The sequence below is a fragment of the Lactuca saligna genome, chromosome 1 (genome assembly GCF_052625555.1).
Source record: "Lactuca saligna cultivar CGN05327 chromosome 1, ASM5262555v1, whole genome shotgun sequence".
Classification (NCBI taxonomy): domain Eukaryota; kingdom Viridiplantae; phylum Streptophyta; class Magnoliopsida; order Asterales; family Asteraceae; genus Lactuca; species Lactuca saligna.
In genome coordinates this window covers 70,146,784-70,218,872 of record NC_136417.1, presented here as the reverse complement: position 1 = coordinate 70,218,872, position 72,089 = coordinate 70,146,784, and the positions used below count along the sequence as shown (strand labels likewise).

At 33.3% G+C, this 72,089-nt stretch overlaps 5 protein-coding genes across 6 annotated transcripts; 4 read left to right on the top strand and 1 right to left on the bottom strand.

The window, feature by feature from the left end:
- Positions 1-1,948: 1,948 nt before the first annotated feature.
- Positions 1,949-3,914, top strand: LOC145039526 (2-alkenal reductase (NADP(+)-dependent)-like). Its single transcript, XM_078987569.1, has 5 exons — positions 1,949-2,373; positions 2,522-2,699; positions 2,796-2,962; positions 3,045-3,127; positions 3,279-3,914. Exons 1-5 carry the CDS (start codon positions 2,149-2,151, stop codon positions 3,655-3,657), a joined length of 1,032 nt encoding a protein of 343 aa, XP_078843695.1. The 5' UTR covers positions 1,949-2,148; the 3' UTR covers positions 3,658-3,914.
- An 18,748-nt stretch (positions 3,915-22,662) lies between these two features.
- Positions 22,663-24,508, bottom strand: LOC145039518 (2-alkenal reductase (NADP(+)-dependent)-like). The gene is made up of 5 exons (XM_078987563.1): positions 24,177-24,508; positions 23,681-23,858; positions 23,418-23,584; positions 23,251-23,333; positions 22,663-23,146 (listed from the first exon to the last, which is right to left on the bottom strand). Exons 1-5 carry the CDS (start codon positions 24,396-24,398, stop codon positions 22,768-22,770), a joined length of 1,029 nt encoding a protein of 342 aa, XP_078843689.1. The 5' UTR covers positions 24,399-24,508; the 3' UTR covers positions 22,663-22,767.
- An 8,449-nt stretch (positions 24,509-32,957) lies between these two features.
- On the top strand, positions 32,958-33,347 carry LOC145008144 (uncharacterized). The gene has a single exon (XM_078966762.1). It carries the CDS (start codon positions 32,958-32,960, stop codon positions 33,345-33,347), a length of 390 nt encoding a protein of 129 aa, XP_078822888.1.
- Positions 33,348-55,735: 22,388 nt separating this feature from the next.
- LOC145008123 (uncharacterized) lies at positions 55,736-56,615 on the top strand. The gene is made up of 3 exons (XM_078966743.1): positions 55,736-55,947; positions 56,024-56,475; positions 56,554-56,615. Exons 1-3 carry the CDS (start codon positions 55,736-55,738, stop codon positions 56,613-56,615), a joined length of 726 nt encoding a protein of 241 aa, XP_078822869.1.
- Positions 56,616-68,230: 11,615 nt separating this feature from the next.
- On the top strand, positions 68,231-70,673 carry LOC145039508 (2-alkenal reductase (NADP(+)-dependent)-like). 2 transcript variants are annotated; one of them, XR_013679819.1, is made up of 7 exons: positions 68,291-68,518; positions 68,745-68,922; positions 69,020-69,186; positions 69,264-69,346; positions 69,451-69,838; positions 70,118-70,178; positions 70,301-70,673. XR_013679819.1 is itself a non-coding variant. In XM_078987555.1 (5 exons), the coding sequence occupies exons 1-5, from the start codon at positions 68,294-68,296 to the stop codon at positions 69,827-69,829; spliced, it is 1,032 nt and encodes a 343-aa protein (XP_078843681.1). In that variant the 5' UTR covers positions 68,231-68,293; the 3' UTR covers positions 69,830-70,101. The 2 variants fall into 2 exon arrangements, 1 of the variants encoding a protein (XP_078843681.1); XM_078987555.1 differs by lacking the exons at positions 70,118-70,178; positions 70,301-70,673 and having other exon boundaries at positions 68,231-68,518; positions 69,451-70,101.
- Positions 70,674-72,089: the final 1,416 nt, after the last annotated feature.

Genomic DNA, 72,089 nt, shown 5'->3' with positions numbered 1-72,089 from the left:
TCAGGTTTCTATGAAATTTTTATAGATTTAATTTTGATTAGTTTTTGGATTGAAAATTTGAGTTGTTTAGATTTTTTTTTTGGATTTGACTTCATCAAGCTATTGGTCTTGCTTGTTTTGATTATATGTGAGGAAAAGTGTGAGGTTGGGTTATGATCTCGATCTTGATCTTAAGATCTTACGATTTGAAGATCCTAGAAGCTAAAAATGATCTCGAGCTCACTAGTATCTATCTGAAGCAAGATCTATAGTGTGATCTTATGATCCACATTAGGATTTTAAATTCTTAACACGATTCGATCCCACCTCTTTAGTTTTATTATATAGTCAAACCTAAAAAAAAATTATATTCAACTTGAAATCAATTGCAAGTTGCAAAGTCCTCATGGATCACCATTACTTCATCACTTTAACTTGAATTAGGCATGCTATACTCATGATATCTCGTTTGTGATCTTAATCCTTTAGTTGTAGATCATAATGATCTTGTTTCTTTTTTTAATTAAGATGTTTTATTCTTAATCTTTATGGTTTGTAGTGACAAAAATTATGATTCATGTTTAAAAACTTATAGTTGATTCCATATTGACGTCTTAATCGACATTAAATTATAATGTATATTGCACACCTAATACCTTATGAGAAATTTGAATACAAGTTTATTTTGGTAGGATCTTCTGATCCCAATCCGATATTATGATTACGATCTTGTAAAACATAAAATGATATTGGGTATGATCCCGATCTTGACAACTTAAGTTTGCGTGTAAGATATAGGGCCTATTAAAATAAATAAACAAATAAAATAATAATAATAAAATCCAATAAGTGTAATATAGTTAGGTCTGAAAAAAAAAAAACAATACACAAACTACTACAACTAAAAAAAATAGAGATGAAAGATGCGATTTACACCAAACCAAACCATACGTTAAATAATATTAAGAAAACAATATTTGATGGCAACGTAACCTGATTCATCAAGAGTTACAGACAGTTGGACATGAACAAAAAAACTGGTCTTAAACCGTTTTAAAAAAACAGAGACTGAACCAATCTAAAACGAGAACAAAATAAAAAATGACTTGTAAAAAAACCGAACTAAAAAAGATCCGTTGAAGACCGGTAAAAAACCCAAACTGTTCCCAAAGAAGACTAAATCATTCTAAGAGCATCAATGAGAGAGTTGAATGAAGTGACAAGTTCATGTATCATTCAATAGATGAAACTCTACCATTGTGAGAATGTCACTTTGACATTTAATGGATTTTGAATTCAATAACCATTGAACTCTTCAATGAAAAAAAAAACAAAGTTTTTAATTCTTAAATATTTATTATAAATTACAGTTTGTAATATTCTATTGAATTTTGTAAAGTTCAACGCATTATAGGGAAAAAAATGATAGAATTATACGGATTGTAAAAAAATAATGTAGCAATCCATTGAATTTTATGGAGTTCAATTCATTATGGATGTCCTAAGACCAACTTAATATCAATATAAAAAAAAAAAAAACAGAAGCCATGGTTTATATACATTACATTTTGTGTTAGTTACATATTTGTTAATCACACGTTACAAGTTCAATTCATTATGAAGTTCAATTCATTATGGATGTCCTAAGACCAACTCAATATCAATATAAAAAAAACAGAAGCCATGGTTTATATACATTACATTTTGTGTTAGTTACATATTTGTTAATCACACGTTACAAATTCGTTTCATTTTTTTTTAAAATTAAATTTTAGTGTTTACTTTTAGTAAATATTAATGTATCATTTTTATGTGTTAATGATATATTAGTTAACGGAAAAATTTAAGACAAAAAACAACACTAAAACTGAAACTGAAAACCATGAATATAAACAGAAAAAGATGAACATAAAGACAGCGCTACCGAAAAAATATCGGTTCCAAAAAACCGTATCCAATAAGAAAAAAAAAAAGTTAATAAAAAATAAAATAAACGTGTACGAAAAAAAGACAAGTCCATAAAAAAGACAGAACCTTTGAAAGCCGATTCCAAAAGACTAGATTGTTTCCAGACAAATCGAGAAGCTTGTGGGTCCGCCAATTTGCACCTCACATACTCACATTCGATTTCATTTCTCCCAATCCACTCACATTCACGGTAGCAAGCAAATGGAAGAAGTGAAAAATCAACAGGTGATCTTGAAGGATTACGTTAATGGCTTCCCCAAGGAATCAGACATGCTCCTTAAAACTTCCACCATCATCCCCCTCAAGCTCCCACAGGGTTCCAATGGCGTCCTCCTCAAGAACCTTTATCTCTCCTGCGATCCTTACATGCGTGCTCGGATGAGCAAAACTCAAGGCAGTTACTTTGAACCCTTCACTCCTGGTTTGGTATGAACTACACTCTCATTTCTCACTTTCGTTTTTGCATTTTAGGGGAAAACAGTTTGACAATTGAACAATCAGTCGTTAGGATTGTGTTTTTCTACTCGAAATGAACTGTAGCACCCAATCTTTTGCTTGTGTTTTCATGTTGCAGCCAATAACAGGACTAGGAGTTGCTAAAGTTGTGGATTCTGGGCATTCAAACTTCAAGAAAGGTGACCTTGTTTGGGGAGGAACTGGATGGGAAGAATACACCATTATCACTACTCCCCAGACCCTTTTCAAGATTCAAGATACAGATGTCCCTCTTTCATATTATACAGGAATCCTTGGTATGTTTTCTATATAATTAAGGAGCTTTAAGATTGTATAAATTACGGATCTTGAATTCTGTAAAATGATTTTGTTTCTTTGATGGTTTTTTTAAGGTATGCCTGGTATGACTGCTTATTATGGGTTCTATGAGATTTGTGCTCCGAAGAAAGGAGAGTATGTCTTTGTTTCATCAGCTTCGGGGGCAGTCGGTCAGCTTGTCGGGCAGTTTGCAAAGCTGACCGGATGTTATGTTGTTGGGACTGCTGGAACTAATGAAAAGGTGATTAATTTGAGCATTATTTTCCCTTATATGATGATAGATTTATTGACATACATTTTCTCAAAATCATATGTTATGCAAGGTTGAGCTGCTGAAAAATAAATTTGGATATGATGAGGCTTTTAACTACAAGGAAGAGCAAGATCTTGATGCAGCTCTCAAGAGGTTAGTTAGTACCCCAAACAAATAATATATTTGTCACCTAAAACAAAGATTAATACTTTATATATATATATATATATATATATATATATATATATATATATATATATATATATATATATATATATATTCTATTTTTTCTGATTAATATCAGGTACTTTCCGGAAGGAATTGATATATACTTCGAGAACGTTGGTGGGAAAATGTTGGAGGCGGTGCTTTTAAATATGAGAGTAAATGGACGGATTTCGGCTTGTGGAATGATCTCACAGTACAACTTAAATCAAGAGGAGGGTGTGAGGAATTTGTCAAGCATAATAATGAAAAGACTTCTTGTGAAGGGGTTTATTGTAAGTGATCATTTTAATTTGCTTCCAAAGTACATGGAAATGGTTATACCATTGATAAAAGAAGGGAAGATATGTTACATTGAAGATATTGTAGAGGGGCTTGAGAGTGCACCTGCGGCTTTGGTCGGGCTTTTTTCGGGAAAAAATGTTGGCAAGCAAGTCGTGGTTGTGGCTCGTGAATGAGTCGGCCTGCATGGTTGGGGTTTAGCTTTAAATGATATACATATGAGTGAGGGGTGTTATTATGACGAATAATGAAAAAAGTGTATATGCATGTATGATGAGTGGTAATAGGTGCAATCGCAGGCAGTTATGATTTAGGGGTTTTGAGTAGGGTGTATGCACCCCACTTAACATGCAATCTTACTTAAATTTCATACAGAAAATTTGTAGTTATAATTGGTTTTCAGTTAAGGGACCCCATGATAAGTATTTTTATACTATGCATCCCAGTTACAATCATGTCTTGATCCGCCACTAGTCGCAGGATTAAATATGGGCAATGGGCATCATCTTTGTTTGTTACTATAGGACATTGTTATTTACCTTATGGTGTATGTCTTAGGCTATTAACTATTTGGTTAGAGGTGCAAAAAAACTGGGCCAAAGAGGTGTTTAACATGTCCCGAGATATAAACCAAAATCTGTTATCGGGGCGATAATCAGTACTAGCTTGCTTGGTAAGTTTTTTAAAATCTATGATTGATGTAACTCGGCTTAGCTGGTGATCGGCCCTAGGCTTGCAAATTCTAGCATGCATACATGTAGCATGTACTCCATGGTTTGGATTGTTTGCTTATTTTGCCCATCTAGTTGGGGATGATATGTTATAATTAAACACAACATAATACTTAATACTTTTTGTACACCCTACCAAAAATGAGGTGTGGACCAACTACCTTGATCAGTCACAATGGACAATGGTATTTCGTGCTTTTTCATAAGATTGTTGTATGCAACTTTGCAAACTTTTACATCGGCCAATGAGCAACAACGAAAAATGCACTCCTAGTCGATCGACGATTAACCGAATCATATTGTGTCTTTTTATTGTCTTCGATATTTTTGTAACGGAATTTATTGTTATATTATCTCATTTCCAATCCATAACATGAAAAGGCTCAAACTTCACCATAAGTCTTTTGGTGTTCGGTTTTCACAATGGAACACACAAATCAATTCTTCACAAATGTTGAATGGCAACTTTAATTGTTGCCACCAAGAATATGACTTTAATCCAAGTTTGTGTTCTTCTTCCATAATAAGATTATACACCATTGAAATTGATACAGTAAATCATTCATGAAAGATCTTAAATTCACATTGATGAGTTTAAACCACGACTAACTTTTCTTCCTTTATTTTCTCATAAAGGATGACCCCTAGTTGGTTGTGTCTCAACACGTCGATATGGATGATATAAATTCAATAAGAAGTGGTTATGATCAAGTTCTTTTCATCTATCTTCGTGTGATTAAAGACATCGACCATTATGTTAGCCTTCTTTGATGGTAGAAAATTTTGCAGTCATAATCCTTTAGAATATTCATGCATTTTATTATTATTATTATTATTATTATTATTATTATTATTATTATTTTAGATCTTTTTGACTAAACAAGTATTGCACACACTTGTGAACCATGAAAAGTCTACATTTAGTCGAGTAAAGGTAATGTCACCAAAGTTTCAAGAGATAGACGACAACTGCTAATTTTCTTAAATGAATTGGATAACTTATTTAGTGTACCTTTAGTTTTGGGATGAATAAGTGATGACTTGATCTCATTGAGTAGTAACACAACCAAAACGCATACTCAAAACATTGCTTTACCCGAAAAAGTCTTCCGTTCCTTTGGGAAGGGAAATGATTAGTGCCACCCATAATCTGTCACACCCCCGTCCGACAGCGGAAATGTCGAGCTATGCGACATCACCATGGATCATAGTCATTTGCATACATAGAACAATACAATATCATATCATAATGTGTAAACTTTTATTAATGAAAAAGGAGATTACAACATCCTTAATATCGGAGTGCATGATAATCTAAATAAACGAGTATGCCTTCACAGTTAGGCAACTATGAAAATTAGGCAAGTTAATATATAAACTATAATCCCATGATAGTTCCAAGCGGATGACTTCCAACTTCTTAATTTCAAGAGAATACATGTGTTTTGAAAATATGTCAAGATAATCTTTGTGAGTTCACATATTTGTAAAGTTGAACTCAAATGTACTTCATCAGTATACTTTTGAGAGTGTATTTTTATATCAAAAATATGTTTATTGGAAGTGTAACTTTATACCAAAATTAAGTGTACTTCACCAAAAGTATGTGCACTTTTCTACCATAAGTATATTTACTGAAAGTATACTTTTAAACCAAAAGTATGCATTTATTGTATATAACTAACCTTCCTCAACTTATATATAAATGTACTTTTTTAAACCTTACAAGTATGTGTTTTTATCGCTCTATATAAGATTTTTTTAAATTATATGAGTGCTTTTAGAGTGTACTTGGTGATTACAATGATTACTATTTCACAGGTTTGCTTATGTTTTTTTTCTGCATTATTATAAAATAAAACACCTAAAAAGATTTTATTTTATTTTTTAGTGTTTATTTCCTGCATATAATAATCAAAAAAGCTACATGATATAAGAAAAATGTTTACTTCTGAATGTGCTTTATAAAACTGGAAAACGATAAGGACTGAAAACATTAATCTATATACCGGTAGGTGTAGTAATAGTTCTCTACAACCAAGGATTTGAATGTCATAGTAAATTGTTATTATAATCCCAAAATAAAATGTATATCGAAACAATGCGTAAGCAAATGTAAAACAATCTTGGAACTAATTTATCAAAACTTTTAAGTAAGAACCTAAACTGTTAAGTCTTGACTCCATAAAACTTGGCCTTATTTGTTGAGATACCTTACCCTATTAGGTGAATCGAGACTCTTATAGCGTACTCATTCAGCCGACAAAAATGTGAAAGTGAGAAAAAGTATGACATTCGAGCTTACAGTGATACAATTATGAAATTCGGTACCCAAATCGACTTTCAAGTACTTAATCGAAGAAATCTTTAACAAAATTCAAAAACTAATTGAAGAATTAAAGTATATTGTTTATTTAATTTTATGGTTGGTTTATCGGTATGTGCCATTATACAGTTTTCTGATTTTGGGTTCTGAGATTACAATAGAGGTAATGAGATTGATGTTTAGGTTCGTGATTTCATTGGAGCTTCTTCAATATGAATTATGATTGTGAAAAAATAGAGTAAAAATGTTTTTAGTTATTTTAGTTTTACGCTTTTAAGTTCTAAGTTATCTTATGTTATTTTAGTTTTTATTCTAAGTTCCTTTTTATGTTATATGCAAATTTCCACTTTGTTTATAATGTTTAATCTTTTCCTTACTTGAGGGAAAGTGTGGTTTATCCTTGGGGTGATTTGTTAGATGTTATTTTATGCAACTTTTTTATTAGCTTTTAGTAGTAGTTTGTACCATATTTTATGCATTCATATTTTTTTTAGTGTAAATAATGGTCAACTCATGTTTTTCATCAAAATGCTCATAGTACTCATACTTTTATATCATTTTCAAGTATTTCGAAGTGGATCAGTGTCATTGAAGCAACTTGGATGCACATTTGGAGATTACTGGAGGCTAAACAAAATAACCCAGAAAACCAAGTAAATTGAACAAATCGGTACTTCTCATATGGTCACCCATTTTTAGCCGACTGCATATGCTGATTTGGCATTAAATGGCTTATGTGAACTCGGTAAAACAAATACCCTCCTTTATTGAAAAACCTCGATATTTCATCCTCTCTTCCATCTCCCTCCTATCACTTTCACCCACCTTAGTAAATTAGGGTTTTTTACCAACCCCATCTTAAAGGATGAAAAATGGACGACATGTATGATTTGGATAGCATATATGTGGTGCTCGATCATTATTTTAAGAGGAAACCAACAATCAGACTCAGATTATGTGCAAAGTAGTGATGAATAAAAGACAGATGATGATTTCGAGTATTCCACCCACAACCCAAAAGTGAGATAGAACTTAATGAAATCAGTGTTTGGTGAAAGGTATGAATCCCCATATCAGCTGAAATTGTGTTTAACTAAGTATGCTATCATTAAGGGTTATCAAATTCGTTTTAAAAAGTGAGATAGTGTTAGACAAGTCGCAATATGTGGAAGTGCTCCAGATAAGTGTCCATTCCTAGTTATGGGTTCTTGGATGAGTACTGAAAGGTCATTCCAAGTAAAAATCTTGTAGACAAGCATACTGGCGTTAGGGGTTTTAACAATGCAAAGCTTACGAATCCTACTTGGTTAGTGAAGAACTTTATGAAAGAGCTGATTAGGCAGCCTAACATAAAATGCAAGGAGATGTGGGTTAAAATACAAAGTAAGTTATACTACAACATCACATGGTCAAAATGCTATAGATCAAGGATGAGGGCATTATCATTAATTAATGGGAAATTGAGTGACCATTATGCAAGAGTTTGGGACTACGGGCATGAGTTGATAAGATCTAATCAAGACAGTATAGTTAGGATTTTTGTTACTATAAACCCTGTTAAAATAACAACATTTCATAGAATATACATTTGCTTTAAAGTAGTTATAGAGGGTCGGAAAAGGGGATGTCACAGGGTACTAGGGTTGGATGGTTGTTTTCTGAAGGGACAGTGCAAGGGTGAGTTGTTAACTTCAATAGGTGGGGATGCAAATAATCAAGTGTATCCTATATCATGGGCGGCTATTGAAGTAGAGAACAAGGTAAATTGGAAATGGTTCTTGGAATTGGTTAATGATGACCTTGGATTGCAGGGTGGTAGTGGTATGTGTGTAATCAATGATCAACAAAAGGTAAAGTAACTATCTTTTTCTAAGTGATTAATTCCTTATTAACTACAATATTTTGTGTACTTGCTAATCTTTAACTATTTTCATGTCCCAGGGTATTCTTGAAGCTTCTAAAGATATTATACCACATGTTGAGCACAAGCAGTGGGCCAGGCATATCTATGCTAATTTCAGAAAGGTTTATAGTGGAGTTGAATTTAAAAACATGTTTTGGGCAGCAGTAAAATCTACAACCGTAGGGGATTTCAAGTTGAATATGGAAAGGATCAATGAATTGGCTTCTACTGCAGCTAGGGAACCATCTTCATGGTGCAATGCTTACTACTCTACTGGATTGACTTGTGAGGCTATAGAGAATGGGATTGTTGAGTGCTTCAATGAAATCATCGTAGATGCAAGAAAGCAACCTTTACTCACCATGTTGGAAGAGATTAGGCTTTACATCATGAAGATGTTTTAAAATCTGAAACTAGATGCTAAAAAATGGAGTGGGGAAGTTTGTCCTTCAGCAATTAGGAAGATGGATAAATTTGGTGAATGTATTAAGTATCTTACTTGTTTTCCCTAATTCCATTTATAATTTGGTTGCTTATGTAATATGTTATGTATTTGCAGGAGTTGGGGCATAGTCCCAAGTCGCTTGAATGCATATGAAGTAAGGAGTGGGTTGCAAAGCTATGGTGCTGACTTGAATGATCACTCATGTACTTGCAGACTATAGGATCTTTCAGCATTTCATTGTGTTCATGCAAAAGCAACTATTCTTTATACTAATCAAGATCCAATCAACTTCATAACTAGTTGGTTCAGAAAGACTAATTACAAGGCTATTTACCAAGAGAATATACTCCCAGTTAATGGAAGTAATTTGTGGGAAGAAATAATTTGCACACAGCCTCTTCCACCTATTGAAAAGAGGATGCCAGGAAGCCCTAGTATGAAGAGAAAGAGGCATGTATATGAACATGAGGACAAGTACTCTCAGGTATCAAGCAAGGGTAGAATAGTCCAGTGTTAAAATTGTCTACAAAGGGTACATAATAAAAAAATCCTGCAAGAATCCTACTATGGTGCATGAACCTTAACCTAAAAAGAAAATAAGGAGGCCTAGGTTCGAACCTAATTTACTGAATTGATCAGGAACTATGATAGGTGGTAGAAATGGTGGTGGTAGGGGTGGTAGAGTTGGTAGTGGCAGGGGTGGTAGAGTTGGTAGGGCTGGTAGTTGGTATGGATTCCCTCATGAAAAGGTGGAGAATAAGATACTCTCAAATAAATTCCTAAATATGGAGAATATAGATTCTCATGCTAATATGGAGAATGAAGAACCTAATGCTAATATGAAGAATGTAGATTCTCATGTTAATATGGAGAACGTAGATTCTGAGGAGAATGTAGAATCTGAGGATGACATAACTAATTTAAAGTGAAGAATCTACAATATCAGAGCCGCAAATTACAATACTGAAGAAATCCCGGAATGCATTGGTTTAACTGGAGAGGAGTTGATTGAGTATGAAGGTTCGAGGCAAGAAGCTCTGGATATTGGCATCCCTTACGTTTATTTCTCTATCATATATATTAATATACTTTTTTATCTTGACATTTAATTTATATATTGTTGTTGTTATAAGATGGGGATGTTGGTGTTGATACTCAAGAAGTTACACTTGAGAATGTTTTTGTTGAATATGAAGTACATGATAAAGCACTCACTAAAGATGCAGGCCCTAAAGAAGCACCCCCTGAAGATGCAGGCCATGAAGATGCATGCCCTGAAGAGGAAGTTCATGAAGATGTAGTCCCTGATAAAGCACTACCTGATGATATAGTAGTCCTTGATGAAGTATTCCTTGAAACACATGATGATGAGGGCATACATTGGCCACATTATGAGAAGGCAGTGAGAAAGAGGAAGCCTTCAGAGAGGATAACATAATTGAAGTTAAAGAAGTGTGTGGTTACCAAGTATGGGAAGGGGATAACTGCAAATAAGCCAGTCAATCTAGATTTGGGTGTTACTAACCCTTCTTTTTTTAAAACATGTACAATCTTTAACCCATGGTAAATGTTGTTAGCTACTTTTGTGTATAGCCCCTTTTGTACAAACTGTGGGTTAGGGCATAACTTACATACAATTTGGTTAATATTAGTACATGTTGATGGTTAATTAATCTAATCTTAGTCATGGTAAATTTTTTGAGTGATTTTGCTTATATTGCTTAGATTAGTACATGTTAATGGATGACTCCAGTCATGGTTGATTCCGATCAAGTTTGATTGCAGTCACGGTTGATTCATGTCCTAGTTGATTCCAATGTTACATGATTCTTGTCATTGTTCATTCCATTTTTTATTGATTTCAGTTAATGTTTGATGATTCAAACAAATCTTGATTTTAATCTCCATTCATTTCAATATGTATTGATTTCTAGCATTTTTCACTCTAGTCATTATTGATTCCGCTCAAGGTTCATTCCATTTGTAATTGATTCTAGTCATTGTTTATTTTATTATAAAATGACACAACTCAACTTTAATTACATAAACTTATAACTTAATTTCATAATAAGACGAGGCATTACATTTGATTCATACATCAAAATAAGCAAGCCAAAAACAACTACGAAGGCACTATGCTTAACATCCTTAGTCCTAACCAAAACACATTACTAATACCTTGACAAAGGCATGCTGTCAGTATTTCAATACAACCAAGCCAAAAACAATAACAACCTAAAAGACATAAAAAGTCATGGATTTCCATCTTCCACCTTGATTCCCCTGTTGAATCGACAATTCTTCTACTTGTTATTGTGGAGGTTATTGTTCCACCAAGTTTCCAAAGAGGTTCGCCACTGGTTGTTCCAGAAAGTTTCCAAATATTCCAGGGTTCTCCACATTAACATTGTAGAAGAGGGTTTCATACCACTGGCAAGGTAGAGGATGATTGACCTAATGAAAATACTTGCAGTCTTTGAGTTCATACTAGAAATGGGGCGGCCGATGAACCTTCTTCCTAGGTTTAAGTGAGTCCAAGATGTCCATACTACAGAATCACCACAATATCACCTATTTCTCAACCGGTTTGATCTTTTGCTTGACACAGATGATGCAGACGACATCGTTGATTTTTAGAGCAAGAATGAAGAGGGTTTCGATCTATAACGAGATCCCCTCTTTAAATCAAACCTCATTTAATGAGTCAACAACCACCTCACCAATACTTAGCCAGATCAGCACATGCAACCGGGTAAACCTGGGTGACCGGATGAGAATGAACGATTTGTTCAATTTATCTGGTTTCTTGCGTTATTTTGTTTAACAAAAAAATAGGGACTAAATTGGACTAAATTGAAACTTTTTCCAAAAGTTTGAGACTTTTCTGATCTTAATACTTTTTGTAACCCTTACCAAAAATGATGTGTGGACCAACTACCTTGATCATTCACAATGGACAATGTTACCTCGTGTCTTTTCATAAGATTGTTGTATACAACTTTTGAAACCTTTCCAACGACCAACGAACGGCAACGAAAAATGCACTCCTAGTCAATTGATCGACTATGACCCAAATAATGTTCCTTCTTTTTATCATCCTTGATATTTTAGTAACAACATCTATTGTTATATTATCTCATTTCCATTTCGTAACATCAAAAGGCTCAACTTCACCACAAGTCTTTTGGTGTTCGGTTTACACAATGGAACATAACGATCAATTCTTCACAAATGTTGCATGGAAACCTTAATTGTGGCCACCAAGAAAATGACGTTAATCCATGTAAATTTTTGTACTACATGGGTTGACAAAATACTTTGACTTGTGTGCTTCTTCCATAATAAGATTATGCACACCACTGAAAATGGTACCGAAAATCATCCATGAAAGTTCTTAAATTCACGTTGATGAGTTTCAAGCACCACTAAATTTTCCTCCTTTAGGTTCTCACAAAGGATGAGCCCTAGTTGGTTGTGCCTCAACACTTTGATAGGGATGATATAAATTCAATAAGAATTGTTTATGATCAAGTTCCTTTTCACCCATATTCGTGTGATTTAAGGCATCAACCAGTATGTTAGCCTTATTGGATTGAGAAAATCTTGTAATTATAATCCTTTAGAATATTCATTCATCTTTTTTTTTTTTTCATATTTTAGATCTTTTTGACTAAACAAGTATTGCATACTCTTGTGAACCATGAAAATTCTACTTTTAGTCGAGTAAAGGTAATGTCACCAATGTTTCAAGACATAGACAACAAATGCAAATTATTTGAAATTAATTGGATAACTTATTTAGTGTACCTTTAGTTTTGGGATGAATAAGTGATGACTTGATCTCATTGAGTAAGAACACAACCAAAACGCATACCCAAAACATCCCTTTACTCGAAAAAGTCTTTCATTCCTTCGGGAAGGGAAATGATTAGTGCATCACATAATCTGTCACACCTCCGTCCGACGGTGGAAATGTCGAGACGTGTGAATCATAGATCACAGTCGTTTGCATACATAGAACAATACAACATCATATCAAAATGTATAAACTTTTATTAATGAAAAGGGAGATTAAAACATCCTTAATCTCAAAGTACATGATAATCTAAATAGCTAAGTATGCTTTAACAGTTAGGCAGCCATGAAAATCTGACAAGTTAATAGATAAACTATAATCCCATGATAGTTCCAAGCGGATGACTTCCAACTTCTTAATTTCATGAGAATGCATGCGTTTTGAAAATACGTCAAGATAATGTTGGCGAGTTCACATATTTGTAAAGTTGAACTTAAGTGTACTTCAAAAGTATACTTTTGAAAGTATACTTTTATATCAAAAATATGTTTATTGGAAGTGTACCTTTATTCCAAAATTAAGTGTACTTTACCAAAAGTATGTGCACTTTTATCCCATGAGTATATTTACTGAAATTGTACTTTTATACCAAAAATATGCTTTTATCGTATATAACTAGCGTTCCCCAGCTTATATAAAAATGTATCTTTTTAAACCTTATAAATATGTGTTTTTCTCTCTATATAAGATTATTTAAAATTATATGAGTGCTTTTAGAGTGTACTTAGTGATTACTATGAGTACTATTGCATAGGTTTGCTTGTTTTTTTTTTTTTTTTTTTTTTTTTTTTTTTTTTTTTTTTGCATTTTTATAAAATAAAACACTTAAAAATATTTTATTTTTATTTTTTAGTGTTTATTTCCTGTATACATTAATAGAAAAAGTTACATGATACAAGGAAAATCTTTACTGCTGTATGTGCTTTATAAAAATGGCAAATGATAAGGACTGGAAACATTAATCTATACACCGGCAGGTGTAGTAATAGTTCTCTATAACTAGAGATTTGTATGTCATAGTAAATTGTTATGCTAATTATAATCCGAAAATAAAATGTATATCAAAACAATACGTAATATAAAACAATCTTGGAACTAATTTCTCAAAATTTTAAGTTAGAATTTGGATTTGTAAGACTTGACTCCATAGAACTTGGCCTTGTTTGTTGACATAACTTAACCTATTAGGTAAATCAATACTCTTTTAGCGTATTCATTCAACCAGTAAAAATGTGAAAGTGAGCAAAAGTATGACATTCGAGCTTATAGTGATACCAACTATGAAATTTGGTACCCAAATTGACTTTCAAGTACTTAATCGAAGAAATATTTAACAAAATTCATAAAAGTGATTGAAGAATTAAAGTATAATGTTTATTTAATTTTATGGTTGGTTTATCCTTATGTGCCATTATTCACTTTTTTTATTTTGTGTAACACTCGGTTTCAGATTTACTTCATTATTCGGGACTGCGGCCCAATATTCAGTGGGCATGAGGCTTAGGGCCTTGGGAAAGTAAGGAATTGACCTTTTCGAGTATGGGTGTTATGGTCTAAGTGATCTAGGTGTTTGATTGTGTCTTCGGAGGTCAGAGGTATAATCCTAGATGACATGAAGGGGACTCCAAGCAATGGCTTCATCCTAGATGACATGAAGGGGACTCCAAGCAACAGCGTCACCCTAGACGACATGACATTCACTTTTGTGCCACAAAACCACATCGTCACCCCCACAAGCTGCATGTATAAAACACAACCTAAGAACATCCCGAACCCACATCTAAAACCCAATTTTCATTCTATTTAACCTCCAATGTTCTCTAATCTCACTCCATTTTGGTTTGATTAAATAATAATATTCTAAATATAGAGTAATATTATTCATTAACATCAAAAAATCCATTAGATCTTTATGTTGTCATTTTTAGTCACTATTATTTTACTTTTATCCATGTCAATTTTTATTTACTATTTATAATATAAATATAATAATTAATATCTGCAATATCATGGTTTATATGAAATGATGTTATAATCACAAACATAGATTTTAATATTTATGTATCGAATTCATATAAAAGTTTAAATATATTTTAACAAATTAAAACATAGTTACATATTTTATAAAAACTTATAGAAAAATTATTCTAGCGGATATATATATATATATATATATATATATATATATATATATATATATATATATATGTGTGTGTGTGTGTGTGTTATAAATTCGACGTAATTAAAACTAAGACTAACAAAACTAAACCAAAACGTTATAAAATAAAAGAAGGGGATTTGAGAGGATTCTTGAACACTTAGAAGATTGTATTCAAGATGGTGTGTTTTCCTCTTTAAATTTGATGGGTATTTATACTACATAACATCTTATTCATACGTCATCAAAATAGTACTTCAATATGCAAAGGAAATTATTCAATTGGTAAATATTGTTCATCCACATGCCTTGTCTAACTCAATAATTTGATGTAATTTTTATAACACTCCTCATTGGATGACTATTTTCTAATATGAGTTCGACCTTGAAGTACTGCCTCATTAAATACCTTTGTAAAGAAAACTTAGTGGGAAAAAACTTTAACAAAGGGAAAAAGAGTGTAGTATATAATTGACTTCCCTTCATTTAGACATTTGTTATGTTACGTATTATGCACATGTCGCACTCCGATGCCATGTACATGTTTTCTTAATATTGTTGTAGGAAATGCTTTCGTGAAGAGATCTGCTACATTGTTACTAGATTGAACATATTCTATCTCAACCTTTTGACTTTTTATAAGTTCTTGAATGTACTCAAAAAAAATTTGAAGGTATATGTTTTGTCCTCTCACTCTTGATATATCATTCTTTCATTTGAGTGGCACATGTTGAGTTATCTTCATAAATTAAAGTTGGAACTTTATATTTATCTAGTCCACATGAAAACAAAATGAGTTTTCTCATCGATCTTAACCATGTGCATTATATACTAGCTTCATTTAGTGCAATTACTTCAATATGATTTGAGGACGTGGTGACTAGTGTTTGCTTTTGAGAACGCCAGGAAATTACATGCCTCCATTCATTAATATGTATCTAGTTTGAGATCTAACTTTATGTGGATCAGATAAATAAACCTTATTTGAATCATTAGGATAAAATAAACCTAAATCAGTAGTTCCTCAAAGATATCCAAAAATATGCTTGATCCCATTCCAATTTTTTTGGGGGGATGAACTGAACCTTGGTAGCAAGTTTACAACAAAAGAAATGTCGGGTCTGGTACAATTGGTAAGATACATAAGAGCCCCAATTGCATTTAGATATGGTACTTCTGGACCAAAAACTTCTTCATTTTCTTCGTGGGGATGAAATGGGTCTTTGTCAATATTAAATGATCTAACAACCATTGGGGTGCTTAAAGGATTGGCATTTTCCATATTGAAACGTTTCAAGACTCTTTCTGTGTAATTTGATTAATGCACATGTATTTCGTTAGGCATATGCTCAATCTGCAAACCAAGACAATATTTGGTTTTTCCAAAATCTTTCATTTCAAATTCCTTCTTTAAAAATTCAATCACTTCAATTATTTCTTTATTCATTCCAATGAGGTTAAGATCATCAACATAGACTGCTATATTCACACACCCAGATGTTGTCTTCTTAATAAATACACATGGACAAATAGTGTTATTTTTATAACCTTTAGTTGTCAAATAATCGCTTAAACGATTGTACCACATGTGTCCAGATTGTTTTAACCCATACAAAGATCTTTTCAATTTTATAGAATACATTTCTTTGGGTTTTGCACTTAATGCTTCATGCATTCTAAATCCTTCAAGAATTTTCATATAGATATCACTATCAAGTGATCCATACAAGTGAGCTGTAACAACATCCATAAGACGCCTCTCAAAAATTTCATAGACTTCCAAGCTGATCAAATGTCTAAAAGTGGTTACATCCATTACTGGTAAATAAGTTTCCTCATAATCAATTCCACGTCTTTGAGAGAAACCTTGAGCCACAAGCCTAGCCTTGTATCTTACAATTTCGTCTTTCTTATTTCTTTTTCGTACAAAGATCCATCTATACCCTAATGGATTCACAACTCTAGGTGTGAGGATAATAGTCCCAAAAACTTTTCTCTTGTTAAGAGAACTTAATTCAACTTGCATAGCCTCCTTCCATTTAGCCTAATCACTTCCTATTTGACATTGAATGACAAATTGTGGTTCGAGATCATCATTCATAATATCACTTGCAACTGAATAAGAAAATATATCACTTTTATTATCAGTTTTATTTTGGTCACATATTCTATTTGTTTGGCTATAATTTAGTGGGGGGATTTTCATATTTTGTGTTTCTCTAGGAATACTTTCCTCGTGATCTTGTGCATTTTCTATTCCTCTTCTTTTTTGTGGGTTCTTATCCTTAGAACCAAATGGTATTCCATGCATGAGGTGTGTTTTAGACTCTTGAGTGACTTTATCATTGGATTATCCATATGGAATATCCATTCGAGCTGGAACATTGATACATGATATAAATGATTTAGTCACCCTTTTCGTGTTAGTAAATGCATCCAACAATTGATTTTCCATTTCTTGGAAATTCATTATCTTTTGAACTTCCATTTCACATTGCTTTGTGTGATGGTCAATATATGATAAGGAAGGCCCATGCCATGAAACATCCTTTTTATAATCTTCTTCCCCCCCCCCTAATGATGGGAAATTTTCCTCATCAAATTGGCAATTAGCTAGGTATGTTGTGAAAAATCACCTTTTAAAGGTTCAAGATATCTTATAATACAGATTGACTCATAACCAACATATATTCCCAACCTTCTTTGAGGATCCATTTTTGTCCGTTATGGTGGTGCAATGGGGGCATATACTGCACACCCAAAAATTCTCAAATGGGATATATTTGGCACTTGACCAAAAACAAGTTGTAGGGGAGAATATACATGATATGAGCTTAGTCTTATGCGTATCAATGATCCAGCATGTAAGATTGCATGGCCCCAAACAATAGCAGGAAGTTTGGTACTCATTATCAATGGTCTAGCTATTAGCTGGAGATGTTAAATCAGTGATTCAGCTAAACCATTTTATGTGTGTACATGAGCAACTAGATGCTCAACAACAATTCCTACAGACATACAATAGTCACTAAATGCATGTGAAGTAAATTCACCAGCATTATCAAGTCTCACTCTTTTGATAGTATAATCAAGGAAATGTGTCCTTAATTTAAAATTTTGAGCAAGAAACTTTGCAAATGCCATATTACGAGTTGATAATAGGAAAACATTAGACCATTTGTTGGATGTATCTATTAATACCATTAAGTATCTAAATGGTTCAGATGGTTGTCACACCCGAAAACCGGAACAACGGAAACGTTCTGGGGTGGAGGACGTCCTGTACAATATCACAACAATGCATAATAGTAAACAAGTAACAACACCATCCATTGCATTAATAATATAATTTAATACAAGTGTGTTCTATGTATAGTTTATAAGACACCAAAAATTAATAATCAAAATAAAGACGAGTCTTGAAAGCTCCGTATTCTCAAAACCTGGTCATTGGTACCTGTCTACTGGTGACTTGAGAATACAAGTTATTTTAAAAGCATAGATCAGCATTAAAGCTGGTGAGTTCATAAGTATTTTAGTGTCATTGTTTGTATGAAAGTGTTTGTAAATGTTTATTGTAAATGTTTGTAGTAAATGTTTGTATCACCCAGAAAATCCTATATTTTCTACTAAAAAGTAGCCTTCTACCAAGGCCCGAATGTTTTGTTTGTTGTTTGTGTGTAGAAGTGTGTAGCTTTCCCAAGTATGACTATCATTACCAAAATATAGTTTACATTACCGTTTATGTGAGAAGATCACAATGTGAATGCAATGGGAAAATAACGATGTACCGTAGTAATGTATAAGTAACTACTAATGTACTAACTACCTTAAACCAGTTTGTTAATTAAGGTAAAATGTGATGAGGTTGTAACCATACTTGATTGACTAGTAAAACACGACGATCAAAGACGTCAAAATGGTATGGCATTCGTCACCTGTAGACTTGCAGGTCCCACTGTAGCGAGCAGCAAGGTCTAGGACGGTTAGTCTCGTATAGATCTATAAACAAAATCACACTCTCCCTCCATGAGACTCTGGTTACAAAACGTAACACAACAGTAGGATTGCCATGCCATGAAGTAGTGGCGCACATTAATGTTATAGTATTCTAGTGTTTGTATAGTATGTTCTAGTGTATTGTATGTTCACTCTGTTCTAGTGTATAGTATGTTGTCTTTGTATAGTGTAGTGTATGTTCTCGTAGTTTCTCATCATAGTATGTTCTCTTTGTATAGTGTAGTGTATGTTCTCTTAGTTTCTCATCATAGTATGTTCTTTCTGTTTCTCATAATAGTAAGTTTGTATTGACTTAGAATGAACTGACTCTTGTATGTTTCATTGTACTAGAAGTAGTGAGTAGTAAACCTCTAAACTATACCTATTATAGTTTGTTTACTAGTAATGTTATTTGAATGACTGAGCATGTTTGTACACCTTTGCTACCCAAAGGTGCTGAACTGATGTAAGAACTTTTATATCTATACACATATACATAAGATATAACTAAGATTAAAACGACGCTCGGACAAACAACCGGATACCCTAAGTCCACAACCAAATAAGGAACACGAAATAAAGTGAGTTATTAGTCCTAAGTCCTTTCAACCTTACTTATATAACTATATCTATATAGACATGATTTTGACAATATATATAAGTTTAAAAGAGTTTAATAAAGAGTTTAACATATAAAAGAGTTTTAACCATTTGAATGGTAATAGATGACTTGATGTCAGTTTATAAAATGCTTTGAAGAGTTTTTTTTTTATAAAACAGTTGAAGTATAAGAAAATCCACTTGTTTGATAGTTAATAATCACATGTGATTGATATAATAACTACTCCCTCCGTCCCAATATTATTGTCCACGGACAAAAAACACAAAGATTAAGAAAAACATTAATTACCACTAACTTTATTTAATAAAATGACAGTTTTGTCCTTACTTTGCATTTAATGTTCCATTAAATGCTTAGTTTGTTAACTAATAATGAGGGGTATTTTGGTAAAAATGTTATTTATTTTTAGAAGTTGACTATTATTTTGGGACAAACCAAAAAGGAAAGATGGACTATAATTTTGGGATGGAGGGAGTATAATAGTTGTACTTGTATTCCCCCCATAAAAGCATTTAAAATCATTTAAAGGATAAGTTAAGGGGTATGAACTCACCTGTAGTGAGTGATTCAAATGTAAGATCGATTGTAGGATGCTAAGTGTCAAGTGAAGTCTCGAACACAAACGGATCTTATTGAGCATAAAACGACACATATATGTATATAATTAGTGTTTAAGCAACTAATCATGATAGAGAATCACCTTAGGGACTAGGAAACACTTATATTGAAGTGTTACAATCACAAAGGATTGCATCTAAGGGGTTTACGTCCATACAACGGAGTTTACGGCCATTGTGTTTATGGCCTAAGTGTTACGGCCAAGGAGTATACGGTTATGGAGTTTACGGTCGTACACTCTTGGAAGAACTTGGAAACGAGGTGTTTTATGGCCCTAACAAGTATTCCCTAAGTGTTCACGGTCCTAGGTTTGGACTTAAAATGAGTTTGAGGCCAAAATATGCACCAACACAAGGGTTTACGACCATACAAGGGGTTACGACCGTAAACTCTTGGTGTTCATGCATTAAATGATGTTTCAAGGCTAGGAATCGTGTATTTATCAAGCCTAACTAGAAGATAGAAGAGATACTTACACTTTTGAGGCTTGAAGGGGGTCCACAGCCCAAGAACAAGAGGTTTTCTTGGTGAAAGTGATGAATACTTGAAGATCTACCCAAAAAGATGAATTCCATGGATGAAATCAAAGGGTGATACAAGATCAAGAAGGATATCAACTCGCAAAACGGAAGAAATACTTACATTTTTGGAAGATCAAGGTGAAAAGCTTGATGACATTTGAGAGAGAATCCGATTTCTTGAGTTGGAAGTGGGAAAAAGTGGTGAAAAATGAAGAAGTATCATATTTAAGGGGTGAGTTCACGGTCAGCCAAGGGTTTACGGCCGTAAACTCCAATCCTTGGAGTTTTCCGGCTTGTATGCTACACACTGAACTCTATAATATACTTCCTAACATTCCTTCTTGAAGGTACTAGGCTTAGAACACTCAAACCGACCCTTAACAAGGCTAAAAGATAGCAAAAACGAGTCTGGCTTTGATTGAACTGAAAGGTTGTACAAGATAGAAATTATGGGCTGTCACAATGGTGGATGAATTGGTCCACATATATCACTTGAATTCTTTCTAGAAATATAGGTGATTCCCTTTGAACTTTCATAGGAGAATGTCTTATAAATAACTTTCCAAGGGAAAAAGATGTACATGGCCTTACTTTGTTGGATTGAGGGAACTTTTGGTCCTTCAATGGGTGCCCATGCGTGCTCTGATTTATCCTTCACATCATTGTTAATCATGGGTAGCCCAACCTATTATGCCATAAACTGAATTTCCCAAGATCACAATGTTTTCCTTTGATTACCATATTTGATTTAATCATATGTATATATGTATAATGCAGACCATAATCAAGTGTTGGTAGTTTTTCAAGTACATGGATTTTGGCTAAAATATACTTACATTTATTATTTTCAGTGGTTACAGTTTTTGTGTCATATCCTTTGAAATATCAGTCATTGAAACTTAGTAAGTTCCTATTAGACTTTGGTGAAAATAAGGCATTTTCTATACAAAAGCTTGTACCATTTGGTAATATAAAATGAGATTTTCTAGTTCCCACTATCAAGTCTGCAGAGCCTGATATGGTATGTATGATTGTTTTTTTTGGTACTAATTTTGAAAAATATTTCCTTGATTTCAAAATCGTATGCGTACTACCACTATCTGATGTATAAAGATCTCTAACCTTTTCTTGGTGTTGTGCTCCAGTTGGACTCATATTAAACTTCACATATGAATGAAATAATAAATGAATAAACATAATCATAATAATTATTATAATGAAAGTTCATTTATTGTAGGAAAGCCATTACATTAAAAACAAATAAAGGAAAAACATATCTACTAGAACAATAATTAAAATTTTTTGTTTATGCCTTCCACGTCATTGTAGAAATCGGCAAATGTTAGCGGAGTGCATTCAACATTATCAATGAGGTTTGCTTCTTTTCCTTTTCCTTTAACAGACTCTTGATAAATTTGACAAAGATGTGTAGGTATGCGACAATTCCTTGACCAATGGCATGTGCTACCACATCTATAGCATAAACCATCAAATTTTTGTGAGATCCTAGTATCGTCCCTTGTCACTTTGGCCTTGTCTTGGGTATTGTTTCTTTGTGAATAATGGTAATTGTTCCTTTTCTGGCCACGACCACGATTATTACCTTGTCCGCGACCAAAATTATGGTTATGATTTTGGCTTTGGTGTGACATCTCCAAATTCACTTTCATTTTAAAAATTTTATTTATGCTTATTCAAAAATCAAATTATTCATTTTAAAGAATAATATTGTTGGATTAGTTACAAAAGATTTAATAAGGTGAAGTGACAAAACTAGGACAACTTCTAAACAATGACAACAACATTGATTCTAATGATCAAGTTCTAGTGAAATTTATGTTTAAATAGGTTTTACATTTGTTAAAGAATGGAAAATTATGTGTAACATACTTAAAATCTAGTTTAGGATATTAGAATAAGTTAATATAATGGATTATTTATGTTGCTGGAAATGTCTAATTAAGTCCTCGTAAAGTGTAAACTAGGTTCAACATTGCGAATATGTTCCAATGATCAGGTTTGTGTAAAATTTATGTTTGTAATATTCATAACATGTTTGAGAATGATAATCATATACGTGTAACTATACTTATCCAACCATATGGACTCATTCACGAGCCACAAGCACCACTTGCTTGCCAACATTTTTTCCCGAAAAAAGCCCGACCAAAGCCGCAGGTGCACTCTCAAGCCCCTCTACAATATCTTCAATGTAACATATCTTCCCTTCTTTTATCAATGGTATAACCATTTCCATGTACTTTGGAAGCAAATTAAAATGATCACTTACAATAAACCCTTTCATATGAAGTCGTTTCATTATTATGCTTGACAAATTCCTCACACCCTCCTCTTGATTTAAGTTGTACTGTGAGATCATCCCACAAGCCGAAATCCGTCCATTTACTCTCATATTTAAAAGCACCGCCTCCAACATCTTCCCACCAACGTTCTCGAAGTATATATCAATTCCTTCCGGAAAGTACCTGATATTAATCAGAAAAAAAAATAGAATATATATATATGTATAAAAAATATTAATCTTTGTTTTAGGTGACAAATATATTATTTGTTTGGGGTACTAACTAACCTCTTGAGAGCTGCATCAAGATCTTGCTCTTCCTTGTAGTTAAAAGCTTCATCATATCCAAATTTATTTTTCAGCAGCTCAACCTTGCATGACATATATGATTTTGAGAAAATGTATCTCAATCAATAAATCATCATATAAGGGAAAATATTGCTAAAATTAATCACCTTTTCGTTGGTTCCAGCAGTCCCAACAACATAACATCCGGTCAGCTTCGCAAACTGCCCGACAAGCTGACCGACTGCCCCCGAAGCGGATGAAACAAAGACATACTCTCCTTTCTTCGGAGCACAAATCTCGTAGAAGCCATAATAAGCAGTCATACCGGGCATACCTTGAAAAAACCATCAAAGAAACAAACTCATTTTACAGAACTCAACATCCGTAATTTATAGAATCTCAAAGCTCCTTAATTAAACAAAAAACATACCAAGGATTCCTGTATAATATGAAAGAGGGACATCTGTATCTTGAATCTTGAAAAGGGTCTGGGGAGTAGTGATAATGGTGTATTCTTCCCATCCAGTCAATCCCCAAACGAGGTCACCTTTCTTGAAGTTTGAATGCCCAGAATCCACAACTTTAGCGACTCCAAATCCTGTTATGGGCTACAAGAGCCAAGTAGTAACTTCTTAACCTTTAATTATAAGTGTATTAAGAATATTATTATACATATTCGTTGAAGAAGTTTAAAATGCTTCATTGAAAGCTAATGCACTCATAAAGGTAATGATTAGGAAGAAACAACGATTTGCAGGAATATTGGGTGCTGCAGTTCAAAGTTTACAGTTGAAAGATTAGGCGCCCCAGTTCAATTCGAATAGCAAAGCACAACCTTCATGACAAATCATTCGATAAACAAATTGTTTTCCCTTAAAGTGGATAAAAAAAAGGTGAGAAATGAGAGTGTAAACTGTAATTCATACCGAACCAGGAGTGAAGGATTCAAGGTAACCGACTTGACCTTTGCTCATCAGAAGACACAGGTATGGATCGCAGGAGAGATAAAGGTTCTTTACGAGGACGCCATTGGAATCTTGTGGGAGCTTGAGGGGGATGATGGAAGTTTTAAGGAGCATGTATGATTCCTTGGGGAAGCCATTAACGTAATCCTTCAAGATTACCTGTAGATTTCTCACTGCTTCCATTTACCTGTTAAACAAGCACTAGATGAATGCTATGGAATCACAGGGAATGTGAGAGGATAGGAGTTTGGTGGCATATATAGCCATATACTGATATTACGCCTATTAAGAGAGTTTTCAGTGTTTTTCCAACAAAAATGGATAATTAGAGCTTTTGAAACTTAAAAAGTATTTTCAAATAATTTGCTATCAAACTTTTTTGATAATGAAATTGGTATCATGATATTTCAACCGACTGTAACTAACAAAACATATTTTTTTTTTCTAAAGTAATTTGAAAAGACTATCACATTAAGAGATATAATAAGCTTTTTTTTTTCATAAAAATCTCTTCAATTATGAATGTATTTATTTTGCTCATTATAAACTAATTTAATAAAATAAAAAGGGTGTGATTAGAATTTCATTTTAGGTGTGTTTGGGTAATCTTTTAAATCTTCTTATTGGCTTTTCCAAAAGGTTAGGAATTCATAGCTTTTTTGAAAAGTCATTCTTTTTTTTTTTTTTTTTTTATCTAAATTTGTCTAAAAAGTTAGCCCTGATAGATAAACATGTTTTCAGGTTCAAACATATTTTTCTGGTAGAATTATCTTTTTGGCAGAATGAACCAAAAACACTGTTTGATTTGCATAAAAACATAAGCATTTTTCAGTAAGATATGTCTTTTTAGAAAAATCCAGAATCATATATTTCTGAATTAATGGGTTGGAAAGACAATTATGTTGCAAACATCGCATCTTTGTTTCTTGAATTATTAATTTCTTTTAGATATTTCTTAATTTCTTTTTTACTGGATTATTACTTTTCTAATGGATTATGTATTAATTAATATTATTTTATTGGATTATTAAATTTTTTTAAATAATTATTTTTTATTCTATTATTATTTTATATATATTAAGAAATATAATTTATAATATACAATATTTATATATTAGTAAATATTATTCATAATATATAGTTTTTATATATTAATGAATATTACTTTATTGGATTATTAATTTATTTTAGTTAATTTTTTTAATTTATTTTTTTCGGATTATTTTTTTTGGACAAAACAACCATCATCCTAATATATTTTAAAAAATTTCATTCATCCCACCATTATTAGACATAAACCAGGTCAAGAATCACATTCTGTATTATTAAAAAAAATGGCTAAAAAGAATAACAACGTAACATCAACTTGAAAAACAATAAAGTAAAAACAACGTAATCGATATTCTATTTGGATTTCAAATGATTATTGTGTAATTTTAATTTGGTATGACATTTTGTATGTTTTTATAATTATTCAGCAACTTCATCCATCACATTATAGAAGTACATGGTAATATGATCAATTTTCATCATTTAATACAGACAGTTAGATAAACAATCAAACAACATAGTTTTTTTCCTATTTAGAAATCTTTTCATACAACACTTTTTTGGACGACAAAAATCAAAAGGGACCTTAGTGTTTCCAAACACTTTGTTAATTTATTGGCTTTTAGAACAAACAATAAATTAATAATTTATTTTAAAAAGCAATTCACAAACTTATATTTATTATTATTTCCACTCCAAAAAAAATATATTTCTAATATAGATAAACTAATATGATCATATTAAATCAAAATTTATTAAATTATAATTTTTTTAACTTTCATAAACTGAATTTAAACTTTTATATGAATTCAATAAATAAAGATTAAAATTTATATTTGTAATTAATTGATATTACTTAGTATATAACGTGGTATTGAAAATATTAATTATTTATATGGACATTTAGGAAAAAATTATATAAAAATAGAATGATATGGATTAAAACTTACAGATAAAAATTCAATTTGATTTTAGTGCTATGAATAATACTATTTCATATTTAAAATATTATTATTTATTTACATAAAAATGAAATGAAATACAAAACTGGTTTTGAAAATAATGGAAGGAAAATCGAATGGAAATGGGTTTTGGAGGTGGATTCTTCAACTTATTTGCATTTTTATATTATTTTTACCTAAAAAATATATTTGTAATATATTTTTATAATTTATAAAAATTGTTAAAAACACTCATTCTATTAATTAGCTTTTAAGAAATATGTATTTAATCTTTTTTATTGAAATAATTTTATAAAGTTTGTTATCGTCAAATTATAAAATTATTAATTATTTGTATATAAACCATTATAATTCTATTAAAGCAAAATAAGTTAAAGAAACTAAAATTACATTTGTTACTCAATATTAAGTAAAAAATTATGCACGTATTTATAGAAATTTTGCATATATTAAAAAGTTTATATATATATATATATATATATATATATATATATATATATATATATATATATATATATATATATATATATATATATATATATATATATATATATAGGTTTACGTTATTTTGTTTACAGTATCTATTGTGTTATTGTATGCATAAATGTGGACCAATCAAATTCACTTATTTTAATAAAGTGATTAATATATATTATTGAATTAAATATAATTGAAAAATATCATTTTAATTAATTGCAATGGTATTTTAATCAATTAATATAGATTTAATAAAGGAAAATTGCATTTTTAAGGAATCATAGATTCTATTAATTTTTAAAATCCGATTTTACGAATTATAATTCTTTTAATTCGGACTTTCTGACAGAATATGTTTATGGGTATATTCAAAAATAAAAATATTCTTGAACCATAAATAATAAAAATATTCTTGAACCTATTTCTTGATCATGACTTTAAAAATTCTTGTAGAATAACAAATTCTTGAACAATCAATTGAAGGATAAAAACAAAAAATACATTATTTCTTATAGAATACGGGTAACAATTGTTAACAATTACATTTATTGTTAAAGAATAATACTAAAAAAAACTTTCAAAACGGGTAAGAAAACATCAAAATCTAACAACGACACTAATACATTCTAAAAGAATAATGTTGCTTATAATCACTTTCAATTTTGCGGTTCGTTCTTCAAGCATCCACTTCTGTGATTCCAACAAAATTGGAATTCGTGATTCCATTCCAACCGAATTGATAACTATTTGGAATTTATGATTCCAACAGAATGGGAATTTGTGATTCCAGCAGATCATGAGGAAAAAATTGTGATTCCAATAGAATTGGAATTTGTGATTTCAACAGAATTAGAACTTATAGTCTTGTACAACCCCATTGGAAAAATCAAACTGATCAGTTGGGTTGTGAATCAAACCCTAAAATAAGCAGAAGCAACAAATATCATTAACAAACTTAAAGAGACACTTTTACCTTTGTCAAACTGATCAGTTGGGTAGTGAATCAAAAATTTAACCTGTAACTGACACAACTAGAAGCCACCATTACCACCCATCATAACCATCCATCATTACCACCCTTGATTAGATACAAATAAGAAGTCAAGTAGGGTGGAATCATGTGCAAGGTTTTAAAGAGAGAGAGAGACACTTCTGCCTTTGTCACTACACCAACACGGAATCTTCTCACGAACCCTAGCTCTGCTACCATCAGACCACTAACATGCCATATCAATTGTTGAGTCTCCATTTTGCATTCAATGTTATGTGTAATTCCATCAACAAGCACCATCTTCCTTATTCTTGTCCATCAAACACCTCTACATACCACCACAGATCAACAACATCAATGAATTTATCCTTATGAATCCAAAAAAAAGAAATAAAAAATAAGAAGGGAGAAGAAGGGGTTATGATCGAAGCAAGGACAAGAAAAGAAATTGAAATACCTGCAATTGATTTAGACAGATGGAGGGTTTAATTTTAGGAGGATGTGGCGACGTCGATTTGGTGGTGTTTCGGAGAAAGAGAGTTTACATCAGAGACTCGATCTTTATTGCCTCAACGTTTTATCTTCCTTATGTCATTAGTCTGCAGATCATCTTCTCACAAACCCTAGTTCTGCTACCATCAAACCAACAACAGGCCATATTAATTGTCGATTCTCCATTTTTCATTCAATGTTATGTGTAATGCCATCAACAAGCACCATCTTCCTCATTCTTGTCCATCAAACACCTCTACATACCACCACATATCAACAACATCAATGAATTCTTCCTTATGAATCCAAAAAAAGAAATAAAAAATAAGAAGGGAGAAGAAGGGGTTATGATCGAAGCAATGACAAGAAAAGAAATTGAAATACCTGCAATCGATAGTCGGTCAATCAAACAACTAGTAAAGAAAGTTGCAAACAAAATCGAACTGAGAAATTCAGTAAACTTACCGATCAACAGAGATAGATAAGAAGATGTCTAGGGTTTTCGATTGTGGCCGAGAGATGAGCGATTGAGAGAGAGAGAGAGGGAGAGAGGCGGCCAATCGGACATATTTATAAATCATTAATCATGAATCTGATAGTCGGTCGACTTGCTGGAGTTGGAGATGGCGATGGAAATCGATTTTTGTAAAACTCAAGATCGATTCTAATTTTGCAGATCGAGAACGAGATTTAAATTGGAGAGATTAGGTCAATACCATGATTATAGGGATTAATTTTTGAAGTTACTAAACAAATTACTAAATTACCCTTATTTATTTATTTAATTATTTATTTTTTTGTTTAATTTTGATTGGTCCACATTTACACATACAATAACACAATACTTACTTTAAACAAATGAAGCTAGCTCTCTCTCTCTCTCTCTCTCTCTCTATATATATATATATATATATATATATATATATATATATATATATATATATATATATATATATAGGCGTAGGTTATTTTGTTTTTATTAACTATTGTGTGCCAGAATGCACAAATCTGGACCAATGGATGTAATTAATCAATATACATGATTTGAGGTGTATATATTACAATGGGATAAAATGTACCATATAATCACATAAATTTTAGCAAAAATGTATTTTGGACAATTAACCACATTTATAAAAGGAAATTTTTGGATTTTTAGGGATGATTAATTCTCCTAATTTTAAAAATCTGAATTTTTTTAATTAATTCAATTTTAATTCTAACGTAATTTATATACATAACCAATTTTATTCTGTCAGAATATTTTTTTTGTTAGAATAATGTTCTTTCAGAATTTTATCCTATTAGAATATTATTGAAGAATAACATCATTCTTGAATATGTGGTTGAAAAATAACAACATTCTAATATATTAGTATACATCTGAACTTATATACAAATTCATACATATTCTTACAGATTAAAACCCTTATACATTTAATATAATTATACATATTCTAAAAGAATATCAATAAAAATGAATAAAATTCTTAAAAATTATCAACATTCTAAAATTGTGAATATGATCAAATATTATTCATTCTTCAAGTTATTCCTATTAGGTCTTCAACACAATGATAGCAACTAATGAAGCCCTATCCATCTTGTCAAACAGTTATTGAACAAATGCCATTAATCTTCTTCAATGGTCCAAAGAATCGACTTGATTGCAACTATTCTTACAAAAATATGATGTATTATCGTAAGAATGTAATTCTTCAACCCATTCTTCCAACCATTCCTATCACAAATAAAATAAAAAAAACTAAGAATGCTTAAAAGAATGTTACTTGCAATCCCTATCACTTAATATATTCTGGAAGAAAACATAAAATATGATAGAATACAGAGAATTCATTCTGGCAGAATACAAAGAGTAAATTATAACAGAATACATAGATTACATACAACTATTTTCTTATTCTAGTAGCATACTAAGCAACACACATACTCAAAATCCATTGAAATTTGAAAGCAAAATCCACTTTGCCAAAACTCAATCAAACAATATTGAATCTCCTAGGAACAAGAAATGCAAAATCTATCGAATCTAATTTAATACTAACAATAATAGAGCAGTGAAACAGGATTGAAGAAATCGAATGTAATTCCAAACTTAATCCAAATCAACTAGCATCAACCTATTGTTATGAAAAGGGCATTCAACCCAATCTAAATTAAGTTATATATTTCTGAAAAGAATTAGGAACAAAACGAAGTAAAAAAAATTAAAGATTATTAACTATTTTTTCATTGAGGCATTTTATTGAACACATGGACGTCATGACAGAATCATATTAGGCAAATCAGACAGGTACTGGAGATGGAATATCTAATCAAGACCACTGCTCTATAATAGAAAAAAGAAGACAAAAAAAATTCAAATCATACAAGATTATGTATATAACCCAATGAAAATCATGATAACAGTTTCATGTTTCTGTAATGTCATGGTCACAGCCATGTACACAAATCAAAGGTGACGAAAACTATCTAGCCAAATTGATATTTCTCATGTTCGTCATTGATTCATAACAATCAGATTTGTTCAAAGATTGAATTTGTAATTTGTGAAGGAAGAAACAGATGTTTTGACGTTCTTCTTGGAGTAAAAAAAATCCTTACATTCAAATAATTGGGAGATTACTAGATTAGTGACAAACCTCATAGGAATGACTCGGAAAACCTGTGAAACGAGGAGTTAGACTCGTACTTAACTCATTCAACAATTGATTCACTACCACAAGATTCAGAAATTATAGCAGGAAAATGACCTAATCCAGCCAAAGCTTCCACCGCCTCCAAATGGAGAGGAATATGGTTTTGAGAAAGGATACGTGATTGCAAGTTTTGTAGTGTTTGTTCCCTTATTCTAGGATATATTAATTGAATTATTCATTTACCATAATTAAATATACTAAGATTACCATTATAACTTTATTTTCTTATTTAATTTATTTTATTATTTCCTGAATTCTCATTGGTGCATACATGTACACAATAGTTGTCAGAAACATTTGAACCTATATATATATATATATATATATATATATATGTATATATATATATATATATATATATATATATATATATATATATATTACATCCAATTATTAAGTTAGACAATGCATGTGGATAAACAATTTTCATCACGTGAATAATTTTTTTTACCTATTGAATTACTATTGTGATGATGTATGAATAGGATATTATGTAGTATAAATACTCATCAAATGTAAAGAGAAAAACACACCATCTTAAATACATTATTCTATGTGTTCAAGAATGTTCTCAAATTCGCTTCTTTTATTTTATAATGTTTTAGTTTAGTTTTGTTAGTTTGAGTTTTAATTACGCCGAATTTATGACATGTTATGAACACGAAAGCTCTAATCAAGGTTATTAAACAAGTGGAAATCATATCTATATTAATTTTTATGCCTACTAACATTTAGATTATGCAACTAACTTTTATTTATACATATTAACATATAAATTATGCAACTAATTTTTATTTATATATACTAACGTTTATTTATACATGTTAATGTTTATTTATATTTTAGATTCTCTTTATAATTTTATTTACATATTTACTAATATTTATTTATGTTTCTAATTAGTAAAATTATACCAAGTAAAGTTATGTATTAGTTATAAGTCTTATTAAATGATTTATAAAATACATATACATATACATAATATATATGTACAACGGATATATATATATATATATATATATATATATATATATATATATATATATATATATATAGATCCGGTAACAATTTTTTTTTTTTGGTAGGAAGGTAATAAGTTTTTTTTTCTACATATATTTTTGACAAACAAAAGAAATGAATCACTAGATGAATCAAAAATAACATGATTCACCAAAAAAAACTCAAAAAAAAACACACCGATGATTCATTTATACAATGATTTCGTTGTTATTCACCTAAATTGTCATAAAAGTGAATTGTTTCTTAATTTATTTAAAAATAAATCATAAAGATATTTTTTTGGGAATTTTTTCTTGTGAATCATCTTACCTTTGAATCATCTAATGATTCATTTTGTATGTTCGCTAAGAAAATATGTAGAAAAAAAAACTTCTTACCTTTCTACCAAAATTTTCCTTCTTATTTGATCTTGACTCTCTCTCTCTCTCTCTCTATATATATATATATATATATATATATATATATATATATATATATATATATATATATATATACACACAACGATTACAAACAACAAAAACAACGACTATATTTTTTTTACTATAAATAAACATTTTTACCCTGCTTATTTTACCCACAACAAATATTTCTGTGTTTTATCAAACAAATCAATTTCAAGAAATCAAGCTTCAAGATGATTCATCATTTTGTGATAGTTATGACTATAATAGTCATGTTATTTTTCATCTCAATCCTTAACATCAAAGATAATATGGAATTTCATCTACTTTTAGGTTTGTATGCAATGTTAGCTTTACGGTTTCTTTTTTATGTAATATTTATTGAAATAAATGGAGTTTAATTTTAACTTTTTATTTTGTTAAAAATTTATAGTTACAATATGTCCAACATTGCAAAGCTCGAGTTTGCAGCACTTAAAGTTAGTGGAAAAAATTATATGTCATGGATGATAGATGTAAAATTGCATCCTGAATCCATAGGAATCTCAAATGTAATATATGAATTTAAAAATTTCTTGGCATAAGACATGGCGAAAGCATAAGTTTTCCTTTGTAAACATATTAATGAAATGTTGAGATTTGAAGATCTTAATGTTACTGATCCAAGTATTCTTTCGAATCTTTTGAAAGAAAGATTTGATCATCAAAAGGAAGTTATACTTCAAAATGCTAGAGATGAATGGAGAACACTGAGGTTTCACGACTTAAAGAAAGTAATTGAATGCAACTCAGCTTTGTTCAGAATATGTTCACAACTCAAGTATTGTAGAAAAGAAGTTACTGATGAAGATATGTTGGAGAAAACTAACTCCACGTTTCATGCAACAAACATTACCTTGATGCAACAATATCGATTACAAAAGTTCACAAGATATTCTGAACTGAATGCATGCTTGCTTGTTGCAGAGCAAAACAATGAACTCTTGATGAAAAATCATGATTCTTGTCAACACGATTAGTAACACTTCTTGACGCGAATGCTACAAATACTGATACTCATCGAAACAATACATGTGGACGAGGGCATGGTTGTGGTCGAGGACAAGGCTGTGGCTACTTTAATCGAAACCAAAAGTAACATCCGCAGATTCGGGCTAGTCAATTTAAAGACAGCAAACGTCAAAAAAACGAATTTTGGATAGAAGGTTATTTGGAATGAACAATCTTAACTAATATGTAGTATATGTCACAAGAATTATGTACATATAAAGAATGCCAAAATCCGAGTTATAACAAAGAAGTTATGGCTCGTCGAAGTTTTACAGCTAAACCGGCACGACACCACATAACATAAAAGTGAATTTTTGATAAATTACTTTTTAGACATAGTAATCTAAATGAAAATCATAGTATACATTAAATCGAGAGCGTGCATAAAAAGAACATCGAAATCTGACTTCGTATGAGGAAATTATGGTTTTTCTAAGATTTAGCATAGTAGTGCACAACCCGAAATTCGAATTTTAGATCGATCAATTTTTAGCGACACAACCTTAATTATAATTGAATATCTCATTAATAATAGTTCAACGATAAAAAGAAAGACGAAAACGAAGTTCGTATGTAGAAGTTACAAATTTTATGCAGTCATTTAACAGTATAATCTTCTCATACTGTTAAATTTAAAATTGGTCAAGAATTAGCCGATGAAGTCAAAAGGAAAGTTGTACATCTTGTCATTACCTAAGTGTGGATATCAATAGCGTCAAAAACGAAGCTTGTATTTGAAAGTTATGAATTCTTAAATATTGGCTATTTTACTTGCATCCGGCACCACCTGTCAGCACTAGACTTCGTCTTGGAGCCTACGCAAGGCTCACGACATGACAGGCCCCAGAAGGCCTATAAATAGAGGAACAAATCACCCATTTTCTTCACACCTTTCTTATCCTTTCTCTCCCATTACCGCGAAACCATTTCTTCCTTTCCCTAGCACTTCCTAAGTGCTAGAGGCGAGTCCCGAAGCGCCAGAAGGCTCCGAGAAGAAGAGCTTTCGGCTCAGAAGTTCTGCCTCTTGTAACGCCCGTAGATCTGGGCTAGTCAATTTAAGGATAGTGAGCGTCAAAATTGACTTTTTTGGGAAAGATTATTTAGAAGGAGTAATCTTAAATAAGATGTAGTTTATGTTACGAGGTTTCCGAATATATAAAGAACATCGAAATCCGAGTTATAACGAAGAAGTTATGACCTGTCGAAGTTTCACGACAGAACCGGCACGACACAGCGCAATGTAAATAGTGAATTTATGTTAGAGCGATATTTATCTGAAACAATCTAAATGAGAATTGAAGATCTCATCGATAGTAGTGCAACGACGGAAAGACGGATGAAAACGGACGTCAGACAGACGAGTTATGAGTTCATAACGGAGTTTTCCTGTCCCGGCCTACTAAAAATAATATATAAGTAATATAATTATAATATATTAAAAATAAAGTCAAAATTAGCCAATGGAGTCTAAACAAGAGTTGTAAACCATAATCTCACCTTCGTGTTGATATAAAGAACGTCGAAAACAGAGTTCATATGCGAAAGTTATGAATTTCTGAAGTTCGGTGCACGAACCCCAAAGTTGTATCAGAGACCACGATGTGGCAAGCAGTGCCACGATTTGGTAGGTCTTCTGACACCTCTGGGAGTCCCCCAGACGTAACTTGTGATGATGCATGCAGTGACGACCAAGCCCACAAGGTGGAAAAAGGTGTCGCGACGTGGCAAGGGCCAGTTTTGCCCTATAAATAGATTTGAAGGGCCAGTCGAGTTTGGTTGCTCATTCTCTCATCTCTCACCCATATTACATCGATTTATGTGCAAAGAAGTACCCCCGAAGCCCCGGTATCATCCCGAGACCCGAAGCGAGTCCCAAATCCCGAAGATCCCGAGAAGAAAAGAGTTTCTAAGCCGAAGCTCTGCCTGCGAGAAGTCCGGTGTGTGAAGAGATCACAGTTTCACCGAAGGATACTACTTCTACAAGCCATAGTGTTGTCCGATCATCTTCTGATCAAGTGAGTGTGTGGTCACTTTCTTCTAACACATAAATATTAAGTATTTGCTATGAAATATGTGCTATATGTATAATATAAAGTTGTTTATATGTGTGGGTGATTAGTCCCTTTCATAAACACGATAATAATACAAGTATTGTTTGAATGTGTTAAGTATATCGTTGTTTATATTTGTGAGTGTGTGGTTACGTTCTTCTAACACATAAGTATGAAGTATTTGCGATGAAATACGTGTTATGTGTTTATACATTGTTGTTTATTTGAGATGTTGGTGGAATGGATGAACTATATAGGTTTTAATGAGTTAAACTGTATATGTATTTTATAACTACAAATATGTTGGGTAGTACATGGGTAGATGGGATCCGTGAGTATGGGTCAGATCAAGAGGTTAGTTTTAGATTCGTGAGTAGGGATCAGATCAAGAGGCTAGTTTTAGATCCGTGAGTATGGATTAGACCAAGAGTTTAGTTTTAGATCTGGGAGTATGGATCAGGTAAAGAGATAAAACTTGTTATTAGTTTGGGAGTATGGATTAAGGCTAAGTTAATTGTCCCTAGTCCGAGAGTATGGATTGGGCACAGTTATTGATCCAGGAGTATGGAACATATTAGGATTAAGGTAGAGTTAATTGTCACTATTTCGGGAGTATGGATTGGGTACAATTATTGATCCGGGAGTATGGATCAGATCAGGAGGTTAGTTTTATATCCATGAGTATGGATCAGGTAGTTTTAGATCCGTGAGTAAGGATCAGGTGAAAAGGTTAGTTTTAGATCCGTGAGTAGGGATCAGGTAAAGAGGAGAATTTTAGATACGAGAGTTTAGATCGTATCGTTGTGAGGATCGATGGCGTGGGATAAGAGTTGCCTTTATATGGTAAAATTGTACAAGTTTGAATGTTCTATATTTATAAATATACGATATAACATTATTGGATGAAAACCCTATATGCTCACCAGGCTCCCAAGCCTGACCCACTCAGTTTTCTTTGTATCACAGATATCAATACGAAGACATATTTCACAGAGGGATTTAAAGGAGATTTAAATCATTAGTGAAAATAAATGTAAGTTCTTTTTATGCTTATGTGTCTGTATCAGAACATGACATCCCGAGATTTTGTTATATAATGAAAATACATTTCTTTAAAGGAATGCTTTGATAAATTCTTATCATATTTTGTTTTGGGAACAAATTCCGTAACTGTTTTCTTTAAAAGATTACTCTGATTTTTAAAACAAAGCATAAACGAATCGGTCTTTTCTAGACGTGAAATTGGGGATGTCACACGCCTGCAGAGCCCGACTCCTAGCCAAACCCCCTCGTAGGTAAGATACGCCTATCCTATTTTAAATATAACTTATATTTAAATATAATATCGTTATTATAAACCTATAAATAAGATTTATCATTGATTGTTATACTGATTGAGTGAGATGTTTAAAGTGGGATTTCCAAACAGTATACTTTGTATACCAAACAGACCCTACCTCCAATATGATCCTACCTGGTTGTTCCTTATTTGATAGATCATGAAAGTAGACTTTGAGTTAATGATGAATCTAGACTAATAATTAGTTGCAATAAAGATTAGACTAAAACTTAGCGATAATAATGTTAGGTTTCGTCGAAGGAAAATAGAATAGTTGGAAGCAAAGTGATGTTTGAGTTTGGAGTCATCACTTTAACAAGCGAGTGCATAGTCTCTTTCATGAACATGATTTTAATACATGTATTGAATAATGCATTAAATGTTTGTTGGTGTGTAAAATATTTAATATTGCCTGAAATACGTGTTAAGAATATATATGATAATATACAATAATTTAGGATACAAAGTACCTAAATTAATTAAGAGGAATATTGGGCAGTATCAATTTATGAGAACAAATGAGATATACATAGAGAGTCGAACTTTAAATTTGTCAATGATCCGAGAGCATTGATTAGACATAGTCAATTGTCCCTAGTCCGAGAGTATGGAATGTGCATAATTATTGATCCGGGAGTATGGATCAGGTAAAAAGTTTAATTTTAGATCCAAAAGTATGGATCAGGTAAAAAGGTTAATTTTAGATTCGGGAGTATGGATCTGGTAAAGAGGGTAATTTTTTATCTAGGAGTATGGATTAGGTAAAGAGGTTAATCTTAGATCCAGGAGTATGGATTAGAAAATACGATAATTTTTAGATCCGAGAGTATAGATCGTATCATTGTGAGGATTGTATATATTGTGAGTTCTAAATTATATATATATATATATATATATATATATATATATATATATATATATGTGTGTGTGTGTGGTATAACATAGTGGGATTGAAATCTTTATGTACTCATCAGGTTTCTCAACCTGACCCACTCAGTTTATTGGTATCATAGGTGTCGATACAAAGCTACATTACACTGAGAGATTAAATTCGATGTAAATCACTAGTGGAAATGAATATAAGGTCTATTTATGCTTATGTTTTTGTATTGACGATGGCATCCCAAAGTTTTAATATAAACAAAATACATTTCTTCGGAATGCTTTGAAAATATTATTATCATGTTTTTCTGGGAACTAGTAGCTTAGAGTTCAAAACTCATTTAATTTAATTATCCTAACTAAATTACCAATCTACTTAGTGGTGGGAAAACTATTAAGTATTAATTGTATGCGGTTTTATAAGATAAAATATAATCCAATGATGATATTGAGCGCTATAATCTCGGTTGGTTGCCAAATGTGAGGGTCTTGTTAGGTATTTCCTTTCCATGACTATTAGTTATAATTAAAATTCTTATCAAATTGATGTAAATTGTGCTTTGTTTTTTATTAAAGACCTTGAAAACATAAAATGCGTTCTAGGTATTGAGATTGTTGAAACTTCATTCGGACTTTGTCTTTCACAAAGAAAATATTGTTTAAATTATCACATGAGTTTGGTTTTTGGGTTGTAAACCTATTGAAACAAGCTATTGAATTCCTTGGGTCTTAATGATGTAATAAGCAAAGAGGGTGTGAATACATAGGATGTGTTGCCGAATTATATTATTGCTTATCAAATACTTGTTGGTAAACTTATATATTTGACCAATACTAAACAATATATTACTTTTTATGGTTCTTACTTTAAGCCAATTTATGCATGCTTCCAAAAATTTACATGTAAAACTTGTTATAAGAGTTCTTTGATTTTTAAAAATATGTCCCAGAAAAAGTGTTATTGTGTCTAAGAGTTCTCCGAATTTGAAAGACATGTTAGGAAAAATATTTCATACAACATTGAAGTTATGAAATTGATTGAATTATTATGAATTTCTTAGTTTTGTGCAGGTTTAGACGTTGTAATAAAGTGGAGGGACTTAAGTGTCTTTTGTAGAATGTGAAGGGCTTAAGCTGGAATAAAGTTGCTTGAGGGATCTAAATGTTGTCTTCGATACTTTAGGGATCTATTGAAAATATTTAAGTGTATATATTCATGGTAAAGATAAGGGTTCTAATAGGATTTTTGACTGAAATGACCATCAAATCTATAAAAAGTTTGCTATTTAAATAAGTAAATTCAAATCGTGATATTTAAGCCATTGAAATTTTATTTTTGTTCCCATTTCCCTTCTATGACCTCATACTCCTAGTTTTTCCGGTTACTTTAAGGACTTTTGACTTAAATAACAATCAAAGTTAGAAAAATGACGTCATTTAGCTATATAAAATATATCAATATTATACTTTAATTGTAAAAAATTAAAAAATCTGAATTTTGATATATATATATATATATATATATATATATATATATATATATATATATATATATATATATAAAAGTATATTATCTATAAAATTATTATTAAAAGTTAAAAAGTAAAAATAAATAAATATGTCCATTCACGGCTTTCCATGTAGAGACTTAGCAAATTCGTATGGAGGAATAGTTCCTGAGTTTTTCTATATTGATTTTTGGAAACGATTACATACATTTATACAGGTACTAACACAACTAACTCTTTTATCTAGAACCTATTAACAAGGAATACAACAACCACTCATATTCTTCAGCTCTCGCCAACAGCCCCCCTCAAGGTGGAGAATGTATATCCTTCATTCCCAGCTTGTCAAGAGAGTTATGAAATACTGTCTCACACATTGCCTTCGTTATCATATCTGCAAGTTGATCCTCAGAGCTTACATGTGGAAGCTCCACAATATTTCTTTCTAGGTGGTCTTTAATAAAATGTCGGTCAATCTCCACGTGCTTTATCCTGTCATGTTGTAGAAGATTATTGGCAATCTTCACTGTTGATTCATTATCACAATATAGCTTCATGGGTGATCTTAAGGAGACCCTTAGATCTCTTAGAATTTGCTTTATCCATAAGAGTTCACAAATGCCACGAACCATTCCTCTATACTCAACTTCTGCACTTGACCTTGAGACCACCTTTTGTTTCTTGCTTCTCCATGTGACTAAGTTACCACCAACAAATGTGAAATAACCTTGTGTAGACTTCCCATCACTTCGATCTCTTCCCCAATCCGCATCTATAAAACCACTAACATGGTGGTCTTGATTTCTCCCTAAAAATATACCCTTTTCTGGAGATAATTTAAGATATCTCAAGACCTGGTATACTGCATGAACTAGCTGACCACAAACACAACATAAGCTATGGTTGGTCTCGTGTGAGATAGCTAGATCAATTTTCCTACTAACTTCTAATACCGATCTTTATTTGCTGGAATTTGATTGGGAAGTATCTACAAATAGTGATTTGCTTCGATATGGGTATCTGCCGGTTTACAGTTCAATATCCCAGTCTCTGCTAAGAGATCTAGCACATATTTCCTTTGATTCATTGATATTCCTGCCTTTGATCTTGCCACCTCAATCCCTAAGAAGTATTTCAAACTTCCTAGATCCTTTAACACGAATTTAGTGGCTAATACTCTTTGGAGATTCTTCATTTCCACATTATCATTTCATGTCACTACCATGTCATCAACATAAATAATTAGGGCAGGCACCTTCTCATTTTTCACCTTCACAAACAAAGTGTGATCGGCATATCTTTGCTTATATCCAATTTTACTCATAAATGTTGAAAACCTTCCAAACTATGCACTTGGAGATTGTTTCAATCCATACAAGACTTTCTTCAGCTTGCACACCTTCCCTTCACATTTAATACTCGGTGGAGGATCCATATAGACTTCTTCTTCAAGATATCCGTTGAGGAACACATTCTTTACATCAAATTGCTTAAGGGGCCAGTCTTCGTTTGCAACGATTGAAAAAAGAATTCTAATGGTATTGATCTTCGCCACTGGAGAAAATGTGTCACCATAGTCTATTCCATACTTTTGTGTATACCCTTTTACTACTAACTTGGCCTTATATTTGTCAATGTTCCCGTTTGAGTCCAATTTGATAGTGTAAATCCACCTACACCCCACAGTCTTCTTTCCACTAGGAAGTCTCACCAGTTCCTACGTCTGATTCTTTTGAAGTGCCTTTATTTCCTCTTTCATTGCATCCTTCTACCTTTCGTCACTCAAGGCTTCTTGTACATTATTTGGAATTGAGATAGTGGTTAAATTCTCTACTAGAAGTGCATGTGGTTTTGCCAACCTATGTTGCGAAACATAGTTAATGATTGCATATTTTCCTCTTGCCTTCACGTCTGGTTGATATTGTCTCTTTGGTTTCCCCCGATTGCTTCTTATGGGGTATCTCTGTACACCTCTTGTTTCAAGATCAGCATATTCCTCTTCAAGGTTTGAGATATCATCATTTCCTTGTTTATTTTCCTGCAAAACAAACACATATGGTATTGTATTACCAGTTTCGTTAGTATCTTCAATCACTTGATTATGCTCCTGTTCGATAACTGGTTCTTTGGTGACTTCAGTTTCGTTAGTATCTACCTCTTTGATTTCTGGGTTGGTATTACTATCTTGTTGTTGTTCGTTAGTATCAGCCCCTTCGATTTATGGGTTGGTGTTACCATCTTGCTGACGTTCAAAGATTTCAAAAAACTCACTCTGATTGGGACTTTGTTCATTTCGATTCTCTTCATGACATTTCTCCCCCTGAAGCGGACCCTTATGATCAAAGTATGGTATAATTTCGAGGAATGACACATCACGAGTGCCATATACCTTTCCACTTTGGGGATCAAGACACCGGTAACCCTTCTTATAGTCTGCATACCCTATAAAGACGCATCGAATAGCTCGTGGTTCAAGTTTACCTATACTTTGATGAACATAGACCGTGCACCAAAAAATTTGAGTTTCTAGATTCTATTTTGGTGTAATTTCTATGGAGTCATGTAGTTTTTGTAGAGGAGTTTTGAATTCAATGACCCTTGAAGGTGTACGATTCATGATGTAGGCAGCGGATCAAACTGCTTTTCTCCAGTACTTGCATGGTACTGTCATATCAAAGAGGGAAGCCCGAACAATTTCGAGGATTGATCTATTTCGACGTTTAGCAAGTCCGTTCTGTTGTGGAGTTTGTGAACAAGAAGTTTGATGTCGTATCAAATTTTCTTTACAAAAGTTTTTCATCACCCAACTAACATACTCACCCCCATTATCCGACTGTAGAGTATGAATCTCTCTCATGTACTCAGTTTCTATGAACTTATGTAATTCTGTAAAGGCTTTGACCACCTCACCTTTGTGTTTGAGGAGAGATATCCAAATCATGCATGTGCATTCATCTATAAACGTAACAAAGTAATGAGCACCACTCGGGGTCTGGATTGGTGCAGGACCCCATACACAGAGTGAATTGTCATGAATGGCACCAGATTTTTATTATCACTAGGAGAGTAAGATATTCTTCTATTTTTCGATAACTCAAATATTCCAAAACTAAATTCATCATCTGATACATTCAAAAACAAATTTGGTTTCAATTTTCTAAGATAACTAAAGGATAGATGCCCAAGTCTACGATGCCATAACCAGGCCATGGCTTTATTCGCTTTAGTTACTCCTACATGATTTGCTTGACTTCAATAGTCTTCTTCCAGATAGTATAACCTCCCCTCCTAGTACCATAGCCACGAATCTGGTGTGTCACAATGTCGTGAAATACATAGTTATTCGGCCAAAAAGTAACATAACAGTTTAGAGCTTCGGTAATTTGACTAACTAATAGTAAATTTGATGATAATGAGGGAAATACTAAGACTTTGTTAAGCTCCATAGAGCTAGACACTTTCATAATGCCTTCAGCTGTGACATTTTCAACTTCACCACTAGCTGTGTAAATGTTCATTTTTTTAGGGATATGTGATGTAGTTAAGTTCTCAAGGTTATTTGTCATATGATCTAAGGCTCCAATATTGATTATCCAATTATTACTACGAGTGTTTTTATATTGAGGCTTACTAAAACTAGTGGAGGTGTGTGCTGCCATAGGAGGGGTTACCCCCTGAGTCTTAGAGGTCGAGGTTGACATTGTAGCTTGTCCAACTTTCTTTCTTGGCCTTTTAGAAAAATCCCTGATGTAAGCATAGCATGCTTCAAGACTGAGTGGTGGGTCTTTCCTTAAGCATACGCTTCTTGCCTGATTGAATTCAGAATCCAATCCAGCTAAGAAGATGTGGACACGGAACCTTGACAACATCTTGTTAGCCACAATAGTTTCATCAAATATTTTTGCATCTCCCTCCAATCATGTATCAATTTCCTAAAAAAGGCTCGCTAATTCATTGTAGTAAGCTGGAAGAGGACGTCCCTTCTGGCGGGTGTTGAACGATTTCCAATTCAACTCAAAGAGTTGAGTTTCATCGGTTCCATCATAAAACGTTTTCGAAACTGCATTCCAAATCTCCGATGCCATGTTTAATCTAATAAACCTGCACATTAGGGTTGGACTCATGGAGTCAATCAACCAGCTCTTCACTCGATTGTTATTTTTCGTCCATACTTCAATAGCCTTTTCGTTAGTTGTGGGTTTCTCCGTTTTACCAGTGAGGAACCTTAATTTGTTGCGAGCACTAATTCGCATCTCCATTAATTAGGACTACAATGGGAAGTTTGTGTCATCGAGGATGACTTCGGTGGGGAAAGGGGCGTCCTGAACATTTTGGACGATAACAGGGGTAGACGATCATGCATCTATGTCGAACCCATATCGCTTTAGTTTATCGATTGATCAGATTTTGCTTGGCTCTAATACCATGTAGAGACTTAGCAAATTCGTATGAAGGAATAATTCCTGAGTTTTTCTATATTGATTTTTGGAAACGAGTACATACATTTATACAGGTACTAACACAACTAACTCTTTTATCTACAGCCTATTAACAAGGAATACAACAACCACTCCTATTCTTCAGCTCTCGCCAACATGCCATGTGTCCAGAATGGGATGTTAACTTGAATTATTTGTGTATTAATCTTTTTTATTGAACATAGAATCGGTCGTTGACCTTTATAAATAAACATGGTCTTTTATATCATTGAACAAATATATTAAACAAGTATATTTAGTGTAGTGGTTGGCAAAATTGCATGAAGAAAATGTTGGATTAGTGTCTAAGTCCATAACTATAATTGGTATATACTTGATCCGACCCGGCATGGTCCATTTAGTTTGCATGGCATCATGCATTTGGATAGACTAAAATGAGAGAAATAACACTTAAGGTTTATTAATATATTATAATTTCTAATATATTAATAAGATTATTTAATTAGTATTGATCAAGAATTAATCTTGAACTAATTAAGTGATCAAAAGAAGACTAATTAAATATAGGTTGATTGTGTAAATCATCCATACTTATATAGTGGGCTAATGCTCCATGGATTATCAAGTTGGGCTAAAACCCATCGGATGCTCCATGGATGCTCCATGGTGTACTTGAACCCATGGATCCAACAAAATGGAAAGCCATGACAATTAGGGTTTACCCTAATTGTGACTAACTATATAATGATCTTATTATTGAAGAAATCGGCCATTATGTGTGTATGTGTAGAGGGCAATCCGTTTTTTAGAAGTGTTCTACTTTCTCTCAAGTTATTCCAAGTGTTCATGATGTTGTGTGAACCATTTGAGGTGTCACACTTGGGGCACTAGGCTCTCAAGCTACATGGAATCAAGCACCAACAAAGAGGTATGTCATTCTACTAGATTTTATATTATTTGTACTTCATAATATGCTAGTTAGGATAAATACCTTGGAAATTGATATTTTCATGTATAATAGAGAAAAAATAGATCCAAGGTATTTAAGGTTGCATGTACACCATAGGAGTGTTAGAATGATCAAAACCCAACAGTGGTATCAGAGCCTAGGCTTGTTTTCACTTATACTTGATGCAAATTGGCTGAAAATTGAATTTTGGTGTTGTCTGCATAGCAGACTCACGGAGTCCATGAAGGGACTCGACGAGTCCAAGTGTAAACTCATCCAACTCGCCGATTTGGTTCGTGCACTAGACGAGTTGGAACCCCAAACAGCATATCTTCGAGTTTTGGTGCTGGAATTGGTCCAGAATCATTACCTTTGAATGTTTTGGACTTATAAAACCTATTTTTTTAAGTGGTAATGATTATGGTAAACCAATTTCAATGCTATAATCAAAGTTTCAAGTTTTATTTGTGTTTATGTAATTCTTGAAACATGTTGATTATGAATGTTCATGCTTATGAGTTTTGGTAGATCAAATTATGTGCAAATTCTTTGTAAGTATAATTCTTGATATCAATGAAATTGTATGGAGTCCATAAGTTTTCCTCAAATTATGGATTACCAGGAGTTTTATGTTTCCTTGATTTATGAGTTAGTTTAGATTAATGGAAAAAATGTGTTTTAGTTGTTTTCAATCCAAATTAATCTAGAGTTAGTTCATAAAATATGTTTTTGTAACTTGTCTTCAAGTTATATGAAAAGTCATATTTATGAATCTTAAAACTCATAAAAGGTGTCATAGGTTACATAAAAATGAAGAATCTTTTTCATTAAATGGTTTTATGATTCTATAACTTGTCTTCAAGTTATGGATGTTGAAAAGTCACTTCCTTAAAATTGTTATTAAAAGATAAGGAGTTACATAAAAATGAAGAGTCTTCATTTTAATGTACATTAAACTCATAAGTTATGAAATAAAAGGTCTTGAATAGTTTCAAAACTTGCCCTCAAGTTTTGGAATTTGTAAAGTTACTCTTCATGTATACTTTAATTCCAAATTGAACCCTTAGAATTTTAAAAGTTAAAATTCAAACTTTATGGACTTTATTAAATTAATTAAAGTGTTTAATTAAAAGAGTTAATAATTCCATAAAGATAAGGTCTAAGTTTAATTAAATTAATAGTATAGTTTAATTGATAGATTAAACCACCAAGTATTTTAAATGTTTAAAATACACCCTTATACTATTATTATAATTTGTATTATATAGATATGTATAAGATAAAGTCAATCTTACCGTTAGTAGGTCTCATTCACGAAGCCGGTCTATAAGGGGGTATAAGGTTACTGCCTATAAAATGGTAGTTTAATGGGTGTCCATTCTCACCCACCGCTTCCTTGACTGGTGGAGGGTCATTAGTCGAACGGGTAGGAAAGGACTATAAATCTCCCTTCATTAAAAGTATAATGATAAATAATAAGTAACTAAATACTTATAAATTCCCAATCTTAGTTACTTAGGAAAATGTGAAATAGGTGCTAACCCATGAAATTACACTTTGTGCCTTACGAAGTCATTAGTAGAGCGTGTGTGGTTAATCGGCATGCTAATAAGGACTAGTAAGAGTGGAAAAGGGTAACTTGACTTTATTATAGATCGATGGAGTGTGTGTGGTTAACCGTCACATCGATTAGGTGATAAATTTTAGGGTACCAAGTCAATTTTCATGGTTATTCACACCTTGTTTGTGATCCTCAGCATCTCAGTCACAAACTTGAGAGGGCACAATCGAGATTCAAACATGCCATTGAAAGTTCAATGTATCTCAAAAGATCTAGGAGTTTCAAATCCAATTAAAACTTAATTATATTTCGTTTTTCATGGTGTAAATTGGTAAATCTTCATTTACCTACCTTCAACTATTTTATAACTTGGATTACAGCATACCTCTTCCAGTTATAAATAGGTTGTTTGGTCCTAGCGTTAATATTTCATATTGGGTGTTATATTAAGGACTTTAAATCAACTAACTTGAATTTCTCCCTTATAGATGTCTAGTTTAGACAACTATGGTCTTCCCAAATCTTTAGGAACAAGCTTCCTAATGAAGATGATATCCCAAAAGGCAATCAAGGTGGAAGACTAATCCCTTTATTGAGCACTAATGGGACTAGAAATCATACTTCATTTCCTCCACCTCCTTCAATAATTCTCCTTATCCCACAAGTTTCAAGACTTGAATAGTTTTAAGTCACTCAATCCCCAATGGCAATCAAAGTCTATATGTGCTTATATTTTAAAGGTTAAGCCACATATTGACAAGCCGGGAGAGTCGAGTGTCAAAGTCTTGAGGAAAGTTGGCTATTGAGTGGGTTCTTTAGTCACTTCCTGATAACAGACTATGACATGACCCTTAATGATCTTACATGTTTGCTTGATGTTGAATCAGCAATGATTTGGAGCATTGGTAAAGCAAATTAGATTGGAAGATCTACTTCCAAAACCTATTTGGACATTGACATTGGTGACAATGGAAGTCCAAAAAAAACTTTCTCTTCCAAATTGAAAGGGATCGGCCATGGTCAAGTCGTTTGACGTAATGGTAAAGAGAAAGGGTAAGTCTGTGATAGTCCTGTATACCATTTCTAAAGAGTCCATATGTTTCCTTTTGCCAATAGGAGGGGTATTGATTGCGAAGCTTCCGAATTTACCTGAAACCTCATAAGGATGGTAAAGTCAAAAGTTTAACTCTACTCCAAGTAAAATCCGTTATCTAACTCTATTAAGTCTCTTTTGGAGATTCTTAATACATGATGTAATGTAATTACATTTTGATGTTTTTGAAGAATCAAAGGAAGCTTAAAGAAAAGGTGTGCTGATTCTGATCGCATGGTTCGATGACCAGAATTTGAGCCACTGCATAAGAGTTATGAGATATTGCATAGGAATAGATAACAACAAAGTTTTCATATGAATTTGCATCGTAAGGATAAGTTTCTTCGCAGGTTTTGAAATAAAAGAAAAAGTTTTGATTTTATTTATTTTAAGTATCCTTACAAAGGCATTTGTGAAAAATTATTGCTTATATGTTTCCATTGATAAGAAATATTGGAAAATAAATTTGATTCTTTCGTTTGTGGTAGTGTCATAATTTATCAAATAAAGAAAGATTCACATCACCCAAGTTTCAGTTGGATAGAAACTTGGAATCATGCAAGTTGTATTGTGTGATGAATGAGAATTTTCATCTTTGGTAAATTAAGACTAATTCCTTGTTCACATTCGCATGTGAGTCAAGCGAAGGACTAAAGGATCAAGTTGTGCACTAGTCAAGTCCACCACAAAGGTTGATAATATTATTTGCTATGATTTACTAAAGTTTAGTAAATATGATTATGCTTACAAGTTTAAGTGTAGTTCTGAAACATTGGAAAAGTTTCAATGTATGGCAGAATGAATAAGAAGAATCAAATAAGGCAGAAAGATAGAAGTTTCTCCAATCTGAAGAGATGGGAGAGTATTTGTGTATCTTGTTTTATGATTATCTTAGTGATTATGTAACCATATCACAATTGATCCTCTAAGGACACCTTAGTGTATTTGTTGGCTAAGGAGAGGAATCGTGAATTGCGGAAATGGTTAAATCAAAAGATAAATCATACTTCGTTCCAAAATCAAATCTTAAATTCATACTCCAAGATTGAGCCTTGAGTGACTTAATCTTTAGAAAGTTCACAACACTTGTCAAATGTAGAGTAAGATGTTTCCTATTCTTGTACATTTGAGATTGGTAAGTTGTGATGTTTTGGAGAAAAAAAAAGACCAACTAAGACCAATTGTAAGAAGTGTTTAACTTGATAAGACTCCACACTAACTCTTGAATATTTGTTTTGTCAAGGAATGGTTCTTGACAAAGAGAATATTATATGTCAAGAGGACAGTGGGAGTATTGAGATAGTTTCAAGAACTAATCAAGAGTTTTGTTAATCACTAGCCCACGAATTGAGGTCTGTAACCTATCGTGTTGACATATTCTTATTTCTGTGTCTATTCTAGTAAAAGGTTATTATGCTTGTGAGTTCTATAAGTTCTCAATTGTTTGCATAACAACCCGGAAGCAATGGTAGGCCATTGTGCTACCAGGTGGCAAGAAATTAAGATTGAACAAGTTCAGTCCATTTGAATTTGGTTTTGTCACTAACCTTGTCCTGTGATTAGGGTTGTGACAAACTCACATGGATAGGAACACTTACACCATAAAAATCTAAGTGTCATAAGGTTTCTATCCGATTCATGAAAATGATGGTGAGGAAACCTTTTCACTAAGTAGATTTTGAGTAGATAGCAATTGTGAGAATAACAAAAGGTCTAAAAATTATGATTACGGCATCCCTCTTTATAATTATTGAGACACACAAGTGAGCTATCTAAGGAAAGGTGTATGATTTTGATAAAGTCTTATCAAAGCAATCTCGTATTAGAAATCTGAACTTTTGTGAGAAAGTCAATAAAGTATTGATTTCTAGAAGTCCAGTTGATCTCTGAATACATGTCAAAGCTAGTGGGAGCATAAGTGTTATGCTAGTAAGATAATAATCATTATGCTAGTTGGAACATGATTATTATGTTAAGTGTTTCAAGTTAGCAATATTAATTATAGAAAACAAAAGTTTCAATTCGCCTTGAAAATTTTGTTTTTCTATAATTAAGGGAGAGGATTTTATACTTCATTCCAATTCTACAAGCTTAGATTGAGATTTTAATCTACTTTAGTCAAGGATATATAAGACTGTTATGTTGGAATGGTTCAACATAAGGAAATTCTATATATGTTGCGTTCTCAAAATTCGCTATAATTACGGTATAACTCTTCATAGTTCGAATTGTGAGAATATGGCAAATAAAAATTTATAGCATGAATCGTGTCCTATATGCTTTGGGTATAGGTTCGATTACATGTCCTATAATCTGGTCTAAATTTTCCAAATGCCTAGGGAATTAAGATGGAAAAAGGAATAGAACTGGAAATGACTAAAATGATTAAGCAAATTGTCGAGGATAATCTGAGGTTTACCAAAGATTGGTTGCTCATGGACAATTATAAGTATATAGTAAGGACCATATTGACATATTTTGAAAAGAGGAAACTCGTGTTCAGAAGTGATTGTCAAAATGGTAATATGGAATTGTTTCCATATGTGGAAGGTATTCTTTGAATCTGTGTAAGATTAGAGAACTTAATGCAAGAAGGATGTATAAAGGAATGTAGTTTGAATTTGAGACTTCGTTTCCATGGAATTGATCTCCATTGGAATTCTTTGTAATGTTTGTTTCCAAGTCTTTGTGACTTTTGGGCGTTGTCATTACAAGAAAATCATTTCATATAAGTTTAGAATCTAACAAATTACAGTAAATGACAAGAGGATTGGGATTGTGAAATGAGCATCATTGAAATATTGTCAATCGATCTGTTTCACAAGGAGAGGACCATATGAAAACATAGTGTGCGTACTTGGATTATGGCATAGCTGTTGTTTGGACAAACATGGTGTGCATGCTTAGAGCATGGCGTGACTACTTTTTTAATTCAAGTATTAAGTTGATATATAGAAAACATTAGATAATGAGTAATCAGTATGGTGCTTAGATAAAAAGGTGTTTTTTATTTACACTCAAAGTATTGGGGCCATATAGGATTAGTATTATTCTTGTGTTTCACTTTGCATGTTTTGACTTCCAGAATGACTAGGTCGTTCTTCTTGGATGACTAAGTTATTCAAACCATCCACAGTTGGTCATATGTAAGAAGTAGATATGAATCAATACTGTCATGAATCTGGCTTGTAAGATTTGTCTAAGGTGCATTAGACATAGCAATGGTTGCTACAACATTCATGAGTACTCATAAGTTCTAAGTATTGGATTAAACCCTCGCTCATTTGAATCACTTTATGGATTTTATCACGAGTGAATCATGAGACGATAATATCTTATATTCTTCAAACCTAGATATATGAGTTGTTAACTATGAGTTGGTTATACATTGATTGCACGAAAACGCATTGGTAACTCGATGTTATAAAACATGCCTTTGTGTATGATTCAACAAGTAGTCAGTACAAGCATATGAGTCAAAGTTTATCCATTCCTTTTACCCTCAAAGGGACAAAAGCGATATCTGTGGGCCCCTCGATGATTTAGTGATGAAAAAATGTAAGTGCTCGGCCGGGCCTGGACTGATTTGATTTGTTCAATTATTCAGTCGTCATAAATCGGAAATCGGGAAACAACAAATGGATAGAGAGAATGATTGTAATCCATGTCTCAGTCCATATGATATCTAGAATGGAGGAATATATGATCACTTATCTAATGGACGCGTCATTGATTTGTTCAGAGTTCGATAGTGGCTTTTGAGAGCTACGATTGCCAGTTGGGTTATGAAGTCGTACTTGTAATAATAGCTTTAGACTTATCCAAGTGGGAGATTGTTGGATTAGTGTCTAAGTCCACAACTATAATTGGTATATACTTGACCCGACCCTACATGGTCCATTTGGGTTGCATGGCATCATGCACTTGGATAGACTAAAATGAGAGAAATAACACTTAAGGTTTATTAATATATTATAAGTTCTAATATATTAATAAGATTATTTAATTAGTATTGATCAAAAATTAATCTAGAATTAATTAAGTGATCTAAAGAAGACTAAAATATATGGGTTGATTGTGTAAATCATCCATACTTATATAGTGGGCTAATGCTCCATGGATTATCAAGTTGGGCTAAAACCCATAGGATGCTCCATGGTGTATTTGAAAACATGGATCCAAGGAAATGGAAAGCCATGACAATTAGGGTTTACCCTAATTGTGACTAACTATATAATGATCTTATTATTGAAGAAATCAGCCACTATGTACGTATGTAGAGGGCAACCCGTTTTTTAGAAGTGTTCTACTTTATCTCAAGTTATTCATAGTGTTCATGATGTTGTGTGAACCATTTGAGGTGTCACACTTGGGGTACTAGGCTCTTAAGCTACATGGAATCAAGCACCAAAAAAGAGGTATGTCATTCTACTAGATTTTATATTACTTGTACTTCATAATATGCTAGTTAGGATAAATACCTTGGAAATTGATATTTGCATGTATAATAGAGAAAACATAGATCCAAGGTATTTAGGGTTGCATGTACACCATAGGAGTGTTAGAATGCTCAAAACCCAACAGAAAAATGTATAGAATTTTGTAGGCATAACTAAACACATGGGTATATTCCAATTATGTTCCATGATTAAGTTTTTTATGACTTAATTTATCAAGATCTAACATCCTTTTCCAGATAATCTTAAATTGATGGTTCGGTCAGTAAAGGTTGCAAAGGATTTAATTTAGATCTTAAGGAATAAGTTTCTTGGGCTGGGTATTGAGACTTTGGGCTGAGAGTGATAATGGGCTTAAATCAGATTTTGAGCATGCTGGCCCATGCGTACCACAACATGGTAGGCTGATGACCACGATGTGGTAGCTGTTGCAGCCCAAACCCATCAAATTTAGGATTTCTTCCATATTTAAAGGCTTCAACTCATGATTAGGTCATATTCTTCAGCCTTCAACCTTTCAAAATGAAACCCTAGCCTCCATGCATTATTGAGAGTTTTTTCTTTGGATTCAGGTGAATCTTGAGGAAGAAGGAACTCCATATTCGTGCAAGGAAACTAGAAGGTAGCGTGGATCCATCATCTTCTTCAGATTTTTGAGTTGTTTGATGAGGGACCCCGCTATGCGGTTGGCTGTAGCCGAATATGAAACAACCATGTAGTCAATGTCGAATAAGACTACCAAATGATTATCCGATTACCAGGAAGAGTGTTGACGATTTAAAAAGCATGCATGCAATCCCTTAAGATCAGGGACAAGTACAGATCTTCTATACATTAATAATATAAGTATACAACCATGATCTACTCAACATGATAGCTATAAACAATAATATCCTGCATATCGATACTATCATCACATTACCTGTCATTACCCATTTACCATCTATGTAAACCAAAAACGCCGTCGATCAAAGGCAGGGAAAAGTAGAGGTCATATACTCCTAACAAATACGCTCTCGACATCGCTCATATAGTAATGCCATGAATTGTTGTGCTAACTTAGGCATCAGAGTATTATTGATCGAGTCCTCACCCAGTAATGCTACTAAGTTAATATTTTTCCTCTCAATTTCTACGTCCACTCATAGTCTGGTGACACACGATATCCACCAATGAAGATCAACGTAGCAACATATCAAAAGGTGGATCCATATCTCACACTCTGTAAGCTATATTTGAATACATTTCACATTCTTTGAATCCACATGTTAATGTTATATTTTATTTTTAATGTTGATGTTGTTTTTATAATTTTATTTTAGTACTTAACTTTTTAATATAGTTTCTTTTTAGTGTTATTAAAATTGTTTTTATTTTTGTTAGAAAATAAAAATGAGAGAAAGAGAGAGTGACCATTTCCTAAGTAAAAAGAATGTACCATTTCATAAGTAAAAAGTGTCGAGACGGGGAAAGTGCAAAGGAAACAACATGGCTTTGATGTAACATACATAAATTGTATAAGGAGTGAAGTATAACATCCCTTGGTCTTATTAGAGCATACATAATATAGAAGCATTTTGAAAGCTAATTATTTTGAAAAAACTATAAAAGAAAAAATCTCTCTTTTTGTTATGGGAGTTTTCTTATTTAATACTTTTAAGGAAGTTTATTAATTAAGAAACTCTTTAGTAGCTTTATCAATCGTTATAATGGGCCATTGCATATTTAATTAGTTCTAATCAGAAAACTTATACAAAAAATTAATAAAATAATAGAAATAGGTTTGATGAGACAAATCAAAAAAAAAATTGTGAAAAAAATATCATATTATGGAGAGTTTTTTAAGATTTTTTATAAAATAACTCAAAAAGAAAGAGCTTCTTGTATATAAAAACCTTGTTCTATTTAATTATATATATATATATATATATATATATATATATATATATATATATATATATATATATATATATATATATTAGTTTATAATTATCTATTATTTAACGGAAAATGACTTGTAAGGGTAATGATCTTTTACCCGTGTTCAAATTATACCATTCATGTTTTTTTTAACAAAAAATACAATTAATATGTGTTTTGTGTACATATATTACCATTGGCAAACCGTATACAATAGGTTATCCCGGTATTTTGCAATTAAAAAAAAATAACGAGTGATGTGGAAAATATGTGGCTATTACACCCACTTATATGATTACATGACATTAATCACCCGTCTCTCAATTAAACACTCTCAAACCACACACTTTGTCTAGGGTTTTCTCATACATTCGAAGTTTTCTTTGAGATCGATGATGGCTGGTCCATCTGATGCAAAAGGAACTACTTTCATTCAAGTAGATGTTCATTACGATGGAATATTTTCCCCCAATCCTCTTATCTACTACATGAATCTAAATACTTCAATTACAAATGTCGATTTTGGTGGATTAAATATCAAGGAGTTCATTTATGTTCTTGAAGATGTCACAAAGGGGAAGTGTCCTGATGTCTACTACTGTCTTGGGCATAAGTCGATCCGTGATGGGTTGAGACTACTGAAAAATGATGATGACTACACGAGATTTCTTGATGCTGCAAATGGTAACGAGGGAAAGATCAATGTATATGTTGATCACTACAATGAACCGGTATTTGAATGGATAGAGGAAAAAAAGGAAGAAGAAGGTGTTGATAGTGAAAGCTCTGATGAAGATAAGGACTCGGTCACGTCTGATGCTCTATCTGTTGATCATGAACCCGATGAAGAGGTAATACCATTGACTAATTTTGATGATCCCTTATTTAACCATATTAGTGTTGTCCTAAGAGATGATTTTGTTGATGAGGATGATGATTCAGATAATGGAACCAAACAAGACCTAATTTATCCTTTTCATGACACAACTCAGAAATGGGATACAATGCAACCCATCCTTGGTAAGAGGTTTTGTAACCATCAAGAACTTAAACAACTTGTATCACACTATGCTGTAGCAAACGGTTATAACCTTTGGTACGAAAAAAATGATAAAACTAGGTTGCTAGTCAGGTGTTGTAAAACTAGTGAAGGAAAGGCGACATATCCTTTTAGACTATGGGCTACTTGGATGAGCAGTGTAAAATCATTCCAAATCAAGTCCTTAATTAATGAGCATAACTATGCTAGAACCTTCAACTTTGGGTTAGTTGTTACTTACCCATGGATAGGGAAACATTTTGTTAATGATATTTTAGAAAATCCCAAAATGAGTTGTAGGGAAGTGAGGGATAAAGTTGGGGAAAATTTCAATGTGAAGGTTAGTGTTGGACAATGCAGGAATGCAAAGAAGTCTGCACTTAATGAGATTGAAGGCAGTTTGAATACACATTATGAAAAATTATGGAGTTATGGAGCTGAGATATTGAGATTAAATCCAGGGTCAACAGTGAAAATTGGGACGGATACAATTCCTGATTCCACAGTTTATTTTTCTAGGATGTATGTTTGTATCAAATGTGTAAAGGATGGTTGGATTGAAGAATGCATGAGGGTTATAAGTGTAGATGGTTGCTTTTTAAAAGGTATTTGCAGAGGTGAACTTCTTTTAGCTATAGGAAGAGACACTAACAACCATATTTACCCCATTGCTTGAGCAGTAGTTGCAATTGAGAATAAAGAAACTTGGAAGTGGTTTCTAGACTTACTGCTTAATGACATTGACATGGGAAATGGAGCAGGATTAACCTTACTTTCTGACCAACACAAGGTATTTATCCTAACTATTTTTTAATTGGTTACTATTTTATTTATCTTAATGTTTTGTTTATCTTGCATGTTTAGGGTCTTATTGAGGCTGTTAAAGAAAGAGTACCAGATGCTGAGCATAGGCAATGTGCTAGGCACATATATGCTAATTTCAAGAAAAAATTTATAGGTGCTGAATATAAGAAGCTTCTTTGGAGGGCTACAAAGGCCACAACTATCCATAGGTTTGAAGGTATAATGAAAGAGATTAGTTTGATTGATATACAAGCATATGATCACTTGATGGAAAGAGATCCAAAATCCTAGTCTATGGTTTTTTTTGTATTGGACATGTGTTGTGATGCCATTGAGAATGGTCTTTGTGAATCATTTAATGTTGCAATTGTGGATGCTAGGAAAAAGCCGATTATAACAATGTTAGAGGAAATTAGGAGGTTTGTGATGGATAGGATGTATTGTAAAAGATTGAAGGGGCAGAAATGGAATCTAGTCGTATGTCCATCTATTAGAAGGAAAATAGTGGACATGAGGACACATCTAAGGTATATATACTTTTATTGTATTCCAACCATATAATTCCCAAGTACTACTTTTATACTATATCCCTTTATTTTATAGGTATTGGCATGTAATTGCAAGTGGAGTGCAACAATTTGATGTGAGGTTAGTACATGAGGTTTATGTTGTGTACTTGAACCAAAGAACATGTGCATGTAGAGGATGGCAACTAAGCGGTACACCATGTGTACATGCCATGGCTGCTATTAGTTATCTAAATGAGAATGTGGAAGACTATGTGGCAACTTGGTTCATAACACAAAGGTTTGGAAATTGCTATAAGTATATAATTAAGCCTTTAAATGGAAGTGAAATGTGTCCATCCAACATTGGTCAGAATATGTTGCCCCCGAAACGTAGAAGATTTCTTGGTAGGCCTAAAGTCAACAGGAAGAAAGTTGCTTCAGAAAAAGAAGGTCGATGTACTATTAGCAAGAAAGGGGCTATTACAAAATGCAACATCCGTAGAGAACCATGTCACAAAAAAATCAAATGTCTATTGTCCAAAGAAGGTTGTTTTCATATCAGCTTTCATTCATTTACAAAAAATATAAGTATTATCTATTAATGCATTATAAATTTAAATGTAGGACCAAGTACTAAACCCAAAAAGAAGAAGGGTAAACATGTTCTTGATGTTGAAGATGAGTGAGAATTTGAGATTGAAGAGATGGCTGAAGTTGATGATGAGTATGAATCTGAGATTGAAGAGATGGCTAAAGAAGGAGAAATGGAACCTGTTGTTGAACCTGATCAGGGACAAGTTGTTGATCCTATTGTTGAACCTGAAATAGAACATGTTGTTGAACCTGTTGTTTAAGTGGAATTTGTTGAGGAACAAGTTGCAGTTGAGGAACAAGTTGCATTTAAACCTGTGATTGAAGATGTTAAGGAACAAGTTGCACAACCTCTTGTTGAAGTTGAACAAGTAGCACGACCATTGAATAGGCAAAGGAGATACTCAGAGAGGATCACCAAAATGGCATTGAAGAGGGTTGTCATCACCAAGGATGCAAGTGGTTTAAGTGTGACTAAACCTGTTACTCTGGAATGATTCCTTTTGATGTAAATCTGCACATTAAAAACTATGCTTTTGTTTGTTATTGGCCTTTAAGTATGTATTTTGTTTAGGGCAGAAAACACTATGCTTTTGTCTTTTGGTAAACACTATGATTTTGTCTTTTGATGTAAATCTGCACATTAAAAACTTTGCTTTTGTTTGTTATTACCCTTTAAATAGAATCTACATCGTTCAATGTTGCTTTTACATAGGATTCCTTCTTTTTGACCATTATGCCCTTCACATTATTTTTGACCATTCTAGACATTAAAAAGTGAGGAGTAAATTACTGAAATGGTCCCTGTGGTTTAGGTAAAATTGCGTGTTTAGTCCCTAACTTTTTTTTGCACTCGTACAGTCCTCAAGGTTTCATTTTATTACGCACCTAGTCCCTATTGACGTTTTCTGTCACTCTTCTCCGTTAAGTATCTCACGTGACTGGCATACTAAGGGTATATTCATCCTTTTACACATGGCGCCTAAATGGATATGGCAAAGGTTTCTTATATCTTCCCGATCATCTTTCTCGTTTACATTACACATACCACTTCTATCAACTAAATCACTTAGAAAACCCTAACCTAGTCAATTTTAATCAAGATTTCCTAAAGGCAACAATGGTGGGGTGGAGGATTCGAGCAGACATGGCGGAAATAGACGTTGGACGAGTTTACAGTAACTATTTTTGTTTTTAATACTCTCATCTAAATCAAAAACTCTCAAAACCTAAGCTTCATTCCCGTTCTCGCAGGTGGTAATCCATCAATCTTCTCGATTAAACTGTTTTATAATGGAGTTTTTACAAAGTTTCCTGGAAGGAGATACATAAAGGGAAAAGTAAAGTATGTTGATTTAGTGGACATTGACGAGTTCTCTATTCATGATATTGATGAAATGATGGACATCCTTAGTTGCGTAGAGGAAGGTAAGTTATTGTATTATCACTTCAAAAGACCATTATCAGATTTGGACACTGGTTTGTTTGCTTTGGCTTGTGATAGTGATATTAACCACTTGAGGACATATGTGGAGAAACATAAACTTATTGAAGTTTATATAGAGCATGGTAATATAATGTTGAAGACGTATTTAATGTCCCCTAACCCTAGTAAAGTTAGGATTAAGGAAATTATTGAACCCCCTGCATGTTCTAAAAGGCTTTTCTTAGAATGGAAGACATCAACAACAGGGGATTGTAGTGGTTCTACCATACCAAAAGTTGACCAATGTGGAAAACCCCCCAAATGAACCTCAATTTCAAACACAAGGTTTTGATCAAGACTTTGATCATTGTGAAAACCCTCTAAATGACTTTGATCAAGACTTAACTTCATTTGTAGAAGACTTTGATCAAGACTTTACTTCTTTTGTACAAGATGAGGTCAATCAAAGTGAGGACATAGGAGTGCATGGTGATGATTTGACTGACAGTGAAGATAGTGACTTCCTATTAGACGAGGATAACATGATTGAGGAGCCTGACATAGTTATGAAAGAATTTTTCTCGAACATTGACCAAAATGCAGAATGGATGGGTGACAATGGAGGGTCAAGTATGAATGTAGAAGATGGTAAGGAAGATGAACAAATCGAGGTGCTTAACAATGACATATTGATATCTGATTCGTCATCCGATGAGGAGGGGGGATAAAAGTAGAAGTAAGTCAATTAAAGCAATACGAGAGGCTAAAGAAAATAGTGAAGCGCGTGTTACTGATCCCTTTTACTTGTATCAGAGTTTTGGTTGATCTGAAGAGTTGAAAAACAAAATAAAGCAACATGCTGTCGAGACTAGAAGAGAGATTGTCATAATTAAAAATGACAAAAATAGGGTAAGGGCCGTTTGTAAAGGTAGCATACCAGACCTTATTGAAGTAGGTGTTGGTGGGCCTGTTGAAGAAAGGAAGTGCCTGTGGGTCCTATATGCAAGCAAGTGGAGTAACAATGCAGATTGGGAGGTTCGTACATATGAAAAAAAACATGTATGTCTACAAACGAGGACTGTGAAAGCTTGTACTTACAAGTTTTTATCCAAGCAAATTGTGCAATAGGTGGAAAGTAACCCCACAATTCCTACAAGAGCTCTACAAGAACAACTCCAACGCCAATACCAATGTGACATTTCAAAGATGAAGGTATTTCGGGAAAAAACCGAGGCAAATATTCATGTGAGAGGTGACTATGCAGGCCAATACTCTATACTAAGAGACTATGTTTTGGAACTTTAAACACGAAACCCAGACACCACCGTGAAAATCAAAGTTGAAACTGAACCCAATCCCCACTGTGAATCAAGAATATTCAAGCGGATATACATATGCTTAGGGTCATTGAAGAATGGTTTTGCAGCTGGAAAACGAGATTATCTTGGTTTGGATGGGTCTTTTATGAAGGGTCCTTATCCAGGAATAGTCCTCACTGTAGTGGTAAGTTTACAATTTTTTTTTCTCATCTATTTTTAATGTTTTTGATTACTAACTTAATATTTGTATTTAGGGTCTTGATGGACCATGGATGGACCAGTGTGTTGTTGACATGGTTCAACACACATGTTCTTGTAGGAAACGGGAACTCACTGGCATCCCATGTAAGCATGCAATAGTTGCAATATGGGATATGAGAAAAAACAACAAAGATGTAGGGTTGCCTGAATCATGGGTTCATCCCACTTACTGGCTAAAAACATGGAAGGAAATGTATTCCTTCAAGATTGAACCTATTAATGGAAGAAGAATGTAGGAAAAATATCCTTTCCCTACCACATTGATACCTCCTAAACATCATGTCCCTATTGGAAGACCAAAAAAGAAACGAAAGAAGTCTGATGTGGAAGATTTGGTGAAGGGGAATAGTGCTTCAAGGAAAAATAAATTTGTGACATGTTCGAAATGCAAAAATAATGGTCATAATGCTAGAAGTTACAAAGGTCAGAAAGAAAATGGTGTTGGGAAGGAAGATGGTGTAGGGAAGAAAGCAGATGGTGATGGGAAGAAAACAAATGGTGATGGGAAGAAGAAAGCAGTTGGTGCTGGGAAGAAACCAAATGGTGCTGGAAAGAAAGGAAAGAATGGTGCTGGGAAGAAGAAAGTAGTTGGTGTTGGGAAGAAACCAAATAGTGCTGGAAAGAAAGGAAAGAATGTTGTTTGAAGAAGTATTTTCTAGTATTTATGTTGCTTAATGTATTAGCTTTTGGAACTTCTATCTTTTGTTGCTTAATGTCTTAGTTTTAACTGTTAACAATTACTATAATTACCTTGTATCTTTTGGAACTTGTATCTTTTGTAAGGGTATAACCGCATGGTAATTAGATATGATGGTTGGTTCTAAAGTTGGTCAGATTGCTGCACTTATTGGCATTTAAGTTCATACCAATTTCTACATTTAAATGGATATAATTGTCACTGATTGATGGTTTTGATTTAAATTCATACAAATAGAATAAACATGTGTTACATTTTGATCAGTTAAACCCTTTTCTTGCACAATACTAATTGTATTAAGCACTAAAAACATCAGAGATAATTGTTTTCAATTCTGACATACCATCAACATAACATTTTGATCAGTTAACCCTTTTTCTTGCGAAATACCAATTCTATTAAGCACTAAATAAATACATGGAGATAATTGTTTTCAAATCCTACAGACCATCAACATAATTGTCAATTCCCACAAAATAAAGTAAAAGCCTTATAAATTACATTGACTAAATTACATCGACTAAATTACAGCTTGTAAATTAGGATCGCCACAAAAAAAGCCCAACTGAAGAGTAGTAGCATCCTCAACTTCAAATTCTGACCTTCAAGCTTTGATAGAAGTGAAAGGTCAGCTCTTGCATGATCAGACTCATCTTTATCAACCCAACCAACAAAACCACAAGTTGTTACTTGAAATTTTGATATTTTTTCCTTCGTCAAAGGTTTTTTTACTAATGGGGCTCAATTAACAAATTACCTTGTTGGTACAAGCATAGAATCGTCGTCCAGGGTTCTTCTTCGTCGTTGATGTTCGTATTACAGTTGGGTGACCACAACTGCAATTTCGTGCCATTAGGGTTCCTACTATTGTTTTGTTGTTGCAGAGAAGAAGCAAAAAGATGGAGAAAGATGAAGTGAAAGTGATTAGAATATATATATATATATATATATATATATATATATATATAGAGAGAGAGAGAGAGAGAGAAACACATTATACAACCTTCAAAAAGGGTTTTCAAATAAAAGGATGAATATACCCTTAGTGTGCCAGTCACGTGAGATACTTAATGGAGAAGAGTGATAGGAAACGTGAATAGGGACTAGGCGCGTAATAAAATGAAACCTTGAGGACTGTACGAGTGCAAAAAAAAGTTAGGGACTAAACATGCAATTTTACCTAAACCACAGGGACCATTTCAGTTATTTACTCAAAAGTGAGGGATGTTGTTTGTACAAGGGTAAAATTCTGCAAATTTGTCTCATTTTCAAATTGTCAATTTAGCAACAACAAAACATGCTAATTCAACAAACAACATACGATTCAACCATAACATCCAACTATAATTTTTCACATTTATTCATGTAATTCGTATTCAAACATAATATTCAATCATATTAAGCAAAACAACCATAAGATTCAACCATAACATCCATTTACAATTTGACATTTATGCCCTTAAAAGTGATACTACAAACAACATAAACAACACAATTACATAACTTCTATCTTATCAAATTCTTATCAAATTCTTAAAAGTGAGACTACTAATTTTCCTACTCATCTTATCAAATTCTTCATCTATCTTCTTTTTGTAAATATTGAAATCATGGTCCATAATGGCAGTCCTCACTTCACAGGATTGTGCCCTCACTTCACAGGATTGTGCTCCCACTTCATGTCTTTTCTTGTTGTTGATTGTATCGTCTTCATTAACCCATTCCTAGAATTTGCATTTAATTTCTAGGTTATCCTAAAACAAATAATACAAAAAGTATTGAAAAAAAACCTTACTACATATAGATTAAATCCCACATACCGTTGAATTAGGGTAAACCCTAAACTCTTTTCCAGGATTATCTTTGGTCGTTGAAGCTAAATACGAGAAAGGTAGCCACAATCACAAGGATTTGCAAAATCAAGTTTCGATTTTAACTTGGGTTTCTTCGATCTCGTGTTGGAGTTATGCGTGGAGGAGGAAGCCATGGATGGAAGAAATCCTGCAACATTTTTAAAGAAGAAATCGTGCCCTAAGATCCTTTAGGAGGGGGGATGTATGTGTAATAGCCACGTATTTTCCACATCACTCGTTATTTTATTTTTAATTACAAAATACCAAGATAACCTATTGTATCCGGTTGCCAATGGTAATATGTGTACACAAAACACATATTAATGGTATTTTTTGTTAAAAAAAACATGAATGCTATAATTTAAAAACGAGTAAAAGATCATTAACCTTACAAGTCATTTTCCCATTATTTAATGATTGAAAAATTATAAAACCCATCCTATAAAAGAGTATAGTCTTGAAGCAATGAGAACTCTCAACATGGAAGACGGATGGACGGAAGTGAGGCGGCGTAAAACAGTGGCGACGTCCAACGGAAACACGACAGAGGTAACCACTTTCTTCATCACTAACATACCGAACGACACAACAAAAGCAGAATTCGGGAAAATCTTTTCTCAAATGGGAAGATTATCAGATATCTGTTTTGGGAGTAATAAACGGAAGAACGGGAAAAATTATGGCTTCATACGGTTCATCGAGGCATCTAATGTCAAAGCTTTGGAATCGTGATTGAACGGTGTTGCATGTAGGAACAACAAACTTGAGATTAACGTTGCAAGGCATGGCCGGAAAACACGTCCACTATCTCCCGATAAAATCAACAAGAATTCTAGAATTGTCGCCCCCCCAGGACAAAACACCAATATCAATGGAGGTGGACTTACCTATCACAAAACCTATGCTCAGGTTATTGGTCTCTACAAAACATTCACCAAACATCTGCTCTGATCTACTTGCATACAGATGCTGACATGGATCGATGGCTCACAAAATCCACCCTCATCGGCGAAGCTAAATATTTGGATCACCTTAGTCACATGCCAACTCTCATATCCATCCACAGCGAACGCCGCCCTTCAGTCAAATACCTTAGAGGGATGCTTGCATTAATTAGCTTTGATTCCATAGTCATTGCAAGAGAATTCCTAGAAAACGAGAGGAATTGGAAAGATACATTCAAATAGAAGAAGATGGTATCCATTGAAGCCACAAAATTCGAACGCATAATTTGGATTAGGATTGTTGGACTCCCTCTCCGACTATGGAATAATTCCAACTTCTCTACTATTGTAAGAAAGATCGGGAAAATCGTGGTGCCTATAGACCATATCACAAATCGTGTTTACCTCTTTGTGGTGAAGTTAGCCATACTCACAGACAAATTAACAAAACTTAATAAGGAGATTCAGGTGGAAGCTGATAGTCGATCTTTTCACGTTGGAATCGTTGAATACGAAGACAAACCATGGTTCCCCTTCAAGTTTGACAATGAAGAACATCCATATGAAGATCAGGACCTGGATGATCAAACTGAAAATGAATTTATGGTAAGTGAGTCAAAGCACTGGAACTCTACTAAAGAAGATGAAGATGAAGGCGCCTTTGCAACATGGATTAATGAAATGGAGGAGGGGGAAATCGTTCAGGATGGGAATCTTAACTCTCCAATCTATCCTATGAAAGAAAAGACTAATGAAGGTAGTGATGACCCAACACTGTCATGCATGGTGGCCGGAGATGACATGCATCATCTCCATAGAATAGAATCGTCGGTGAAGACCGGCAATTCCAGTGAGGAAAGAACGATTTTCGAGAATAGGGTCTACGAACCGACACTCAATTTCCAAGAAATTCAAAAGACAATGGTATGAAGGATCGGGTTGCCGCCCTAGATAATCAGACGACTCCAACATCCTCGGATCCTCAAACTTTGGGCCCAAAGACAACTGTCAATTTCCCAACTTCTTTAGCCTAATCTGGGTGCTTCGGCCATTTCCCTCTTTTAACTTTACTCCTCCTCCAGTGGTTCAAAAAAGTACATATAATGGTCAACTCCAATCTTCTCTAAAGAGACGCTTCTTGCATCGTTCTCCCTCCAGTAAACTTGCAACTTCGGTCCCAATTACCACCCTGTTTCAAGTCCCTGAAATAAGTCAACCCCCCCTTCACTGTACCCACCACCAACCCAGATGAACCAACTCAGGCCCCTCAACCCATCGATGTCCAGAAGGTCGTTGTCCAGAAAAATGAATCAACTAACCTAGTAGTAGAATCAACAGAAATTGAAGCAACTGCAACAGTGGGTTCCCTAATTGGGTTCGAGATTGACCCAAATAATCGTATCCTAGCTGAAATCCTCGGTGTATCAGGTGAGCACAATGTTCCCCAATGAATTTCCTTTCTGTCAATAACAACGGTGTTGGGGGCGAGCATAAGGTGGCATGGATCAGACGACTTAAAAGAAAACATAAGTTATCATTTATTGTAATTCAAGAAACACAACTCCTAAATGATGAGATTAGCGATGCAAGGGCTTGTTGGGGATCTACTAATTTTGGTGTCAATCGTACCAGCTCTTACGATAGGCCTGGAGGTCTACTAAGTTTGCAGGATAATAAGATGTTCACTTCTACTGAAGTTATCTCTTCTCACAATTACCTGATTAATATTGGCACTTGGGAAGGCATATCAAGACCACTAATCTTTGTTAATATTTATGGACCATAACCAGTACGTGAAAAAGCACTGTTATAGGAAGAACTGAAAGGAATCATACAAGCCATCGATGGTGTGCGGATCATTATGGGGGACTTTAATGGTGTAAGGAGACCTGAGGAGAGATTCAATTTGATTTTCTGCGCTCGTACAAATAGAGACTTCAATAAATTCATACAAGAGGTGGAATTCACTTACCTCAAAATGGGTGGGTTCAAATATACATGCTTTCGGATTGAAGACATAAAACTGAGAAAACTAGATCGCTTCCTAATCAGCCCCAGTTTTCTTGATATTGCTCCCAAAACATCTGTCACCGCGCTGCCACTAGAACTCTCCGACCACTGCCCCATATTACTCTCTACCACCAAATCGGATTTCGGCCCCCACCATTCAGGCTCTTCAACTCTTGGTTATTGAGAGACGGTTTTGAGAAGACTTTCATAACCAGTTGGAATAATTTCATTGGGTACGGAACCCCAGTCCAGTACATGGCGGCAAACCTAAGACACGTCAAAGAAGCCTTAAAGAAATGGATAGCAACAGAACATCCCATAGAATAGGCTGCTTCAATTAAACTCAAATCGGAGGTTGAACGATTGGACACGAAGCTGAATCCAGGACACTGGACATAGAAGAAGCGGGGATGCGAAGGGACAGTTTCAAAAAAAATGCAGAACTCGAAAAACACATGGCGTTGGACATAAAGAAAAAGTCTCAGGTCAAATGGGTTGTTGACGGGGATGAAAACACTCACTTCTTTCACAGTCATGTTAACAATAATAATATGAAAAATGGGATTGATGGACTCGTGATCAACGGGTAATGGTGCACCGACCCAACATTGATAAAACTTGAGGTCTTTAAATTTTTTTGCCAATAAATTTAAAGAAACATGGCCTTCTAAACCGAAACTAAGAAACAACCAGTTTAAAAAGATCACCCTATATGATTTTCAGATGCTAGAAACACCACTTTAAGGAGGCAATGGGTTTACGGAAACGAGAAGGCCCCTGGACTCGATGGATATTCATTCAAACTCATAAAAAAGTATTGGGATGTATTGCTGGGAGATATTGTTGTTTTGGTGAAACATTTTGAGCAATACGGGAAACTAGACAAATCGTGCAACTCTTTATTCATTTTCTTTATTCCCAAAAATTAAAGACCCCATCATGTTATGTGATTTTAGACCCATCAGCCTAACAGGATCCTTATATAAGATCATTGCTAAGATCCTTGCACGAAGAACAATGAAGGTTATGGGGAAGTGCATAGATGAAGTACAATCTGTGTATGTTGAAGGTAGGAACATTCTTGATGGGCCGTTGATAGTAAATGAACTATGTGCCTGGGAAATAAAGTCGAAAAGGAAGGTCTTGCTTTTCAAAGTTGACTTTGATAAAGCATTCGACTCCATAAATTGGTGATTCCTTCATTCAAACTTAAAAATTATGGGATTTGGAGACAAATGGAAGGCATGGATTAAGGGTTGTCTTGAATAAGCCAAATCATCGGTCTTGTTTAACGGGAGCCCGACTAAGGATTTCTCAATCTCAAAGGGGATTAGGAAGGAGGACCCACTATCACCGGTCCTCTTCATCATAGATATGGAGGGTTTAAGTGCAGCCATGAGGGTTGCATGTGAAACTGGAGTCTTCTAGGGCTTAACACTACCAAACGGTGGACCAACGATTTCTCACTTACTATACGCCGACGACGCACTGTTTGTCGGTGAATGGTCAAAAAGAAACATAAAAAACCTCATGCTTCTTTCGATCTCAAAGTAAACTTTGATAAATCCAAGGTTTTTGGTATCGGTGCTGATACGCAGGAAGTCTCAAGATGGGCCATAACTCTTGGTTGCAAACCATCCTCTCTCCCTTTCACTTATCTTAGGGTTCCAGTTGGGGCGAACATGAAATTAATTAAAAACTAGAAACCGATGATTGAGAGATTCCATAAAAAATTGTCAATATGGAAATCCAAAACCCTATCATTTGGTGGTAGATTAACGCTTGTTCAATCGGTCTTGGGTAACCTACCAACTTATTACCTCTCGATATTTGTGGCGCCGGAAGGGGTAATTGAGACGTTAGAACGAATTCATAGGAAGTTTTTATGGGGTGGAACAGACGAAAAAAGAAGCATACACTGGGTCTCTTGGGACAAAGTCACCGCATCCAAAGACGTTGGCGGGCTTGGTGTTGGTACGATCAAATCCCTAAACAGTTCCCTCATTATGAAGTGGTGGTGGAGACTATGATCTGAGCCTACATCTCTTGGGCCAAAGCCATACATAGCATGCATCATCTATAAAATAAACCCGACCACTGTTATGCAAACAAATATATACCAGGTGTGTGGAAAAACATTGCGAGTATCGGAAAGTACCTTCAAAATAAGGGTATTCATACTGAAACAGTGCTATACAAACAACCAGGTCTAGGTGGTGAAACGTGGAAGTGTAATCTCACTGATGACGGATCCCTTAGAGTGAAAGTTCACTGAAAAGATTGGACTTCAACCCCACACTAAGTCTAGGTCAGTTTACATGGTTGAAGGATATCTCAACTAAAAATAATTGTTTCATTTAAGGGCTAAAATGGGCAAAATACCATCAGCTTTGGGCCTTTTATCTAGAGGGGTAGCTGTGGAAAATTCCTTATGCAGCCACTGTGAAGAAGTCATGGAATGTGTAGATCACTCATTGGTGGGGTGTAGATATGTGAATACGATTATACACTTGGTGCTAAAATGGTACAGAGTTCCTCTCGAAGACCTCAAAAAAGTAGATGAGGTGATCACCTATGTTCATACATGGTCCAATTGCTCTAATAAAAGAAGGTTGTTCATGGGAATCTGTTACGTCACGCTCTGAAACGTATGGAAAGTAAAGAATAACATAATTTTCAATAAAAACCGGCTTCCCGCTCTTATTTGTGTAGACTCTATCAAATCCACAACATACTTGTGGATCAAAAACAGGGGAAGAATAGGAGTATTGATTGGTCAACATGGTACAAATCTCCGTTTCTTTGTCTGAAATCTATAATCTTAATATTTGTACTTTGTTATTTCCCCTCGTCTAGTCACTTGCTAGAGGTTGGTCTTATAATTAATATATATATTCGCCGGTTTAAAAAAATCAAAAGAAAAATTACTAATCAACAAACTCTTAAATATTCATCCAATAGCAATAGGTTCTTGTTTTTCAAAACTTTTTTTTGTTATTGAAAAAATTCAATTAAAAAAAACATGTTTTTTATTGACCTCATGGACCGGCCATGTGGGGCATCCACAAGTGAAGGGCATCCACAAGTGAAAATATGTAAATTAACCCTGGGACCGACGATGTAGATGTCTAGAGAAAGGAAAACGTGTACTAATTAGATTTTTATATTATTTTTATGTATTTATTAGGTCAAACTCAACGAGGAATGGATTATACACAATAAATTTATAATTTGTGCGCTCTAGTTCTTTTTCTATCAGCTAAATGGAAGAAGTGAGAAATCAGCAGGTGATATTGAAGGATTACGTTAATGGCTTCCCCAAGGAATCAGACATGCTCCTTACAACTTCCTCCACCATTCTCCTCAAGCTCCCACAAGGCTCCAATGGCGTTCTTGTCAAGAACCTTTATCTCTCCTGTGATCCATACCTGTGTTGTCTGATGAGCAAAAGTCAAGTCAGTCACCTTGAATCCTTCACTCCTGGTTCGGTATGAATTCCACACTCATTCTCATATTTTTTTAGGGGAAATCTATCCCTTTATGAATGCATACTTTAAGTTACAATTAAGCATTCCAAACTCATTCACCATCTATTATGTCCTTTGTGAACCTTGTAACAACCAATAAAGCTATCTGCTATATCACTTTTAATGCTCAGTGGTTATCAGTTTCCACAAAATTATAATCTGGCTTGTGAACGTTTTGATGTTGCAGCCCATAGCAGGATTAGGAGTGGCTAAAGTGGTGGATTCTGGGCATTCAAACTTGAAGAAAGGTGACCTAGTTTGGGGATGGATTGGATGGGAAGAATACACCATTATCACTGCTCCTGATGCCCTATTCAAGATTCAACATACGGATGTCCCTCTTTCCTATTATATAGGAATCCTTGGTATGTTTTATGTTTAAAAACCTTTAAGATTCTGTAAATTAGGGATCTTTAATTAATTCTGTAAAATGATTTCTATTCCTTTGATGGTTTCTTCAAGGTGTGCATGGTATGACTGCGTATTATGGTTTCTATGAGATTTGTGCTCCAAAGAAAGGAGAGTATGTCTTTGTTTCAGCTGCTTCGGGGGCAGTCGGTCAGCTTGTCGGGCAGTTTGCGAAGCTGACCGGATGCTATGTTGTTGGGACTGCTGGAACTAATGAAAAGGTGATTAATTTGAGCGTTATTTTCCGTTATATGATGATGTATTGGCATACATTTCTCAAAAACATGTGTCATTCAAGGTTGAGCTATTGAAGAATAAATTTGGATATGATGAGGCTTTTAACTACAAGGAAGAGCAAGATCTTGATGAAGCTCTTAAAAGGTTAGTTAACCCAAACAAAGAACATATATAATTGTCACACGAAAGACCAATATAAAGATTAGTTTTTTGTAATGTTCTTTTTTTTTTTTTCTAATTAATCTCAGATACTTTCCAGAAGGAATTGATATATATTTTGAGAATGTTGGTGGAAAGATGTTGGAGGCAGTGCTTTTAAACATGAAAACAAATGGACGCATTTCGGTTTGTGGAATGATCTCACAATACAACCTCAATGAAGAGGAGGGTATGAGGAATTTATCACACATAATAATGAAACGACTTCACATGAAAGGATTTATTGTAGGTGATCATATTAACTTGTATCCAAAGTACATGGAAATGGTTATACCATTGATAAAAGAAGGGAAGATATGTTACATTGAAGATATTGCAGAAGGGCTTGAGAGTGCACCTGCGGCTTTGTTAGGTCTTTTTTCAGGCAAAAATGTTGGCAAGCAAGTTGTGGTTGTGGCTCATGAATGAGTAGATATGGTTGGGGTTTAGCTTTAAATGTTATGCATATGAGGGTGTTATTATTATGAAGAGTAAATTACAGTTTTAGTCCTTGTGGTTTGATTAGATTTGTTCTTTCAGTCTAATCTTTAAAAATTTGACAAGATGCATCCTTTGGTTTAAAGAAATTGCATTGCATATCCTTAGTCTATTTTTAAGGAAACATACAAACCACTGTTGGGTTTTTTTTTTTTATTTTGTAGTTGAACAAATAAGCTATGATGATGGATCTTAACTATGTTTCATTTTGTATTGCAGTTCAATAATATAGAAATAAGGTCGTCAAGAGAAACTATTTTCTTTTAAAGATCAATACTTGGTATGCTTTGACTTGCATCTTTTAAGAAAATCCTATTGATTATTGATTTCAGTTTTGGCTCTTCCAAAGTTTAAAAATTGATTATGTTACTATAATCCTGATATCTTTGATTTTTTATGTAGATGGCACAAACCTCCACCCAACTATCCGACCCGATCACCTCTATTACCTAATTTACGCTACCCTTCACGTATCCTATTGAATGTCTCATATGACTCCTGAAGTCTACTATTTTTCATAGATAGTCATTGAATCTGTTTATAAATATTTATTATTCTTTTGAGTTTCCAATAGTCTTCTGAATCTATTTTGTGTTATTGAATATTTCGATCTTGAATTTGCTATTTCCATGACTTTTTGAAATTGTTGATATTATTGTTCTACTATAAGCATAAGATGTTTTCTTTTGAAAGGGTATTGGTTTAAAAGTTTCATCTTTCTCAAATATCTAACATGATTTTGAATAGTAAACTAGATGTAGAGTCTTCGCCGACAACTTATAATGTTTTTAGCAAATTTTTATGCTAATTCCATTCCTTGTTCCTGAAGTAATTCGATTTTCAAAAAACTTGGATTGCCTTGTATATCTTTTTATTGACTTTTTTTGGTTTCAATGCGGGTTTTGATGTTTATAATATAGACATTTTCTAAGTGTTGGCCTCATTTTGTATCATGCTTAGAAATACTATCACTGCTTTACTATGTGTTGCTATAGTTTACTATATGTTGTTATGGTTTCAGTAAATTTGGAATCTGAATGTTTGATTTGATTTTAGGATTTTGACAAGTGATCAACCTGAAAACTGCTACTCCATATAAGAATGTGGATTGCCTAGGGGTTGATACTTCATATAAGAACGTGGAATTATAAAGCAAATGCATGATTTCATTGTGTTATATTTGTTTTGTTCATGTGGAATGGATTTTGTATTTTTTATGCTATTATATCTTCAAAGTAAAACAGTGGTTTGTTTTATAATCTTAGATATATATGATGTCATAGTGCACAAGTGTAAGCATTAGAAATTTTTGTAGATAAAATATAATAATATTCAAATTTCTAAATTAAAGCTAACAAACGTTTCTCACTTTTTTGTTTATTATAACCAACTTAACTTTAGACTATATATGTTTCAATTCTTGTATCGTTTTTTTGTTTTTTTTTTTTTTCATTTTGGTAATTTTATTCTTTGGATTAAACATTTATTTCTTAACCATCATAGAATATTAAAATGAACATCATATTTCTTCAAGACAGATCATGAATTGCCACAAAATGCTACATCATACATGAAAAATAAGTATATAAATTTTTTTGCTTAACATTGTACATTTATTTTTAACAAAGATAGCCCTCGAATGAAACTAATTGCGGCACATAAACTATTCACCGATAAAAAAATATTTTCCGCCGCTACATCGCGCGGGTACGCTACTAGTATATATATATAGGAAGGTTCAAATGAGAACAATTATTAAACTAGGATGGTGAAAACAAATTTAAACCACATATTTTTTTGTTGCAAAACCCTCTAGTGTACTAGCGCGACGACGGAACTTAATATTCATACGTGAATATAAATCACCACCACCACAACTAACGCAACCACCACTAGGCCACATATTTATTTTTGCTGCAAAACCTTATAACGTACCAACATGACGGATGAACGTACCGGGACGACCGAAGAATAGATTATATATATATATATATATATATATATATATATATATATATATATATATATACATATAGGGTAAAGTGAATATACCTAACAACCTTATATAAGCTTAGGTACCTAACCTCATCAAACTACGTCATTTTGCATTAAATTTTCATTGCAATCATCAAGGGTTCTTAAATTTCATCCCTAAACTTGATTTACTTCAAAAAAAATTGAAAATTTATCA

Coding starts and splice junctions, on each gene's coding strand:
- LOC145008123 (XM_078966743.1), top strand. CDS start 55,736: ATGTGTTGTGATGCCATTGAGAATGGTCTTTGTGAATCATTTAATGTT. Junction 55,948..56,023: donor GACATGAGGACACATCTAAG/GTATATATACTT, acceptor TTTATTTTATAG/GTATTGGCATGTAATTGCAA. Junction 56,476..56,553: donor ATGTCTATTGTCCAAAGAAG/GTTGTTTTCATA, acceptor ATTTAAATGTAG/GACCAAGTACTAAACCCAAA.
- LOC145039526 (XM_078987569.1), top strand. CDS start 2,149: ATGGAAGAAGTGAAAAATCAACAGGTGATCTTGAAGGATTACGTTAAT. Junction 2,374..2,521: donor AACCCTTCACTCCTGGTTTG/GTATGAACTACA, acceptor TTCATGTTGCAG/CCAATAACAGGACTAGGAGT. Junction 2,700..2,795: donor ATATTATACAGGAATCCTTG/GTATGTTTTCTA, acceptor GGTTTTTTTAAG/GTATGCCTGGTATGACTGCT.
- LOC145039508 (XM_078987555.1), top strand. CDS start 68,294: ATGGAAGAAGTGAGAAATCAGCAGGTGATATTGAAGGATTACGTTAAT. Junction 69,187..69,263: donor CTGCTGGAACTAATGAAAAG/GTGATTAATTTG, acceptor GTGTCATTCAAG/GTTGAGCTATTGAAGAATAA. Junction 69,347..69,450: donor CTTGATGAAGCTCTTAAAAG/GTTAGTTAACCC, acceptor AATTAATCTCAG/ATACTTTCCAGAAGGAATTG.
- LOC145008144 (XM_078966762.1), top strand. CDS start 32,958: ATGTTGAGATTTGAAGATCTTAATGTTACTGATCCAAGTATTCTTTCG.
- LOC145039518 (XM_078987563.1), bottom strand. CDS start 24,398: ATGGAAGCAGTGAGAAATCTACAGGTAATCTTGAAGGATTACGTTAAT. Junction 23,859..24,176: donor AATCCTTCACTCCTGGTTCG/GTATGAATTACA, acceptor TGGCTCTTGTAG/CCCATAACAGGATTTGGAGT. Junction 23,585..23,680: donor ATATTATACAGGAATCCTTG/GTATGTTTTTTG, acceptor GGTTTTTTCAAG/GTATGCCCGGTATGACTGCT.